Source organism: Capricornis sumatraensis, chromosome 2, assembly GCF_032405125.1.
Source record: "Capricornis sumatraensis isolate serow.1 chromosome 2, serow.2, whole genome shotgun sequence".
Taxonomy (NCBI): domain Eukaryota; kingdom Metazoa; phylum Chordata; class Mammalia; order Artiodactyla; family Bovidae; genus Capricornis; species Capricornis sumatraensis.
In genome coordinates, this window is record NC_091070.1 from 142,490,604 (window position 1) to 142,562,692 (window position 72,089).

General features: G+C 36.8%; 1 protein-coding gene across 2 annotated transcripts; it reads left to right on the plus strand.

The window, feature by feature from the left end:
* Nucleotides 1-6,182: 6,182 nt before the first annotated feature.
* OLFM3 (olfactomedin 3) lies at nucleotides 6,183-54,001 on the plus strand. 2 transcript variants are annotated; one of them, XM_068965729.1, is made up of 8 exons: nucleotides 6,183-6,328; nucleotides 8,177-8,185; nucleotides 13,660-13,686; nucleotides 16,434-16,569; nucleotides 26,100-26,255; nucleotides 31,202-31,421; nucleotides 52,092-52,198; nucleotides 53,324-54,001. In XM_068965729.1, exons 1-8 carry the CDS (start codon nucleotides 6,183-6,185, stop codon nucleotides 53,999-54,001), a joined length of 1,479 nt encoding a protein of 492 aa, XP_068821830.1. The 2 variants fall into 2 exon arrangements, with proteins under 2 accessions (XP_068821830.1, XP_068821831.1); XM_068965730.1 differs by lacking the exons at nucleotides 8,177-8,185; nucleotides 13,660-13,686 and having other exon boundaries at nucleotides 6,183-6,311; nucleotides 16,423-16,569.
* The last annotated feature ends 18,088 nt before the right edge of the window (nucleotides 54,002-72,089 follow it).

Below are 72,089 nucleotides of genomic sequence, written 5' to 3' on the forward strand. Positions count from 1 at the left end.
ATCCTGGATTTATGTTTTCTCACTTCTTCAATTTTGAGTAGAAAGTCAGAGGAAAAAAACCATGTTTGCCCTGAATATATTCCTCCCACACACATCCATTTTTTTCTCCTTTGAAGTAGCAACAACAGCTGCCAACAGAGGATCCCCCGGGCTTATACAGCATCAGTCAGCTTCACAGATGAAGGCAAAGATGAGAAGACAGAAATCCCTCCTTTAGAGAACTTTGCTAATATTTTTCACTCAATTCATTCTTTCTCAGTGAACACTTTTAAGACAACACTGAAACCTCAAGGCAAGAATGGCAAAGCACTGAATTCCAGGAGCCACAAGTGGTCCCTAATTGATTGCCAAGGGACAAAGGAAAGGAAGTCAAGTGAATGGACACTCAGATCTCCATCTTCTCCAATTCATTTTATTTAAACCTATCCTTTCCATAGCCTATAGTCTCTTCCATCTCCCCCTATGTTATCAGAGACAAACTTCATTAGCCAAAGGCAAAAGGAAAAGAGGACTGCTTTCATATTTATTTATGGTTCCAGTGACTTGAGGTTTATCAGAAGTCAGAATACGAGTTAGAGACAGTACTTCTTAGCTTACACCAGAAGTGCTTGCATTCTAAATCTCAATTTTGGAAGGAAAAAGCATTCTTAACTTTTAAGTATAAACTATCTTTATGCTCAGGTATACATTCATTATGTACCGACAAACACTGCTGCTGCTGCTGCTGCTAAGTCGCTTCAGTCGTGTCCGACTCTGTGCGACCCCAGAGATGGCAGCCCACCAGGCTCCCCCGTCCCTGGGGTTCTCCAGGCAAAAACACTGGAGTGGGTTGCCATTTCCTTCTCTGATGCATGAAAGTGAAAAGTGGAAGTGAAGTCACTCAGTCGTGTCCAACTCTTAGCGACCCCATGGACTGCAGCCTACCAGGCTCTTCCATCCATGGGATTTTCCAGGCAAGAGTACTGGAGTGGGGTGCCATTGCCTTCTCCACAGACAAACACACACATGCAAAATGCAATAATATTACTCTGGCTTATTTTGCAAAAAATAGAGAGGTGCTCTATTTCAATTTTTGCATTTAAAAGGGTCTCCTTCTAACATGAGGGAAGTTCAAGGACAAAACAGTAGTATATTAATTTGTGCACACATTTGCTAGTCATGTACTGCCATGTACTAGGCACTCTCCTAGGCATAGAGAATACCCCAGTGAACAAAATAGGCAACATTCCTGCTTTCCTGAAGCTTTATTTCTAGGGGAGAAACCAAGTAAAAAACAAGATGAATAATTATATAGGATCTTAACCTGTGGTAAATTCTATGGGAAAAAAAAGTGCAAATCAGCAAAGGATAACATGAAATGATTAGATGAAAAGTGTAGCAATTTGAGACAGCATAGTCAGCAAAGATCTTATAAGAAAGTGATCTTTGAATTAAAACAGAAAGGAAGTGAGAAGACATTTGAGAAACTGGAATTCCGCCAAAGAGCAATTCCAAAAGTCCTGAGGTAGAAAATTATCTTGCATCCCTGAAGAATGAGAGTGACTCCATGGAAGAGAATGAAGGGAAGGGTTATAAGAAATAAGATTAGAGACGTAAGAGAAAGCAGATTATGTAGACCCTTACGGATCATGCTAAACGTTTTTGTTTTAACCCGGGTGAAATAGGAATCTAGTAAATAACTTAAACAGAAGAATAACACAATCTGACTTATAACTTACCAGGATCACTTTGATTAGGGGATTACAAAAGGACTGAAGTGGTACAAGGTGAATAACTTGTGGCTCTTGTAACAAACGAGATGAAAAGATGATGATGACTTGGAGCAGCCTGGTAGCAGTGGGTATGATGTGAAATGGTGAATGTTGGGTACATTTTGAAAGTAGAGATGAAAAGATTTGCTGATGAAACTGATTAGATGTGAAAAATAAAATTAAAAGTTAAGGTTGAAATCTAACTTTTCAACTATGGAACTGAAATAAATAAGAATTTAGGAACGATCGCATGTATATAATTGTTTGGTTTATTTCTTTTGTTTTGTTCACTAGAGAGCAGGAAGGCATATCAGAAGATCATTTTTTTTTAACATGTTCAATTTAAGATGTCTATTAACCATCCAAGTGGAGATGTCAAGCAGATAATTGGATATACAGGTCTGAATTGATAGGAGAGTTTTGTGAGGAAGAAATGAATTTGGGAGTCATTAGCATATAGATGAAGAAGCATCAACAAAAGTGACTGAGAAAGAGCTGTCAGAAAGGAGAAGGAAGACTAGGTGAACGTGGTGCCCTTCAAGCGGTGGGATGCGATGGGAGGATGGGAGGGAGGCTCAACAGAGGGGATGTACGTACAGCTGATTTGTTGTAGAGCAGAAACTAACAACATTATAAGGTAATTAAAATCTAATAATAAAAAAAAATTTCAAGATGGAGAAAGTAGCAGTCTGACTGATGCTGTTCATAGGTCAAGAAAGTTGAGAACTAAGAACTGACTGCTGGATCTGGCAATGTGGTACTATCCACAGCCTTGATAAAAGCAGTATCAAGCGGAGCAGAGAAGTATGAATGAAACCTTGCCATTAGTCAAAGTTTTTGTTCACTAGGGAAAGAAAAATTGAAAATAGTGAATACAGACAACTCTCAAGAAAATATGCTGCAAAGGGATAGATAGTGAGTAATAGGGGAAATAAATGAAGAGAAAACAGGATCAGGAACGTATGGTTTACTTTGCTATTTTTAAAGAAAAGTATATAGGAAATTATGTATATGTAATTAAATCTAGAGATTGAATTAAAGTCTAAATAAAATTGTTAGTAGTTTTAACACTATATTTCAAAATTAACCATTTTTGTGATCTAAGTAGGACACATTATTATATTATTAGGTCATTAAGTTTGCATGGTCTAATGAAATGTAACTCTTTTCTGAAGAGTTGCGGTGTGTAGGTACCTCACCATCCAGGAACTCTCTCTACCACAAGCAACTAACATTCAGTGTGTAACAATAAAATCTACTGTCTCCCTAAAGTCATACTTCTACTCGTATTACTACCTTGATGAGCTACATTCACCACCAATATTCCCAAACCTGGAAATTCCCGCAAGCAACTTCCTTTCCTAGACTTCTCACATCTATTTAATCACTAAGTGCTATTAATTTCACCCCAATTCTTTATGAAATCCATCCTTTTGAACTCCACTGACAGTATTCTAGGACATCACTTCCTGCCCAAATTACGAGAATATGCCCTTAAAGTGATGCTCTTATCTCTGATATGCTTTGTTGTTTCTACAAGCCCATCTGCCTATCCCAAATCATAAAAATGCCAATGTTAAGAAACTCAGACACAAAACTAATGACTTCACAGCCCTACTTAAGACTGCTAAATTACATCCAAGATAATGTCCAAACATCTTTGGTTGACCCTGAAGCCCTGGGAGTTGGTAATTGCTAGTATTTCCAGTGGAGAAGGCAATGGCACCCCACTCCAGTACTCTTGCCTGGCAAATCCCATGGGCGGAGGAGCCTGGTAGGCTGCAGTCCATGAGGTTGCTAAGAGTCAGACATGACTGAGCGACTTCACTTTCACTTCTCACTTTCATGCATTGGAGAAGGAAATGGCAACCCACTCCAGTGTTTTTGCCTGGAGAACCCCAGGGACGGGGGAGCCTGGTGGGCTACCGTCTATGGGGTCGCACAGTCGGACATGACTGAAGCAACTTAGCAGCAGCAGCAGCAGTATTTCCAGTCTCATTTCTTGCTACTCCCCCCATCAACATTCACACCATGCTTGTATTAATAGAACTTCTGTAACCACTGGGTTTCTAGTCCTGAACATAGGCTGCTACATCTATATAGAATAATCAGCTCCCCCCATCTACAAACAAGAACTCAGCATATAAAATGGAAATTATAATCAATTTAATAGATTATGAGAGAAATGCAAACTGTTTAACCTTAACAAATCATAGCTATTTTTATTTTCCATAACTAAGAATTATCATAATTTAAGCTTTTTTTCTTTCAGTGGGTGCCTTTTAAATCTGTTTTCCTGAAAACACATTATGTTGTTTATAAACATCATCAAATCATAAAGTTTCACTATTGTTTTCTTTTAGTTCTTCAGTGCAGGTATTTGCATTTCTGAGAAATTATAAGAAGGCTTCCAATTATATTGTATTTTTCTTCATTTCTCTTTAATTTGCAAATAAGAGTACCAATTTCCCCTGACATTCATGCTATTAGTCTTCTAAGGATGCTATTATTTTGTTGACTGATATTTCATTAATAAGTATAATTATCATCCGACATGTTGCATCTTAAATTATCCAGTAATTGCATGTATATTAGTTTTCAATTTTGTAAATTAAGCTCTTGAAAAGACACTCTTCTCTTTATATTACCAGCTAATTTTTCGAAGAATTAGATTTGTGAATCTACTTTATGTTTTGTTACTGCCATATTGTAATAATAATGTAAAATTTCATGGTCTTTTGCATGAATGCTCTGTTATTTAATATTATGTTTAATATATAAACTATTGTGCTTTTATATTAAATTTACCATATGATGCAATTTTTGAAAAAGACAAAACTAAAAAGTATTTGGTTTTATGGGCACTGTGGTTAAACAATAAGGGCCAGCTGAAATCATCTGGATATATTCTGAGGGAAAAAAGTAGCCTGGATTTCAAGGTAATATATGTAAGAAAGTTTTGAGGAGTCTCAGTAATCACCCCAGTTTAAAGCTGTTTTTAAGGATAAAGGCACACACCTCTATAAATATATATATATATATTTCAATTTTATTAAAGATATTTTCTTTATTTCTTCTGCCAAACTGTTGAAGAAAATATATATGTTTTTCAAGATATAAATAATTCCAGAATCCTCCTAAGGAATCAAAACATCTTTTTTTCTTTTTTATAAGATTCCTTTTCATTTAATTTTCGTTTAGCCATATTTCTCTTCATGTCTTCTCTCTGCATTTTTGCTTTAAATCACATATATTATATAAGACAGGGGCCTCTGATTTATACCATCTGGGACCTGAGATTTGGATGTGGGCAATTTTGTAGTATTTGTAAAAAGAATATATTAAAATTACCCATAAGCCCAAATTCAATACACACATTTACCAACATAACTCTAATAAACAGATCATTGGATTTTAAAGCTAGAAGAGGCCTTGGAGAGCAGAGAATCCAACCTCTACACATTGAAGGAAAACAAAGTGAAGCTAAGGAGTTTTAATTCACGGGTCAGTCACTCAACTAACTAAAGAGAACAAGGAATTAGACCCTAAGATTCTCTGCAGCCAAGTCCTGTGCTTTTTTAATGTTCTTTCATGATATAGACTTCCAGTATTAGTCTGTCATTCTGCACAAGGTGAAAATAGATTTAACTGAGTTTGCTGTGTGCCTGTGAAGCTGCTAAGCATTCATTCATGAAAGCAAAACTAGGAACCTATGAAATTTCATTATCGGAAGCTTTTTTCCAAGGCTGCCTTTTCTCTCTATTCACATGTAATATGCCTAGGGCAATGTCCTCCATAGGCAGTAGCTATTAATCTCTGACAATTTTTTTAAGAAGCATCAGTGCTAATTTTAGGCTATATTAAAAAAAATAATTTCTTACACAGTATCTAATGATCTTGGATATTCTTTGCAGATTTTATTTTCATGTTTTGTCTAAAACCATTTTTTCCATGCTCAGAGAAATCTGTAGACAATAAGTTTGAAGTTTGAAACGTGTGCTGTGACAGACCTCAATTAACAGGGGTTTTTTGTTGCTGTTTTTATGAAGAATAAGGAACAGCTGATTATCCCAACAGAAATCCCAGAGGCAGTGAGAGAACTCTTCATGGTAACTGACTACAGTGGAGCAGGAAAAGCTCAAGTTTCCTCCTCCGTTTATCCTTATGATCTAAAAATTACCAACCAAGCCCCATCAAGAATATTTTGTCTGATGATCCAGCAAAGTACGCAGTAAAGGAGGAAAAGGAAGAACAGGGCACTTCCCGAAAGGGTGGGGGAAAGAGGTTCTGTGAGCTTCCCCGCGTGATTAGAGCTGGGGAAGTTGATCTCTTTTCATGCCGTGGATGTGGCTGCTGCAGTCACGCCTCCCGCTGCCAGCCCAGCACCAGGATCTTAATCAGTCACTATGAAAACTCATTAGCTCCACAGCAATGAGCCTTCCACTGCTGAAGCTTGGCGCTGTGCTTAGTACCATGGCAATGATCTCAAACTGGATGTCCCAAACTCTCCCATCCTTGGTAGGACTGAACACCACGAGGCTATCAACGCCAGATACCTTAGTAAGTCACTCCGGTGGGTTTGGCTGTCTTGGGAAGTAAGTGCATTAAAACAGTGGGCTTTTTTTTCTTTTCTTTTTTTTTTAAATAAACTGCAAAGGCTGAGATTTTGCTTCTCTATTCATAGGTCTACTTCAACGATACAGTATTTATGTGGTAACTATATTCATGGCTATTCTTTTATAAACACTTAAAAGTTACATCAAAGAATAAATCAACTGCCTGAGAAATTAACTGTGACAGGAAATACTAGATTCATTAAATTCTTAATGAAAAGCTTTAGTTTATATTATTCTGAGGTTTTAAAGGATTCTTTCTTTTTAAAGTATGTTTTGTTTCTTATGATTTCACTTCTTTTAACATATGTAAAATCCTCATAATTTGTCCTACAGAGCATGCTACAGAGTGTATTCTAGCTAATCTAGTTTTCCTACAGCAGGCTCTTCTTCAGAATTCAATTCCTGTGATTGTCTGAAATGTATTCAGTCGGAGAAACCAATCTCTATTAAATATACATGAATAATAATTTTAAAAAGCTCAACAATTTAAAGCCTGACCAAAAACACCTTTTTTTTTTTTTTGAGCTAACAATCATGAACAACAGAAAACTTACTTGATAAAATCATCTCCCTGTATTGTTTCATAAAGATTTCTCCTGTCACAAGTTTAACTCCTGTCCTCCTATAGTTTTTTCTCATTAATATTGTTTTAACCCTTCCCACATTATAACAAATGTCTTTTCTCATAGTTTATGAAACATGATTTAGTTAGCAATACCCTAAAATGTTTCAAATAAAAATTATTTTGTCAAATAGAGGGTTACAAATTAAAATAGAAGGAATATCCTAGAAAAACAATTTCTGTGTTAGCAAATAAAAATTACAGAAAGCATTCGTATTTGGAGTCCTAGAGTCCTTTACTTTTTTTAATCTGGTTTTATCATTGGACTGCTCCAACAGAAGTCAGATACTTAAAAAAAAACAATTCACCTTCAAGACCTGTTTTCAGTTACTACTAATAATTACTCCATCAATCAATGTATAATTAACTGAGTAGACTAGATCAAACTAATTGCATAACTTGCCAGCTACACCCAGTGCTCAGGGCACCAGAGAGCACATGTGAGGCACATTGTGACCTGCTTTCACATTTTAACCTCCCTCCAGTCACTGCAGCCACCTCAGTGTTTCCATGATTGAGAATGCCCTCCTTCCCTGTATGATGTGTGTGGCAGGAAGGATGTAAAAGGGATTATTCGCAGTTATAAAGAAAGCATATAACACAAGCTTATTGATGTGGCAACAATAAGCAATGACAAAACAAAGAAATGTAAACTATTTAATATTTACCGAACCAAGTATCTTAAACGTTCAAGTACCTGGTGATTTCTAACTACTTAGTTTTTGAATTAACTCTTTCAGGAAATGAACCATTTAAGCAATTCATGAATAAATTATATTTCAAACATGGTACCTTGGTTCTGATATATATATCTTTTGCATCTATAGATATTGGTTTGGTTATCTTCTATTTGTTGTTGATGGAGGAGAATCAACTTTCCAAAATCATAAATGATTCTTTTAGGATTTCTTACTCTTTTTTGAGTTTAAAGTAAATTCATTCCTTTACTTTCTGATTAGCAATCTTGGTTGAAAAATAAAAAATATTGGTATGGCCTACAAATGTTCTGACACAACTGAATCTTACTTTGAGTGACAAAAAGCAAACTAGAATTCAGAGAAGTTTACACTATGGTATTCATTTCTGCTGCTGCTGCTAAGTCACTTACTTCAGTCGTGTCCGACTCTGTGCGACTCCAGAGACAGCAGCCCACCAGGCTCCCCTGTCCCTGGGATTCTCTAGGCAAGAACACTGGAGTGGGTTGCCATTTCCTCCTCCAATGCATAAAAGTGAAAAGTGAAAGTGAAGTCCCTCAGTTGTGTCCGACTTCTGGCAACCCCAGGGACTGTAGCCTACCAGGCTCCTCCGTCCATGGGATTTTCCAGGCAAGAATACTGGAGTGGGGTGCCATTGCCTTCCCCATGGTATTCACTAGAATGGAGAAATCAGGTTGCAAAAGTGTATGCCAGTGAGTGTGTATGTTTCTATGTGCAGGTTTCACAGAAATGTTAAACTTTACAGAAGTACTTTCTCCATCTTAACTACATAAGATAATTGCTCATATCTTAGGATTCCTATGGTGAAAAACGAATGAATATACATTTCCTAGATTAAGATCATTAAATGTTAACACTGGAAAAGATCTTAGAAACTATCCAGGCCAGTTATTTTTGCACTACTTTTGGCAGTGGTGCCTCTTTTTTTTTTTTTTAGTTGAAACTTATATAATACATGCAGAATAAATATTTGTTGAATGAATCTTGAAGTAGAAATCTAATATATAAAACAGGTTATGGGTCAAAATATAAATGATGGGGAGGGGAGGCCTTACTGGGCCTCTACCATCTGTTCCCTCCCCACATAATCAACCCCCTTCCCTGATCAAAATACCTCCATGGGAACCTTAAAACTCTCAGGAGCTTAGCTGGAAATATGACTGATCTAATCCAACCTCCTTATTCTGCAAGTGGGAAGACTGACTTGCAGTCTAAATGTGTACATAACTAAAAAGAGTTCCCATCTCTGGTTAATGACAGAGCCAAGGGTGGAAGCAAGCCACCTGACTGCATTCCTGGCCAGGGAAGTCATCTCACACACCTTTGCTCACCCTATTCCTCCTGGACCCTGGTGCCACATGAGATTCTCTCTACCCAGTAGACAATTCCCTTTCTAGCAAGCAGAGCTATGATGTCCAGCCCTTCTCAAACTCTATCTATATTCACTTTAGGTGGTACAAATGGTATAAGCCTGAAACATCCCCCAAAATGAATGAATGAGTGAATAAATAAATGATGTTCAGTTACTCAGTCATGTCCAGTTCTGTGTGACCCCATGATCCCAGCACACCTGGCTTCCTTGTCCTTCTCTATTACCTGGAGTTTGCTCAAACTCTTATCCATTGAGTTGGTGATACCAGCTCAAATAAATAGTGTAGGTCTTAAAATTTGCTTTATGAGAGTCCGTGGGATGCACAGATGGCAAAAAATGCAGATTTACACAAATATGGATATGGTCTTTCTTTAAAATGGTAGTTTCAAAAGACCTTAATAAACAAAAATAAGATACAAAGAGTTTTAATCATTAAAGGCAATTAAGCCTTCTTATGGCATGTACCTCTGAAAAAGGTAGTATACATTTGCTTGCTCAAAAGCTTAAACAGGTTTTTAAATTTCCAAGATATTTTTGTTAGTAAGTTAAACACAGCTCCTTATTAGGGGAAAAAGCTCTCTGTTTCTCTTAGAATCCTGAAACATGCCTTTATCCTTCTCTTTGACCCTGTTTTCTTTTCCTTCTAATTGTTCCAGCCTTTGGAGGAGCTGTTGTCTGCAAAGGCAAAGCCTTGGCTCTGAAAAAGCTCAGGTTCCCTCTGGCACATCTCTCTGATGCAGAGTAACTTCCCCCTGAGGCTGAGCTTCTGAGAAATCCCCCATGCTGTGGATTCCACACCAGGAAGAACCTGGTAAAGAGCAATTAGATAAGCACAGGACATTCGGCTCACACCAGCTGTTCTCAGCCAGCCCCACTGCTGTGGTAGGAAGAGGCCTCGAGGGGACCTTGGGCATAAGTGATTTGTTTTGCTATATCTTCAAATAGCTTCTCCTCACAAATAACTCCTTCAGTGAGTCAGTCACTTTTAAGTTCTGGAAAATGAGTAGACTACCTAACGCAAACTCTCAAAGCTTTCCAGCTTTCTTAACTCACCAATTTTATTTTCAGTTCTGGACGAAAATATCTGACTTCTCTGTTTTGTATCACTATTTTACTCCCCCAAATCCTTAGGCAATGTCCATTTTGTGAAAGACCAACTAAACACATTAAGGAGATGGATGAGAGAACAGAATGGTGAATCTTGAAAGACACAGAGAACGTGATAATTGCCTTTGTAGAGTAGTATTATAAAGTGGGTAAGAGAGTAGATTTATTCCTGTTTAAGTACTTAAAGAAGTAGGCCCAAAGAGGAAAATTACAAAGAGATCCATTCCTTCAGGTTTCCACCAATGAAATCGGCTGCCTATGAAAAACAAATTCCTATCCTGTAGAATTTAAGTGGAAACACAACCAGAATACACAGAAGTGCCACTGAGTGGACAGACAGTTCCTGGTTTGACTTCTAAGTCTTTCCCAACTCTGTCACTGTGATTTCCAGAATAGGAGCAGAAATGACCAACCAACCTAACTTTGATGATGCCTTCAGTCTTTTAACTGTTTGTTCTGTATTTATGGTTGTTTTTCGTAGAGCTCTAAGGTTGTCTTCAGTGAAGAACATACATTTCTTATTTCAGTTCCAACTAGTCTCATAAGAAATGGGAAGAGAACTGCAATGCAGTGACATCTTTATTAACACATCCTCCATAACACAGCTTCTTTTAGCATGGTCTGTCAGCATCTCTGTAATTTCTGTCCTCACATTTCTTTGCTCCCCACAACTAAAGCCATTAGCATGCTAAACCGCATTTCATTATCTGAAACCAAACGTATCCCAAACAGAAAATTTATAAGAAGTTTTCATCAGGTATCTCCTCTAATGCATCAGGTATCTCCTACTGTAAATCAAACAGGTTTTAGTAAACAGATTTTTTTCCTACTTTATTTTCCCCTGCCTGTACACCACTTTTAGTAGCTAAAGACCTTATTCATTTTGCCTCCATCTGTACTTTTAAGAAATGCCCAGGCACTCAGCATAAAACATAAGACCTAGCAATGTGCAACTAGTTGATTCTATCCTCTTCAAAGGGTCAGAATTCTGTGCCTTCACCTGCCCCTGCACTTGTGTCCTGTCAAGACTACTGCTAACCACTCCTGTAGAGTTCCAATTGCTGCCTGTTTCCACAGTTTGGATAATACCCTCCACCTGCCTGGGTACATAACCTCTACAGACAGCTTTTTCAGCTATTGGTGAATGGACAAAGGCGCTTATCTGCAGGGCATAAACATAAATAGCTCTGGGCTGAAAACTGGAGAGAAACTGGTATAAGTCCCATATATGCCACTTACTTAATGGGTGACTTGGAAAAAAAATTGCTCAAGTTCTTTGAATTTCAGTTTCCTCATAAATAAGATGATGCCTATTCCTAAGGATCAGTGGTTCAAAAGAAGTGAAACAAGTACAAGAGAAGGGATCTTATAAAAAGAAAAATATGCTGAAATATACAATATTTTTACTTTTACCCCAGTCTTCAGGATCTTTCTTTTCTGTTACAAAGCCCTTGAAGTTCTGAGAGCTTCTCACGCAGTAATAGCTTTATATTTATAAAGCATAGGTTTGTAACTAAATTATAAACAAAAAACCCCAACTTGAAATCCGATTGTTAAAAATATCATTTTAATTCTCCTCTTTAGAGCATTCTTAAATATTTCATGAGTTTTGTAATATTAAAAACTGCTAAATAGTTCATTTAGTTCTTCTAATTAACACAAAAGGTTCAAAGAGAACTGCATCAGTAATCACTGTGCATAGCAATGCTTTGGGTAGTAATAAACCTCTGCACCCTCCAGGTCCAAGCAGTCAGCTCATTGGGAGTTCAGAAAATGCTATCAGGATCATCTTCACCATACAAGAAAGGGAATTTCAGGCAACTGGTGGTGCAGTGTGGTGGTTAAACTTTCAAACTCTGATACCAGACTGTGCAAATATGTAAATCCAAGCTCTGCTGATTACCACCATCATGACCTTGAGCAAGTTTCTTACTGTCTCAAATTCACAGTTTCCCCACCTATAAAATGGGCAGAATGATACCATTTGGTCCATAGAGTTACTGTGATATTCAAAGGGAGTAATGCATGTGAACTGCCAACTGAAGACTAGGAGCTCCATAAATGTTTGCTGTTACTATTACATGAGTTTCATGTTGACACTTGAGGAATCATTTTTTTTTTTTTTAAGTTAAAATGGGAGCAGGTCTTTTCTCATTGGTATCTAAAACCCATCTAAACTTTCTACCTGAGGTCTTAGTTGGTTTTATTTTTACCCTCTTTTCAATGCCAATATGGGTGCCACAAATGAGAACACTAGAGCTACTCACAAAACTTCCTTCATTCATCACTAAACCTGACACAGAAATCTCTATCAAACCCACACAGCTGTCAAGCCCTCATCTTTTACACTAGCTTTTTTCTCTTTTGAGTTACCTTTTCTTGCCAAAGAGGTAAGCTGCCAAAGTTGAGATCATTCAAACTAAATCTGTATAGATAAGGCCAGGGTTCTTTTCAATAATACTTAGAAGACAATTGAACGTACAAACAAGACCAGAGTCTATTCTTATTAAGCTGACACTTCAGGAAGAATGATAAAAGAACATCAAATTCTACTCACCTTTTCTGCTTCCCTCATTTCAGAGAGCAACTGACACCTTGCCCAGATGTGATAAGCCCCTCACTAGTTAGCCAAATACCTGGCAAGCAAACATCAATATTAATGCTGCCAGGTTTAATAATCAGTATTTGCACTGCTGTTAAAGATATTTTAGTATTATAATTGTGTGGCCCCTTCTCCTTTATACAAAAGCTAAACACATTCTAGTGAGAAGCCTTAGTTTTCTGACACATTTGAGATTTGTGTCCAATGTCAAGAGCAGCTTAATTGAAACTATAGGACCTATGTCAAGATATATTTGTTCCATACAGTCACTCAGCTTAAACCTTTAATTATATCATTAAAAGTACTCTGCTAAGCTTTACCTATCCCTATTCTGTAGAAAACCTCTTTGCATTTTTCTTCTTTAATTAAAAAAAGACTATCTTTAAGATCCTATCTATTCTAGTCATATATAATTCTAAGTACATTTTTTCTATCTTAATCAGTAGTTAAGCATAAATGCTAGAAAGAAGGAGTAAGGGGAATGGAAAAAAAAATAAAGAAGTGGTAATGAGTCCAACACCCCAGAAATAAATGGCAGCACAGGATACTTCTATGAATTATCTGAAAAAGGAGGTTAAAAGGTAGGTTTGGTATCAGTTGCTTTCTATTACAGACCAAGGACAAGGACTATGACATCTGAGTTTCATAAGTTTAAAATTTATAGCTTCTGCATGATTGGTGTTGGAATGACTTTAAGCACTCTGTAGTGATTATCTCTAAACCTCTTGGGAAAAAAAAAAAAAAATCTGCGTGTTGGTTGATGGTATGTGATGAGCTGTGGCCTGGGAGAGAGTGGGAGAGTATATCTGTTCTGCAAATTCCAAGACAGTAGATTCCACAGCAGCTCTGTGTAGAGAGTTCAGCCTGGCTGAGTTCACGTAAGAATCTGCTTCCTACCAAGTAAAGTGCTTCAGTATACATTTAGGCAAACACACCAGCGCAATTACACCAAGCATTATGCAAAATAGCTCTCTGCTGGTCACCACGTACCTCCTTGTTTCTAACCCCACCTCAGTCCTTCTTTCATCCTCCCTTATTCTAGTCCCTTCAGCCTGAGTCTTTAAATACCTTCTTTTATAGACAAAATGCATCTCTCTCTTCTCCTGATCATTTAAGAAATACCTCCTTTTATGTGGATTGCCTGGAAAACATAGAGGAGAAGGCAAAGAAAAGCTGGAGAATTTCAAATCCCAGTTGCAGAACTTAGTCAGAGCTTAGCTAGAAAGAGGCCCACCAATTTATCTAGTATTTTCACAGGAAAAAGAAACTCAGATGCAAACTGGATAGTCTGTCTATGTAACATTTGTTATGTAGTTTTTTCAGTATCCATATGATTGACCTTTAAGAATAATTATCTAGATGTTCAGCATCATATTAATATGGCCATAACATGGGAATTAACAGCAAGACAATATGTCTATACAGTCTAATAAGGGAGCCACTGTGGCTACTGGAATGTGGCTAGGCCAAATTAAGGTATGCCATGAGAGTAAAATGCACATTCAATTTCAAGCAGTGTACAAAAAAGGAGGAAAAACAATGTAAAATATCTCATGAATAATTTTTATATTGATTATACATGTTGAAACAATAATATTTATATATATCAGGTTAAATAAAATATATTATTAAATTAATTTCACTTATACCCTTTTATTTTTTTAAACCTGCCCACTAGAAAATTTAAAATTATCCATGTGGCTCTCAATCTATTGAACAGTACCACTCTTGCTTCATACAAAACTCTATGACATATAAGCTGCACTTTCTTAGGCAGGTTAACTAACTTTCTCTTCTGCGAAATGGGAATAACTATTATTCCTGATTCTTGGCATCCTTGATTGTATCCTTCCATTAACAAGTCAATGCATCTGACTTGTCCCTTGGAATAGGGTCAAATCTTGAGCAGGCAGCATTCCTCAGCCTCAGCAAATCCCAAAGAGAACTCAGTTGAGGGTCAAGCCACTGATACCCTCAGCAATTGGAGGAATGAAAGAGTGCCTCTTTGAGCACTGCATCAAGGCAACTACAATTTCTGATTGTATAATGCCGAATCTATGCTCAAAGCACAGCTCTTCTGAAAAATAACTAGGCAAAAATGAGTTACTTATTTTTGTACTTGATAGAATGTAATTAATATAGCAGACAGGAAATAGCCAATATATCCCATAGTTGGATATAGACTAATTATTTAAACAAGACATAAGAAAGATAGATAATACTACTACACAATGCATATTAACTGCCTAGTGAATAGTTCAAACAATCCTTCAGAAGAGGCTGAAACCATGTCTCAGTCTCAGCTGCTTAGTTATGTCCAACTCTTTGAGACCCCAAGAACTATAGCCTGCCAGGGTCCTCTGTCCATGGGATTTTCCTGGCAAGAATACTGGAGTGGATTGCTATTTCCTCCTCCAGAGGATATTCCTGACCGAGGGACTGAACCCATGTCTCCCACGTCTCTTGCACTGCAGGTGGATTCTTTACCACTAAGCCACCAGGGAAACCATAAAGTGAAACTGAAAGTTGCTCAGTCATGTCCGACTCTTTGCCACCCTGTGGACTAGACAGTCCATAGAATTTTCCAGGCAAGAATACTAGTGCGTGCAGCCATTCCTTCTCCAGAGGATCTTCCCAACCCAGGGATCGAACCCAGGTCTCCTGCATTGCAGGCAGATTCTTTACCAGCTGAGCCACCAGGGAAACCCAAGGGGAAACCATAAGGGCTGAATAACTAAAGGTTTATTAAGGAGGTATTTCAAATAGGAGAACAAAAAGGGTAATATACAAAGGTGTGAATCTAGGTGAGCATGCGTTCAGGACACACCAAGACCCATTGGATGGAAAGAAGTTTCTTATAGGAAGATACAGGGGGTAAACTAGAAACAGAAATAGGGGGCAGACTGCAGTAGAACAGAAACATCATTTTGAGATAAGCTTCTAGGGAGGCAGGTGGTAAGTGCATAAAAGTAATCTGGGAAGATCAATATTGCCAGAGTAATTTGGCCTCTGCCAAAATACTGTCTTTAACTCCTCTGAAACTCTATATCCTTTGTGAAAAAATGTTGGTCTAATTACTTTTACCCTATATTTTCATGTGATACCTTTCTAGCTTTAGTAATAATTGACCCTTCAATACATAGGAAGCTCTCTGGGAGAGAATTTTGCTTCAGAACACATGAACAGTAATCAGAAAAAATATATATATATACTACTAATTACCATTTGTGTTGAAAAAGACAAACTAACAGATCTTATACAGAAAGACTGGTGATATGTGACTAAGTATTTAGCAGATACTTCTAAAGTTGCATCAAAATGTCCAAATATGACAGAAAGCATTAGGGAGTGGTGTAGGATAAATAATCAATGATACACAATCAAAATCAATAATATGGAACCAAAAGAAAAAGGTAGAGTCTCCTTCTGGCCATTGAAAAGGAAGTTGTAAATGAATGAACATGTGCTGCCTACTTGAATTGTTCAATCTCGTTTTTAACTTTAGAGAAAAACTATTTAAGAGAAAACTATTTAGAGAAAAACTAAAAATAAAAAGATACTTTGCTTAAAATTATACAAACTCATGCTCTCTTTAACTCTCTATGTGTTTTGTATGTTTGCTGTTGGTTTCCTCAGACTCAGATTAGTCCCAAAGAAGGGTGGCAGGTATATAGCTCAGCACAGGATCCTGATGGACGATGCATTTGCACAGTGGTTGCTCCAGAACAAAACCTGTGTTCCCGGGATGCCAAAAGCAGGCAGCTTCGCCAGCTGCTGGAAAAGGTAGGTGTACTCTGTCCCCTGTGAATATTCTTACTGAAATCTACCATTAGTTATAAAGGAAATATGGGAAAGCAGGTTAGCGTAAGGAGGAGTCTTCCAATTTTTCCCCCCTTGGAAGCAGTACCACAAGATTCCTTCTCTACTGTTCTATTTATGACTTTTACTGTTTGGAATCTTGCGCTAATATAATTTCCATCATATTTCTAAACATCCATTTGATCTCCCCTGAAGAAAAAAAATAGTACGAAGCCTTATTCCTATGTCAGAAATTTAGCCTCAACTCTCAAGATCACACTAAACTCTTTGAGCTCATACTTTTGGATCTCGTTAGCAACCTTGCAAGGAAGTAAAAATAATGGCATACAATATGCAAGCTATTTGGACAGATAATGAATAATTCTAAATATTTATCATCATCCTTTAAGTCATTCCTTTGAACATTAAGTTCTTCAATTTCATTCAAGAGCATTCTCTCCATATAATTTACTTAAGCTGGATCCATAACAATCAAATGCAGAATGCCCTTGATTTATTCTCTTTCACAGATGAAAGTCATCTCATGAAAGGTTATTTATGTTTAGTTTAGGGACAAAAAAAAAAAAAAAAACACAATGAATGGTTCTTTCAATTTTTCTCATTCAGACTTTCACAGTGTCAGTCCCTGAATATAGTTGGACAGCTGGAGTGGCCAGACTCATGGAAGGATGACAACGTATTTGAATTTTAAATACTCTTGGGGATAATAAGATAAATTAGGTAGTATGTGTTTTCAGAGGATATCATGCTCAACAATTCACTCTGTGTAATATCATTTCCATGATCATCTACACAATTACGGCACAAAATAGGAAGCTTTAACAGAAAATAGAGAAACTAGAAAAATGAAAGCACTGAATCTGTTAATACAGACATTCCTATTTTATGGAATTTAAGCTGCAGTAACTCTCTTCCACTGCCACATAAATAAAATAACTTTCCTCAGTGTACACTATTTGAAAGTGTTTTGATGCCCTAAGATTTTAAGTTTTTTCATTTTCATACAGAGATTAGTCTTTCTGATGCCCTTATCCTCGGAGTTATCATCATCTATTTGCTCTCTTTTCTTAAGACTCTTTTTAAACAAGATCCAGTCTTCCCTGTTCCTTTAAAATCTTTCTCCCAGACAAGAGCAAATTTAATTGTCATTCAAGTTAATGACTCCAGCTATCAACTGTTAGAAATCATGACATATGAACTATGGTTATTCTTGTGTATTATTTTCCAATCTAGATTTTCTTTATATATCTGAAAAAAATTGAAACATATAGTTTAGTATTGTTTGGTTACTAAGGAAATTAATTAGGCTGGTAAAAAGATTTAATCTTTTAAATCCAATTTTGCTTTTCTATTAGTTTGCATTTCTTCTCAGATTACTTTTTACTCCAATCCTCTTTTCTACACACAAAAAATATCTTCTTTCTACACGTTTGTTGAGAAAATTTTTCTTAGACATGATTGCCTTATTTGTATTACTATTTTAAGTATATTATTGCATACACACATCTAAAAATAGACATTTCCTCAAAAAATCAGTTGAAAAATTCAAATAAACTGGGAAAGTCAGGAAGTAGATAATACTCTCTACGTGTCCAGAGTGAAATGTATTCCAGAGCTATGAGAAAACCTAAAATTTGTGAAGGACGAATGAGGCAAGACGAGTACAACTAAAGGTAACTGACTGAAAGCAATCACTGAAATGTATATGACCACACCATTCAATAGGCAATTTGTTTAGTTTTAAAGAAATTGTAGAAAATGACATTAAAAAAAAATTCAGCAATACCTAAATGACAAAAGACAAAATTCATTAACAGTATCAAGGTCACCCCAAGTTAGGTTTATCAGATTCACCATTTGGTAGTTTTATGGCAACAGAAGAATAGTAAATTGTATGCACTATACACAGTGACCTGAAGAATATAAATAGCACTGGTTTGCTGCATTGACCCAAAGAAAGCGTATCTGAAATCAGCATTCTCTGTTTAGACTGAGCCAGTCCCTTGCTGACTTCTCTGAAAACGTGAAAGGGTCAGAGGCTCAGTCAGTTCTCTGTGACACTTTGCGATCCCAAGGACTATGTAGCCTGCCAGGTTCCTCTGTCCGTGGGATTCTCAAGGCAAGAATACTAGAGTGTTGCCATTTCTTTCTCCAGGGGATCTTCCCATCCCAGGGATAAAAACTGGGTCTCCCGCATTGCAGGCAAATTCTTTACTATCTGAGCCACCAGGGAAGCTCCTGCTGACTTCATAGTTTTACAAATATCCAAGGTACCAGACAGCAAATAGAAGCATGACCATTAAGCAGCCCATTTCACTATTAACCAAAGGATTGATTTAATCATATAAGGGAACACTCGTAATAAGAATAATATTAATAACAATAGTTCCCATCTATTATATTTGTATCTGCTCCATTCCAATTTCATAGCAGACAGATGTCCTTCTAAGTTTACATAAAAGGAAAATGATGCTTTTTGAGGCTAAAAACCTTATCATTGTCAGTCAATCAGTAGACTGTGAATCCATACCAGATCAACTTTGCATTTTCTAACACCATGCCAGTGTCATTCAAAATGCCACTGGTGGTACCCACAATTATTTAATACAAGCTCTGTAAAATATTTTAAACAAGTACATTTATACTTCTAAATATTAGAAAGATTACAATTGGTTTTACAATACATCAGGCCTTAGTGTGTCCCAGCTAAAATCTTTTACCTAAAAAAAGTTTGTCTGTCAGCTATTTAGCTTCTCTGTACATACTTCCATTGTCTAGGTCAATATTGCCTAAAATGTGATTTTTGGAACAGGATGCTGGTGACATCCTTCCAATAAAATAATTTTAAACACCAGTCACTCTTGAAGATTTCCATCACAGAGTTCAATACTAAAGGTTCCGTGGAGACCTACAGTAGTGAAATCCCTGTTTAGTTGTGTTAACCCCAACACTATCCAAGCATATTGAACTGTAGAGCTTTATTATTAATTTTTTAAGTAGCCTCTGCACTAATCATGGCCTCTCAGGTGGCTCAGACAGTAAAGAATCTGCCTGCAAAGCGGAAGACCCAGCTTTGATTCCTGGATCAGGAAAATCCCCTGGAGAAGGAAATGGCAACCCATTCTAGTATTCTTACCTGGAGAATTCCATGTACAGAGGAGCCTGGCCAGCTACATGGGGTCTGCAAAGAGTTGGACGCTAATTATAAATAGGGGTGGGAATCTAAGTTAATTTGTGTTTAAGTTTAGAAAGGACTCAGACATTTCATTTATCCTAATTAAGAGGATAAATAAAGAATTTAAAAAAAACTATGAATGAAAGGGGACAATAAGCTTGCCACACTGTGGAGAGAGACATGAGTAAGGCATCTGAATGACAGTACGTCAGTGATAAGCAGACTAACAGAGGAGGAAGTCTCCTTCCCACAAGTGTAATGCTGGGGGTCCAGTCTCGAGTCTCAGCAAGAAACTGATTCTCAGTGGGTCTCTATGACCAGTGGGAAAGTAAACAGTCTGAGGTACAGCCATCAGGAAAAGCAAAAGGCAGCCCAGAACCATCCTTCCCAACTAGACTATTCCATCTCTTGTCACACCCCAAATGTAGCTCTTATAATTATTCATGATTATTCAATACTGAAGGTCACAATTAAGTCTCAGCAAAAATTCTCTCAGTACATTTTCCCATAACACAAATAAAGTTGAAAATTAACTTCATAGGGTAACTTAGAGGCAAAATAAAAGAGAGGGTGTTTTAACTATCCAGAATATCTCACTTGTCTATCAGTTTATAGCTCTACGTGCTGTGCGTGCTTACTCAGTCAGGTCCAACTCTTTCCCGCCCCATGGTCTATAGCCCACCAGGCTTCTCTGTCCACAGGGATTCTTCAGAAAGGAATACTGGAGTGGGTTGCCATGCCCTTCTCTAGGGGATCTTCCTTAACTCTATGGACTCTGCCAAAGTACACAGAAATCCTAGGAGAATATTGGCCATCCTAATGATGACTGTCTTCATAGAAAAATACCACATTTAAATGTGTAGCGTGTTTCTTTAATACAAATGGTTTTTCTTCTTTCATGCTTAACCATAAGAGAGATGAAAATTATTTTGAAAGCACTGCATTTATCTAAGATGCAGTCACCAGGCTTTCAATGTTGCCTCAGTAATTTTGTGCTGAATCAAAGATTTTTCTAAACAAAGCTTTCTGAATGTAGGAATGATAGTAAATTAAGAAATATTTCAGATCATGTAATACTATAGCCTAACCGCTGACAGGAGAAAGACACTTTTCTTAAAATATTAACTTGTTACCTTTTACTGCTACTAAAAGCCAAAGACAATTTTCAGTTCAGTTCAGTTGCTCAGTCGTGTCCAACTTTGCGACACCATGGACAGCAGCATGCCAGGATTCCCTATCCATCACCAACACCCAGAGTTTACTCAAACTCGTCTCATTGAGTCAGTGATGCCATCCAACCACCACATGGTCTAAGTCTCCTTCTCATCCCGCCTTCAATCTTTCCCAGCATCAGGGACGTTTCAAATGAGTCACCTCTTCACATGAGGTGGCCAAAGTATTAGAGTTTCAGCTTCAACATCAGTCCTTCCAGTGAACACCCAGGACTGATCCCCTTTAGGATGGACTGGCTAGATCTCCTTGCAGTCCAGTTCAGTTCAGTTCAGTCGCTCAGTCGTGTCCGACTCTTTGTGACCCCATGAATCACAGCACGCCAGGCCTCCCTGTCCATCACCATCTCCCAGAGTTTACTCAGACTCACGTCCATCGAGTCAGTGGAACCATCCAGCCATCTCATCCTCTGTCGTCCCCTTCTCCTCCTGCCCCCAGTCCCTCCCAGCATCAGAGTCTTTTCCAATGAGTCAACTCTTCGCATGAGGTGGCTAAAGTACTGGAGTTTCAGCCTTAGCATCATTCCCTCCAAAGAAATCCCAGGGCTGATCTCCCTCAGAATGGACTGGTTGGATCTCCTTGCAGTCCAAGGGACTCTCAGGAGTCTTCTTCAACACCACAGTTCAAAAGCATCAATTATTCAGTGTTCAGCCTTCTTCACAGTCCAACTCACATCCATACATGACTACTGGAAAAGCCATAGCCTTGACTAGATGGACCTTTGTTGGCAAAGTAATGACTCTGCTTTTTAATATGCTGTCTAGGTTGGTCATAACTTTTCTTCCAAGGAGGAAGCATCTTTTAATTTCATGGCTGCAACCACCATCTGCAGTCATTTTGGATCCCCCCCAAAATAAAGTCTGCCACTATTTCCACTGTTTCTCCATCTATTTCCCATGAAATGATGGGACCAGATGCCATGATCTTTGTTTTCTGAATGTTGAGCTTTAAGCCAACTTTTTCACTCTCCTCTTTCACTTTCATCAAGAGGCTTTTCAGTTCCTCTTCACTTTCTGCCATAAGGGTGATGTCATCTGCATATCTGAGGTTATTGATATTTCTCCCGGCAATCTTGATTCCAGCTTGTGCTTCTTTAAGCCCAGCGTTTCTCATGATGTACTCTGCATATAAGTTAAATAAGCAGGGTGACAATATACATCCTTGACATACTCCTTTTCCTATTTGGAACCAGTCTGTTGTTCCATGTCCAGTTCTAACCGTTGCTTCCTGACCTGCGTACAGGTTTTCAAAAGGAAAATCAGGTGGTCAGGTATTCACATCTCTTTCAGAATTTTCCACAGTTTGTGGTGAGCCACATAGTCAAAGGCTTTGGCATAGTCAACAAAGCAGACATAGATGTTTTTTTTTTTTGGAACTCTCTTGCATTTTTGATGATTAAGTGGATGTTGGCCATTTGATCTCTGGTTCCTCTGCCTTTTTAAAACCAGCTTGAACATTTGGAAGTTCATGGTTCATGTATTGCTGAAGCCTGGCTTCGAGAATTTTGAGCATTACTTTATTAGCATGTGAGATGAGTGCAATTGTGCAGTAGTTTGAGCATTCATTGTCGTTGCCTTTGGGACTGGGGTGAAAACTGACTTTTTCCAGTTCTGTGGGCACTGCTGAGTTTTCCATATTTGCTGGCATATTGAATGCAGCACTTTCACAGCATCATCTTTTAGGATTTGAAAGAGCTCAAATGGAATTCCATCACCTTTACTACCTTTGTTTGTAGTGATGCTTCCTAAGGCCCAGTTGACTTCACATTCCAGGATGTCTGGCTATAGGTGAGTGATCACATCATCATGATTATCTGGGTCGTGAAGATCTGTTTTGTACACCTCTTCTGTGTATTCTTGCCACTTCTTCTTAATATCTCCTGCTTCTCTTAGTTCCATACCATTTTTGTCCTTTATTGAGGCCATCTTAGCATGAAATGTTCCTTTGGTATCTCTAGTTTTCTTGAAGAGATCTCTAGTCTTTCCCATTCAATTGTTTTCCTCTATTTCTTTGCATTGATCGCCGAAGAAGGCTTTCTTATCTCTCCTTGCTATTCTTTGGAACTCTGCATTCAGATGGGTATATCATTCCTTTTCTCCTTTGTTTTTTACTTCTCTTTCACAGCTATTTGCAAGGCCTCCTCAGACAGCCATTTTGCTTTTTTGCATTTCTTTTTCCTGGGATGGTCTTGCTCCCTGTCTCCTGTACAATGTCACAAACCTCTGTCCATAGTTCATCAGGCACTCTGTCTATCAGTTCTAGTGTCTTAAATCTATTTCTCACTTCCACTGTATAATCATTAGGGATTTGATTTAGGTCATACCTAAATAGTCTAGTGGTTTTCCCTACTTTCTCAAATTTAAGTCTGAATTTGGCAATAAGGAGTTCATGATGTGAGCCACAGTCAGCTCCCTGTCTTGTTTTTGCTGACTGTATAGAGCTTCTCCATCTTCAGCTGTAAAAAATATAGTCAATCTGATTTCAGTGTTGACCATCTGGTGATGTCCATGTGTAGAGTCTTCTCTTGTGTTGTTGGAAGAGTGTGTTTGTTATGACCAGTGCATTCTCTTGGCAAAACTCTATTAGCCTTTGCCCTGCTTCATTGTGTACTCCAAGGCCAAATTTGCCTGTTACCCTAGGTGTTTCTTGACTTCCTACTTTTGCATTCCAGTCCCCTATAATGAAAAGGACATCTTTTTTGGGTGTTAGTTCTAGTAGGTCTTGTAGGTCTTCATAGAACCGTTCAACTTCAGCTTCTTCAGCATTACCAGTTGGGGCATAGACTTGGATTACTATGATATTGAATGGTTTGCCTTGGAAATGAACAGAGATCATTCTGTCGTTTTTGAGATTGCATCCAAGTACTGCATTTCAGACTCTTTTGTTGACTATGATGGCTACTCCATTTCTTCTAAGGGATTCTTGCTCATAGTAGTAGACATAATGGTCATCTGAGTTAAATTCACACATTCCAGTCCATTTTAGTTCTCTGATTCCTAAAATGTCAATGTTCACTCTTGCCATCTCCTGTTTGACCACTTCGAATTTGTCCTGATTCATGGACCTAACATTCCATGTTCCTATGCAATATTGCTCTTTACAGCATCAGATCTTACTTCCATCACCAGTCATATCCACAACTGGGTGTTATTTTTGCTTTGGCTCCATCTCTTCATTCTCTGGAGTTGTCTCTCCTCTGATCTCCAGTAGCATATCGGGCACCTAATGACCTAGGGATTTCATCTTTCAGTGTCCTATCTTTTTTGCATTTTCATACTGTTCATGGTGTTCTCAAGGCAAAAATACTGACGTGGTTTGCCATTCCCTTGCCTAGTGCACCACATTTTGTCAGAACTCTCCACCATGACCTACCTGAGTTGGGTGGCCCTACATGGCATGGCTCATAGTTTCATGGAGTTAGACAAGTCTGTGGTAATTTTACCCAATAGATAAAAGTAAGATAATTTTACCCAAAAGATATTTATTGAGCAATTATTCCATACCTGGTTCTGTGTAAGGTCTTGGGGGTAAGAGGTATGAATAAGGCACAGCATCTAACCTCATGGAATTTACAGAAGGACAGCCATTTTTGTGCTTCCTATTCACACACATTACACAATTAGGTTAATATAAGTGAGATTGTAGTATGTCCTGAAAGACAAGTTTTGTGAAGAACAGGACTATCCATTAAGACAGCAGAAAGAGAAACAGAAAAATAAGACCTCTGGGGGAAAAATAGTGGAGGAACTGAGGCAAGCCAAGGCAGAATAATTCACTGCCTTTTCTGAATATTCTAGATCTGAGGGATATATTGACAATGGGTTCTTTAAAGCTAGCTGGTCCACTAAGCTCTGCGACTTTACCTGATGACAGAAATTTGTCTCTGAACAAATCATCCCTTTCTTATTTGTAACTCATAAATTTTACAATGAAAATAAGTTTTTACATGTTACATAAATAATACATGCTTATTTTAAAGCATATAGAATAACAGATAAAAATATATTAAATGAAGCAAGTGAAAGTCGCTCAGGTGTGTCTGACTCTGTGACTGCATGAACTACACAGTCCATGGCATCCTCCAGGCCAGAATACTGGAGTGGGTAGCTCTTCCCTTCTCCAAGGGGTCTTCCCAAGCCAGGGATCGAACCCAGGGTCTCTGAATTGCAGACAGATTCTTCAGCAGATGAGCTACCAGGGAAGCCCAAATGAAGCAAAACTCACCTGAAATCCCACCATTTTTGACCATGCTTTCATGTATTCATTTATGTAAGTAAAAATATAATTCTATGTAGATGAATTTATATATAATAATTACCAGGGACATCTTTCTGCAATATTTTGTTACTTCTCTTCTTACCCACATCTCACCACCCACCAGGAAAGAAATATCAACCACCTAATATGTATTCTAATCCTTCCATATCTTGATGCACATCATTTGAAATTTTTCATTTTGTATTGGAGAATAGCGAATTTATAATATTGTGACAGTTACAGGTGAACAGCAAAGGGATTTCCAGGTCTCTTCAACAGTACCCTCTCCAAGTTAGGAGGTGTCCCAGCCCTACAACCATTCATCTTGCTCAATTCAGCCTCACCCCTGGGAGTACATCACATGCAGCCTGAAGTAACTATACTGGAATGCTTGCATTCTAGATCTGTTGGACACTTCACTACCCCCAAAATTGCTCAGCATCCCAGACTTTGAGGATGTCAGAGTTAGTACTGATAGAAACAACTTATCTTAACATTTAACAGATTGAGCCATCATAAGCTTACTAAGCTCTGGAAATGAATATTCTATTTTTTTAATTTATTATGATATATCAAATTCTTATTTATAGTTAGTCATTTCTAATGCTAGAATGTTCATTTTATTATTTCCTGCCTAGCTGTAATTTTCTTTTGCTACATTATTGGAATGTTTCTTATGAAGAATTGCCCTTCTGAAAGTATGTCCTGTGGGAATGTAATTATGGATTTGGCATTGCCAGTTTTATTAGTGGAAAAAACTGATTTTTTTTTTTTTTTGCATATACCTCAGTAGTATAGACAATAATGTACAGCCAGTGTTCTTGTTTAACAGGTTCAGAATATGTCCCAATCTATTGAAGTCTTAAACTTGAGAACTCAAAGAGATTTCCAATACGTCCTAAAAATGGAAACACAAATGAAAGGGCTGAAGGCCAAGTTTCGGCAGATTGAAGATGACCGGAAGACACTAATGACCAAGCATTTTCAAGTAGGTGTGACTTCAGCTGTCTTATTAATGCAAATAAGACACTGAGTACAATGGACAGCCACCATGACACTCAGCTAGAAATAACTGTGCATTGGCCCATATACGTAAGGTTCAAGACTCAGTGGGACGTCAATCATCTCTCCACTGAAACTGACCATTAGCTGGTTGGAATGCATAGAAAACTTGCTATAAAAACAGCCTCACCCTCCTTGAGCTAGGTGGAGACTGTGGATAGATTTAAAGGCATTTCAATGTATATGCCAATGGGAAATCTAGGAAAATTAATAACTAAATTTGTCAAAGACTTTCTGATGATTTTATGCTTTGCTAAAATGAAGAGAAATATAGAGAATATAAATTATTAAAAGAAGCAATAATACCACCATTATTAACAGCACATAAAAGAGGGTTGGTTTCACTATTTGATGTAAATAAAGTTTTTTTTTTCAATTTTTAAGCCATTTATTGACTATCTAGAAACACAGAAAATGGAGAAATGGTGCTTTTGAGCACACTATGTGGACATTTATGACACTGTCATAGATTGAAATAAAATCTGACCATGATAATGCCATTTGATCTTCTACGAAAAAGTCACAATCTGCCAGACAAAGGCACAGGACACAGTTTATAAAACATATTAAGATTTTACAAGCATAATAGCCTCTGCTTTTCCTGCCAATTAGGAAGTAAGATTCACTGCTAAGGCTGAGGGAATGGGCCTAAATTCAAGTTCTTGGCCAAACATCAGAAGTGCTTTTCACACATAATTGTGATTGGCAGGGAGATAGGGACACAAAATAGGGTCTCTGCATGACACAGTTTAATAAGGCAGAAATTATCATTGTTTTGTCATTTCCCTCATTGCTGCTCAGGAGCCTGAATAGAGAGCCAGTTTTAAAGTTTTATCAGAAATATACAAAATAAGGACAAGAGGGTAAGAAACTTCAGGGTACTGATGAGAGAAGGGGCTAATGTGATGAATCTTGAGGTTAAAGAGAGAAGCAAGCAAAGCCAGAAGGTTAAGAAATTATAACAAATTAGAGCAAGGCCTGCTGCTGCTGCTGCTGCTAAGTCGCTTCAGTCATGTCCGACTCTGTGTGACCCCATAGACGGCAGCCCACCAGGCTCCCCTGTCCCTGGGATTCTCCAGGCAAGAACACTGGAGTGGGTTACCATTTCTTTCTCCAAGAGCAAGGCCTAGAAGATAAAAATAAATTGAAAGATTTCTGTGAATGAGAGAATAAGCAACCTTAGAAGGATAGAGAATTTATGGAGAAATGGTAAACACAGAAGAATATAAGGTTGATAAGCAAATAAATTAATTTTGCTGCTGCTGTCACTCCAGTCATGTCTGACTCTGTGCAACCCCATAGACGGCAGCCCACCAGGCTCCCCCGTCCCTGGGATTCTCCAGGCAAGAACACTGGAGTGGGGTGCCATTTCCCTCTCCAATGCATGAAAAATTAATTTTAACCAATATTTATTGAGCACATAGTGTGTATAAAGCAGTGTTGGGCCCTCTGTTGGGTATATAATGCATAAACTCTCTTCTGTGAAAGAGACCTAACAAACTGGTCAAACCGACAGTAAAAAGAGGCATAAACATTACTTAACAGCACAAAGGGAGGAGTTATTAACTTTGTTTAGACAACTTCACGGGAAGGGTTATCAAAAATATTTTCAGGGAAAGATTTACCAATAATCAAGAAAATGGTTTTGGACTAGTGCTCACGTTCTTCCCCAGGAAATATTAAATCACACAGGAGATCAAGAAAACCAAAAGATTTTCTATGTCAGTTTTCAATATTCAAGATTAGGGTTTACAGCATACAGTGAGCCTGATGCTGTAGCCATCAATTAAGTAGGAAATGACAAGCCAGCACTTACAGTGCCTAGGGAGCATTCCCAGAAAGGAAGAGGGACGGAAGGAGAGGAGCTCGGAGTTTCTGGCTCAAAGTGAAAATCATTCAAAGTTGGATATAGAACTCATGCCAAAGAACTGCTTGTGGGACCAGGGCTGGCAGAGTCGGTGACACATGATGACGTATGTGCATCTATGGGAACTTTTGGGAGAAGAGAGGAGACAAAGAAACAAAAAGATACAAGGCTGAGAGAAAAAATAAAAGAGAGAAAACTGCCTATTCTATAAGTGTGTCTAGCAGCACACAAGCTGCCAATAAGAAAACTTAATTTTCAGGCAGCATCATAGGACGTAATGATTTTGATTTTCCTAATCCATGTAATCCATGTATATACCAAACGTGTGTGTCAAAATCCATGTAGCAATAATGATAATAGCATCATTTTTTCTGAAGAACTACATGTATTCAACATATAGTTTCAATAACTATAAATATATTATATATTAACTACTTTAGTCCTCACAACGATCCTGTAAGGTAGACACTATGTTTATTCCCATCATCCAGATGAAGAAACTCATGTACAAAGAAATTCTGCAACTCATCTAGGATCGTATATCTAATATGTGTCAGAACTACAAAGTCCAACTCCCAAGTTAAATCTCTTTAAAACAATGCTACATTGCCTCTCCATGTAAACCATAGTTCTCTGAATTAAATATAATAATAATAATTAATGCTCAATATATACTTGTTGAATGTGTTTATTCACCAAGTCCTACCATGAGTCATATTTTGCTCTAGCCGCTGAGCCGCCATATTTGAGAAGAAGAAACGGCACATTCCAAAAGTAAGTTTACCATTTAATATGTTTACATTGGAAGAAAATCCTCCATCTTCAACTTGCCAAAAAATTTAAGTAGGTTGTATCTTCCATATCCTTTATGATTAAAAAAAAAAAAAAAACTTGTCTTATCATAGTTGAGACTGTCAATCTTCTATGAAGAGATCTTGATAGGGTAAGATAGTCTAGCTATACTCTTTGCTATAAGAGCAATGTAGTAGAATGTGAAATTCTAGAAAGGATTATTCAGCACACAGATCTGTGTTACTCTACTTTAATATTTTAAGTATTTGATATGTACATTAGTTAGACTTTCTTTGCTCTCTGACAATTGCTCTGAGTTAGAACCGACTGCCAATAATTGAATTATAAATTTTTGAAAAGATTCCAAAGTTCATATATATATAAACTGGTAACTCAGATGGTAAAGAATCTGCCTGTAATGCAGGAGACATAGATTTGATCCCTGGGTCAGAAAGATCCCCTGGAGAAGGGAATAGCAACCCACCCCAGTATTCGTGCCTGGAGAATTCCACAGACAAGAAGATTGACAGGCTACAGTCCAAGCGGTCATAAAGAGTCAGACATGGGCAAGTGACCAACACTTTTACCCATATCTATATATAGATTTTAGCTTAGGGGAAATAAAATGCCACCAAAAATGTCATCTGAATTGCTCTCTTTTCAATATACCCATAAGTAGAATGTAAAACTCATCATTGTAACAGTTGTTATAATGTACAGCAAATGGTACTATCAGAACTCTTCTCATTAAAATTCTAATGAAGCAATTGTGTCTTCCTTTAGGGATAGCACAAAATGCTCAAACTAAGAAGTTTATTTCAAAATGAGACACTAAAATGAGCAAAGCTCTGCAACTCTGCCTTTTGAGTGTGATATTTATCAATGTTTCTCATCATTAAGACTCTCTGCCCCCTCCCACTCAACATGGACATACAGGTAAATGCTGAGAATTCCAATCTTACAGAACACATGGAAATTTTCCCACAAGATACACAAGTCCATAAATCAAGGTGGCAATGGGAGCTCTTGTTATTTTAACACATTGACAGTAATAACATCTTCTAAAAGTAATTGTAAAATGCAATTTTCAGCTCCTTAAATTAGTTAGCATACAGCATGGTTTCTGACAACACCTATGGATTATTCTCAAATGATCATAGCAGTAACAGCTCTTCCACAAATGAGAAAATTTGTAATAAATTCACAACTGGATCAAACTCATGGAATATTTCCACTGGGTACCACCATCAACTTAAAGGAAAGGAAAAAAAGGTGACACATCCAGAAAATGAAAGTGAAACTGGAGGCCTGGCTCATTCCTAAAATAAGAATGAGGGAAAACTGCTCTGGCAAAGTATACTTCTTGTTCTCTAGACAAAAATCAGTGTTTCCATTTCAAAAACCTCTATGCTCATTTATTACATAAATAATGACCACCTTAGTCCTTGAAAGAGTTAATTCACTACACTGGTAAGCAACTCTGCCCTACATAAAGAGCTCTAAATTACCTATGCTAAGGCAAATGAAGTCAGAGTATAAGAAATAATTCAAAACAGCAAACAGCAACATACATTTCTTTGAGCTTTGCAAAGCTTTGCATGATTTTTTATACTTGATAAACTTACATTCCTAATGATGCTGTGCTAAGAAGGATATTAAAAAGAGGGAGGAGTAGAAGGGAGGAGTGGAACAAGCCCAGAATTGGAAAAATTCTGTTAGTGTAAAGCTCTTCCAGGATCCAAAACTTTCTATAAATACCCTTCTATTATTGATAATTAGTTAATGGATAAATAGACTTGGCTAAACAGCATATTTGATCTATTTATAATCATATTTAGAAGATGGACCCTACTGATATTTCCTGACTAAATAATGCATTGTTCACTTTATAAAAAGTCACCAGAAAGCAATATTTTACATAAACCACTAACTGCTACCATAGGAAGTTCTGTCATTATGATAAGGATCAGTTTGTTGCATAGAAAATCATGTAACCATTTAAAGAGATGTTCTTGTACTGAATCATAAGATAAGTGGATTTACTACTAATGATCATGTGGCCACTTACATGCTGCTGAAATACACAATTTCAATAAAAAATCAATAAGGCATTGTGAATCTTTTTAAATAATCTTCCTGTAGCATCATGAAGAAGAATGTAGCTGCTTGATCTGGTTAAGTAATTCTCAGAAACAACTGGCTGCTTTTCACAGGAGCTGAAAGAGAAGATGGACGAGCTCCTGCCTTTGATACCTGTGCTAGAACAGTACAAAACAGATGCCAAGTTAATCACCCAATTCAAGGAGGAAATCCGGAATCTGTCTGCTGTCCTCACGGGAATTCAGGAGGAGATCGGTGCCTATGACTATGAGGAGCTACATCAAAGGGTGCTCAGCTTGGAAACCAGACTTCGTGACTGCATGAAGAAGCTAAGTGAGTAGAGCAATTCCATTTGTCCAGCTTGTGTTTTTACGTAGTTTCAATGAAAACTGCTCTCTTGCATTTTGCAAATAGTCATGAACTCCTACTTATAGGGAAACTAGTGCCTGCTTTCTAAGTGTAAAGCAAGTGTTCCTTAAAGGCTTAAGCATTCCTGGTCTTTCTGATTAATGGCTGCCTGACTTCCAGAGCACCCTGTGACTGTTTGATCACTTGAAATAAAGAGATCTGACAGACACAGCAATTCTATTGGCTACACTATGAAAATAAGTTTTATTTCAGACAGAGGATAGGTGATGATCAATCACTGCTTGGCCGAGGGAAGAGGGAAGCCATTTCTGGTAGTGGAGGAAGACAGAGACTGGGGAAAAGGATATGGCCCTGGGAAGAAATGTGAAATAGCAATGCTAAAGGAAACAACAACCATTCCTCTACCATGCAGAGCGGCTATCAGATGCTCTGATCCACTCAAGAGATAAAAAGGAGGCACCTACTCAAATGCATATTCACTGCTCTACAAGGGGCCAAGCATTCAACTTGCATCATGGACTCGAATTCTTAACTACTAAAATGTGTGGTTCAACCTGGTCTGAGTTTACAAACTTTTCTGTTGCATGCATAAGCTAGTTACTCAATTGAAGTCATCAGGAGGCTAGTTTGTAACTTATATGAACTAAATAATGGTCCACGAATTGAATAGGGAAGGGTTGTAAGTCCATTTAGAAATAAGATTTTAGTTGTTGGTGTGACATGATAGGATTTGGAAGGGGGATGCTCAATAACCATAGAAAGTGTTCTCTCAAGGAAAAGAAAAACTTTTCTAGAATATGAAATAAACTGGAAAGAGGACTAAAGAATTTGAAAAAAAGAATTTCTAGTAAAGAAACATTCAGAGAATCAATGTAAATACTTAAAATTTGGATGACTTACAAGAACATTTTAAAGACTGCTTATTTTACAGATGCAATCCAAATGATAAAAACAGCTGAATTGCAAAATGTTGCATTCAGTAATCACAATCTCAAAATAAAGTGAGGAATAACCACATGAGAGGCCCTACAGCAGTCATCTCAGGATTTCCAAGAGACTCCAACAAAATTAATCAGAAGGCAGTAACATAAACCCCTAAGGGTAAACACATGTACAGTAACCCTCAGTTCCTTATTTCTCATCATGCAAGGGCCATACTTTTTCACCTAAGGTCATGACTCGAGTAGATTCCACTACTTATTCTTCTCCACCCACTGTCCACATTATTGCCAAAGAGATTTTTTTAAATATACATCTGAAATTATTTTCCTCTATTTAAAATCTCCTATGCATCCCTTATGCCCTAGGATACAGTCACTCCTAGGGCATGAGGCTTAAGATGGCCTTCATGTGTGGTCCTCCCTACATCCTCATTGCTCCTACTGCTGCTAAGTCACTTCAGTCATGTCCAACTCTTTGTGACCCCATGGACTGCAGCCCGCCAGGCTCCTCTGTCCGTGGGATTTCCCAGGCAAGAATACTGGAGTGGGCTGCCATTTCCTTCTCCAGGGGATCTTCCCGACCTAGGGATTGAACCCATGATTCTTACATCTCTTGCACTGGCAAGTGAGTTCTTTACCACTAGTACCACCTGGGAAGCCCGTATCCTCATTTTAGGTCCTGTCTTTCCTCCTCTTACACACTATGTCCCAGTTTCACATGTGGTCTACACTCTAACCATAGGACCATTATTGAGGCTTGGTTTGTCCCTTTTCCTGAAATACTCTCTTTATCTTTTCTTTATCAATAAATACACTTTCACTTGCCACATGTGCCAAAGTCTTATTCATTTTGCAGGTCTCAATTTAAATGTTATGCCTCACCAGAATCTTCACAGCCCTCTCCCCGCACCCTCTGCATCCCTGCTAGGCGCTCTCAAATCTTGATGTCTCATCAATGATTGGACTTTCCATGTTTCATTATCATTTTGTGTGTAACTGAAGGACTCTTTTTTAGAGTCTTGTTCCATAAAAATAAGTACAGTGTCTATGACATTCACTCTAAATACTGTATCTCTCAATGCCTAAAAACCATATTAAATTAGTAAAATTTGCTGAATAAATTAATTCTATAAGCAGTCATATAACAATTTCTAAACTTTCAAAAGAGTAAATATTAGGTATTTCAAAAACTAACAGAACAATCTCTTTTACTTACAAAAAAATTATCTCCTTCAGCCACATATTTGTGTCAAGATGGACAGGACTGACTAAGACTAAGCACGGGAAAAGTCATTTAATACAACACTTAAAAACTCCTTTATATGGTTTGCTTTTATAATTCAAACTGTGGCGTTTACTGCTAATGGAAAATAGGTAAACATTACTGACATAAATTCTGCTGTTATATTTTATTCTTTTTTTAATCAAGAAATACTTTTAGTTCTATGTACAGATTGATTTCATAGCTTGCTAAACGATGTCTGCACCAAACAAGAAAAAAAATCCCAAATGAAGAATTCTTTGAGGGCTCTCAATATCTAAGTTATGTTAGTGGTTCAAAGAAGTATCCAAATGCATATTTATTAGCCCATAAAACATCTGGGTAAAGATTTTCTGTAAATGACGGTACATAGGACTGGTCTATGTAGGGCTTCAATTTGATGTGGAAGAGGTCCATTTGTTGTCGGTGAACCATTAAAGACCTTGTATATCAATTCACTCTGTCATTCCTACCATTTTACAATAAACCCAAGCCACTGGTTTTGTATGCTAAGTCTAGGCACCTACTTAGCACAAATGGATTCTGCTAAAAAAAAAAAAAAGACAAGCAACAGAAACACTACACCTAGTCATCACCTTGGAGAGTGCCAAGTTATGTTTTTGAAGGATTAACACAGAAAACTCGGGATTTGCTATACTTTAGAAGTGAACTTTACTTCTGACATATAGGGCTTCCCTTGTAGCTCACTCGATAAAGAATCTGCTTGCAGTGCAGGAGACCTGGGTTCGATCCCTGGGTTGGGAAGATCCCTGGAGAAGGAAATGGCAACCCACTCCAGTATCCTTGCCTGGAAAATCTCATGGACAGAGGAGCCTGGTGGGCTGCATCCCATGGGGTCATAAAGAGTCTGGCGTGACTGAGTGACTAACACTTACTTACTCACTTACTTCTGACATATACTCTGAGTTTACTGAGCTGGAAAAAATTTCTACTACAGTTAGGTAATTCTACACTCCTCTCAGCTCTTTCTCAACCCTGTTTGTTTTTTCTAATCCACATATAACTTCTGACACAGAATCTCCCCCAATATTAAAAATTATATTTGGGGCAAAAAGGGTTAATCTATGCAGACACAAATTCAACATATTTCTCCTTACTGAAATATGGATAATGTCTCTATGGTGTCCTTAGGCCTCAGGACTGTGATCAGCAATATATGTCAAAGACTCATTTAATTAATTTTCCACCATGGACCACAAGTTTAAAAGAATGTGTCAAATAAATTGTATTAATTAGTTAACATGTTTTTGGTAACTACAACAAAAAGTTTATTGAACCAAAACTTTATCTAGGTAATGAAAAACAAGTAAAAAAACATTAAAACATGCTATTCTATTTTTATTTTACCTAATCAAAACTATACAATCTAGCAACCAATATATTATCAGTTCAGTTTAGTCACTCAGTTGTGTCCAACTCTGCGACCCCAAGGACTGCAGCACTCCAGGCCTCTCTGTCCATCATCAACTCCCTGAGTTTACTCAAACTCATGTCCATTGAGTCAGTGATGCCATCCAACCATCTCATCCTCTGTCGTCCCTTCCTCCCCCTGCCTTCAGTTTTTTCCCAGCATGAAGGTCTTTTCAAATGAGTCAGCTCTTCACATCAGGTGGCCAAAGTATTGGAGTTTGAGCTCCAGCATCAGTCCTTCCAATGAATATTCAGGACTGATTTCCTTTAGGATGTAATGATTGGATCTCCTTGCAGTCCAAGGGACTCTCAAGAGTCTTCTCCAACACCACAGTTCAAAAGCATCAATTCTTCAGCACTCAGCTTTCTTTGTAGTCCAACTCTCACATCCATACATGACTACTGGAAAAACCATAGCCTTGACTAGATGGACCTTTGTTGGCAAAGTAATGTCTCTGCTTTTCAATATGCTGTCGAGGTTGGTCATAACTTTTCTTCCAAGGAAGAAGCATCTTTTAATTTCATGGCTGCAGTCACCATCTGCAGTCATTTTGGAGCCCAAAAAAAAGAAGTCTGACACTGTTTCCACTGTTTCCCCATCTGTTTGCCATGAAGTGATGGGACTGAATGCCATGATCTTTGTTTTCTGAATGTTAAGCTTTAAGCCAACTTTTTCACTCTCCTCTTTCACTTTCATCACGAGGCTCTTTAGTTCTTCTTCACTTTCTGCCATAAGAGTGATGTCATCTGCATATCTGAGGTTATTGATATTTCCCCCAGCAATCTTGATTCCAGCTTGTGCTTCATCCAGCCCAGCAAATATAGATATCAAATAGCAATAACATTAGTATTTACTTTTTTATTTAATAAGATGAATGCTCTTTGATTAATTGATATGACCTTACAAAATACTGAAAATAGTTCTCACATCACAAGTACTTCACTTTAGATTATCGGTAGCCCTCAGATCCCCATTCACTTAACAAAGAGGCCAATGCCACAACCAATGATTCTAACTCATTTATACTTTTGTCCCAAGAATGGTTTGGGACATTTGGGTACTTTTCACCATCACATCATGTTTATGCCAATTCATCAAAACCATTTACTGAGACTCTCTGAGCAGAGGTTTGCTATTGGCTTAATTACAATACAGAAAACATGTCCAGGTAGAGAGAGACAGCCCTGACACTGTGAGAGTCACACTGGTTCCTAAAATAGTCTTCATATGTTTTCATTAGAAAAAGAATTACTCCAATTTCAATGGAAGTACTTGGTTAGGTACATATATTTACATCAGAAAATACAAATATATACATATAAATTTATACATATAAAACTTTGTGTGACACTAAGTTATAATTTGAGTAACACTTTACTTATTTTGTATAATCCCTGAAAATTTGTACAGATTGGACCAACTTATCTCTGTGAAAACTTTTAGCTGCCTACCCAGCAGTATCTCATAAAGAAGTGCCTGAATATAAAAATATTAAAACATACAGGCTCAGAAAATAGATGTTAAATAAAATTAGGATCATTCACAGTAAATGTAGGGGGAAAAAACCAAACATATCAGGAGTTCAGTGTTCCAAAAAGGTCTAAAATCCAGCTACTATGGTGCTCAGATGTAGAGTGGGATACTGAATAATTATGATATCAGCAATATAGTAACAGGAGCAAGAAGGCTTATCCATCAGTGACATCTTTGTTTTTCACAAAAGCCTTAACACACAACAGGCAATTAATAGAGTGTAAAAATGGACTGGTGAAAGAAAATAAAACTGAAACTATGAGGAATACATTTCCACTCACCTTTGCAGTTGATTGTTTTTAGGGAAAATATCAGTGTATGTCACATGAATTTTAAGAAACTAAAAAACAAACTAGTATCATTGCCTGCAAAGTTTAATTTAATAAGGTCGTGAGAAGGAATCATAAGTCACTGAGACCACTAGGGCACCATTCAGCTTATTTCTTCTAGGGAATTAAAGTTTTAGAGAAAATAAAAATTAGAAGGAAAAAAAAAAAAAAAAAAGCTTCAACAGCAATGCACCCTAGTGGCCTGAATAAGGTCCAGTAATGCTGTTTCCTAAGTACTTAATATTCTCCTGTGAGGGACTGAATAAAGTCCCCTGTGCTTAATTAAATCATATCACATTCCAAGGCCTGCAAACTATAATTATATGCCTGTGAGAATCTAACTGGAAAAGCACAGTTAATGCTCTTGCACAACCCCTGAGATCACCAATAGAAATCTAATGTAGATTATAATCAGGCTTTCTGACTTTCCAGCCCGTTACACTCCCCTCCCACTTCCTTACGTTAGTTCTATTTTAGGGCAATGGTTTGGTGCCATCTAGTGAAGTACAAGACACACCCTTCTATTACAGGAACAGTTCTGAGCCTTGATGTTTAACAGAAGTAATAGCATTAGAAACTTGAAATTGTAAGTAATTTCAACTTCTGTTACAATCTTTATCATGTTTACACCAAATTCGTTGTAAAAGACAAACCAAATTGTCTTTGTGACAATAATCGTATTTGTACATTCAATAAGTATTTAACTCTTCAGTGTGTACTGGCACTTAACCAGGTATTTGGGATACAAAGGTAAGTAGCAGGCAGTGTCCTTCTACTGCCAAGGAGCTTGCATTATCGTGGGGAATAAGCACATAGACAGACAACTGCAGCAATGCTGAGGGCCTACTGCTTGACAGACACGCTGCCAGCTTCTTTATGTATGTTAGTCATAACTGCTGCAAGAACTGTGGGTCGGGTATCATTACTAGCAATTTATGGAACAGATACTCAGCTTAAATTTGCCAAAAGTACATGTTGGAGGCAGCAACTCTAATCCCAAATCCTTCTGAGTTCAAAGACGGAGATTTCTTTCTCACACATGATATCTTTTGTTGGGTACATAATAACAGAGCCACAATGGGCTTCCCTTGTGGCTCAGCTGGTAAAGAATCTGTCTGCATGGCAGGAGACCTGGGTTTGATCCCTGGGTTGGGAAGATCCCCTGCAGAATGAAAAGGCTACCCAATCCCATATTCTGGCCTGGAGAATTCCTTGGACTCTATAGTCTATGGGGTTGCAAAGAGTTGGACACAAATGAGTAACTTTCACTTTCACTTTAGTAACAGAGAAATGCTCAGGATATCACAGTACATTTAACCCAGTAAATAGAACCCAATTGCTATAGAAAGAAGTCAGAGTCATTTTTTATTTTTCCCTTCACTTCACTTGCACACAATTACCACATCTTTACCTCTCCCTCATGGATTTCTCAAAAGCACCTCTTTGCATCCACATTTCCACCACCCTAATCCAGAACACCATTCATCACCACTCAGATGGAATATTACAAAGACCTCCGAAGCACTCCCCTTACCTGAAGTCATTCCTGCTCCACCACAATACATATTTATACTCTTTTTGAAATGCAAATCTAATTCTATCACACCATGTTTAAGTGATTTTCCTTTAAAATTAAATCTAAATAGCTGTTCATGGTTTGTTTCAATGACATGGATTCTGTCTCACTCTGCATTTTCTCTCCAATTCTCATCATGTACTCACTCTAAGCATTAGTCATTCTAATCTTTTCAATTTCTCAATCTTGCATGCTTCTTCACCTCCTGGACTCTGAATTTCCTCTCCATCTTACTTATTCAAATTTGAAGCTTGCTTTTTAATTTTAGACCAGATACCAACTTTTCTATGGAGACTTCTCTGGTTGCTCCTTAACATGGCTCAATTCCCTTAGCATAGTCTCCCACATGCCCCCACCCCTCTTCCCCGTGGCACTTCAGATATTTTACACAAAATGCCCACTTTCTTTTCTTTAATCTCTACTACCTTATGGAGTTATCCCTGCACTGAGAAGTCAGGGATCATCTGTGTCTTGTTTCAGTTGAATCTATATACAGTATGATAAAATATCTGAAACATAATAGGTAAAAATTAGTGTCTATAGAGGCTCTGAGAGCAAATACTATTTTGAAAATAAAAAGCTTTATGTTGCTTTCAAGAAATAAATCAGTGTACGTCAACTATAAAATACTATTTTGGGGGGAAAAAAGACAACAAAAACATAACCTTTTTTTTAGTCTTGGTTTTTTTTGCAACCTGTTCTCTTAAGAGCAATTCAGTATTTCATTCAGAATACCTAATATTTGGCTCTACTTACCACTTAAAGCAAAAGATAGCAAAAATCTCAGTGAAAGGAAGAATTAACAGAAAAGTCAAACTGTGTGCCTGAGATTTAAGTTGGAGATTTAATGGAATAAATTTATAAGAATACCTCCTCAAATTAAATTGAGAACTTCTCTGGTGGCTCAGACAGTAAAGTGTCCGCCTACAATGTGGGATATCCTGGTTTGAGCCTTGGGTCGGGAAGATTCCCTGGAGAAGGAAATGGTGATCCACTCCAGTACTCTTGCCTGGAAAATCCAATGGATGGAGGTGCCTGATAGGCTACAGCCCATGGGGTCGCAAAGAGTAAGACATGACTGAGTGATTTCACTTTCACATTTATTAAGGAGTCCTATTCTTCCCAAGTGAAGAATAGCACTTCTCACTGTGAAGAATAGCGCTTCCCAAGTCCTATTCTTCCTAAGTGAAAGAGAAGAGTGAAAAACTTGGCTTAAAACTCAACATTCAGAAAACTAAGATCATGGCATCCGGTCCCATCACTTCATGGCAAATAGACAGGGAAACAATGGAAACGTGAGAGATTTTACTTTGGTGGTGGCGGGGGGCTCCAAAATCACTGCAGATGGTAACTGCAGCCATGAAATTAAAAGACGTTTCCTCCTTGGAAGAAAAGCTGACCAACCTAGACAGTATATTAAAAAACAGAGACATTACTTTGTCAACAAAGGTCTGTCTAGTCAAAGCTACAGTTTTTCCAGTGGTCATGTATGGATGTGAGAGTTGGACTACAAAGAAAGCTGAGTGCCGAAGAAATGATGCTTTTGAACTGTGGTGTTGGAGAAGGCTTTTAAGAGTCCTTTGGACTGCAAGGAGATCCAACCAGTCTATCCTAAAGGAAATCAGTCCTGAATATTCATTGGAAGGACAGATCCTGAAGCTGAAACTCCAATACTTGGGCTACCTGATGCAAAGAACTGACTCACTGGAAGAGACTCTGATGCTGGGAAATTTGAAGGTGGGAGGAGATGGGGACGACAGAGGATGAGATTGTTGGATGGCATCAAGGACTCAAAGGACATGAGTTTGAGTAAACTCTGGGAATTGGTGATGGATAGGGAAGCCTGGCATGCTGCAGTCCATGGGGTTGCAAAGAGTCAGACTTGAATGAGTGACTGAACTGAACTGATTCTTCCTAAAATTCAAAATTACAATATAAAATGCTACTTCTCTAGTGTCCATGAACTTTATAATTCATTATTCTGGAACCCTGAGGTCCTAGTGATTTTAGGACATTTTGGGAGTACTTTATATATTTTGTTCTACCATAAATTTTTTATTATTTTTCTTTTCTATGTCCTACATTTTTATAGATTGCAACTAAATTATAAGCCTTTTAACAATATAAAACCTGTGTTTTTCGGAGGCAACCATGAATTGCCAAATTACTGGTTTTCAGGATACAATTCTACTCCATTTAGTTTGGATATTAAATCGGTTTCTCCTTAAAGATGCATGCATAATATAAGCTTTAGCTCAGAAAAAGTTCAGGCAGTTTTTAAAATAATTTAAGAGTAAAATTCTGTTAATTTTGGATAGTGGAGGTATTTAGAGACATGTTATTCTTGATCCCATTTATCAGACACCCACTGAAAACTCATTCTAAGCCATGCAATATAGCATTTATATGTCCATTCTTATCCCCCAAACTTTCCTTCAGCAGCACAGTTGGTGAGATTAGACATGTAAATAAAAGGTTAAATAATATAAATATAAACAGATTTTACTATCCAATATATGATGGAGACAAACCTAAGCAGCTTTAATAAACAGACTTCAAAGATCAAATCATATCTACTTCTTGCTACATGAGTTCTCCAACAGCCTTAAGTAAAAAGAAATAACATTCAGTCATAAACATATTTGCCACTTCATTTATTTATATGGTGATGGCCTTAGGATTCAAAGCCTGAGCTACTAGTCCAGGATATTACAAAGTACAATTATATATTAAAGAAATAAACAAAAAGACAGATGGTTTTTACGCTTCATTGATCCAAACAACTGATCTTCCTGTGGAATCCCAAATGATATCTTTTCCTGAACTACTTACTTATAAATATAGATTGCAACTGATCATAAAAAAATTAATGTCTCAAAATCCTCAGAGTATTAAAATGGTTACTTTTTTCAACTACCCATTCAGTATATTTTCTGAACATACAACCATGCATATGTAGAACAGTATAAAATGTTAATATTTTCATGTGTCCCACAGCAAACAGAAGAGCACAGCAGGAGAGAATCAATGAAGCACGACTTCTAACTTCCTTCTATGCCAATCATTTTTGCAGGAACATTTATCTTTCAGGCATTTGGGGAAATTATCCTTTCTGTCTGGCTACCTTTGTCCTCTTAGGAAGTGAGAGAAAAGTAGGAAAAATAATGTTTATTTGAGCAAAAGCCAGTTTGAGGGAATCAAGAAACAGAAATGACTTTTATTTCTTATTTTACTTTGTAACTTCTGTGCTCAGTCAGAATGAGAATACCTGTGTTTACTTAATACTACCACAAAATATAACTAAAAAAGTGGCCAGTTTTTATACATTCCTACAATTCTAAGTTGTTAATTTCACTTGACAAGATGAACTTTGGCTTAGGAATCTAATAACTATTTCTAAAATAAGCTTCTATCCATTACATGTCCCCTTAGAGTAACAAAATGTTAAGCTTCAGAACTTACATCTCAGAGATGAGAAAACTCCATCCTAGAGAATAAGTATATAATCCAATATTATATGATGATTTAATATTATAACTCAGAAACCGATCTCCTGTCACTCACCTCACGATTCTAACCTGGATGAAATACACTGCACAAAGAACATTTCCTGAGAAACTGTGGAAGTAAAAAAAGAGAGACAAACAAAAACAAAACCATAAAAAGTTGGTTCAGTGTTCAGTTCAGTCGCTCAGTCGTGTCCAACTCTTTGCGACCCCACGAACCGCAGCATGACAGGCCTCCCTGTCCATCACCAACTCCCAGAGTCCACCCAAACCCATATCCATTGAGTTGGTGATGCCACCCAGCTATCTTATCCCCTGTTGTCGCCTTCTCCTCCTGCTTGCAATCTTTCCCAGCATCAGGGTCTTTTCAAATGAGTCAGCTCTTCGCATCAGGTGGCCAAAGTACTGGAATGTTAGCTTCAACATCAGTCCTTCCAATGAACACCCAGGACTGATCTCCTTTAGGATGAACTGGTTGAATCGCCATACTATCCAAGGGACTCTCAAGAGTCTTCTCCAACACCACAGTTCAAAAGCATCAATTCTTCTGCACTCAGCTTTCTTTATAGTCTAATTCACACATCCATACATGACCACTGGAAAAACCATAGTCTTGACTAGATGGACCTTTGTTGGCAAAGTAATGTCTCTGCTTTTTAATATGCTGTCTAGATTGGTCATAACTTTCCTTCCAAGGAGTAAGCATCTTTTAATTTCATGGCTGCAATCACCATCTATCATCTGCTTATGAAATTCATTTTTTCCATTTGTATTATCAGTTTCTCCCTCTCTACTAGATTATTTATAAAGGCAAACAAATCTTTATTAAGCAACAAGAGTAACATCAGCACAAGATGTTAGAGTAACTAAATTTTCCCACAACCTCGTAGTTCACCACCCTCTTTTCTCTGCTTCTTAGTTAAAATAATCTTTTGTAGCTCCTGCTTTAGTTTAGTCTTTTCAAAACCAACTCTAACTCAACTTCTGATCTCAACATGCTCTTCATTTGATTCTTTTAATCATGAATGACTTCTTCCTGCCAAATTCCATGGTCACTTCTTTGATTATTTCTGAACAATCTCTGTATTCCCATGAGGTCAGTAATTCATCCTTCCTAAAACATGTTCTTCTTTAGGATTTCTTAATACTACACTATTTTCCCTATTCCATTCATAGCTTCTTATTCAGCTCCTTTACTGGGTGCTATAAATACTGTGATGTCCCAGAATTCTGTTCTATATGCTTTCCTCTTTGTGTGTGCCCTCTCTTCAAGGCTCTGGCTTTCACTAATATCAATGTGCTGAAGACTCTGAACATTGTCTCAGAAGGGTGTCCACTATCTAGATTTGTATACTGTCATCTCTACCTCTCTACTGGTAAGGATAATAGTCATGAAGCAACATAAAATAATTCACACAGTGTTCTTGAGTTTTGTTTCTAAACCCATTCGTTCCTGAGCATTTAATCTGAGTAAATGACCCTATAATCTGAACATCTGAACAAGTCAATATCTCAATTATTTTTCAATTTAAGATCTTCTTTCTCTTTCTACTTCATACTCTAACATCTAATCCAAAGCCTGGTCCCACTGGCTTCATCCAAGAAAGAAAAAAATATTTATAACCCAAATACGTCTACTTTTCTCCATCTTCATTCAGTTCAGTTGCTCAGTCATGTCTGACTCCTTGTGACCTGATGGATTACAGCACGCCAGGCCTCCCTGTCCATCACCAACATCCAGAGTTTACTGAAACTCATGTCCATTGAGTCAGTGATGTCATCCAACCATTCTGTCCTCTGTCATCCCCTTCTCCTCCCACCTTCAAGCTTTCCCAGAATTAGGGTCTTTTCCAATGAGTCAGTTCCTCGCATCGGGTGGCCCAAATATTGGAGTTTCAGCTTCAACATCAGTCCTTGCAATGAATATTCAGGACTGATTTCCTTTAGGATGAACTGGTTGGATCTCCTTGCTGTCCAAGGGACTCTCGAGAGTCTTCTCCAACACCACAGTTCAAAAGCAGCAATTCTTCCATGCTCAGCTTTCTTTATATTTCAACTCTCACATTCATACCTGACTACTGGAAAAAACAGCTTTGACTAGACATTACTTTGTTGGCAAAGTAATGTTTCTGCTTTTTAATAAAGTGTCTAGGCTGGTCTTAACTTTTCTTCCAAGGAGTAAGCATCTTTTGATTTCATGGCTGCAGTCACCATCTGCAGTCATTTTAGAGCCCAAAAACAAAGTCTGTCACTGTTTCCACTGTTTCCCCATCTATTTGCCATGAAGTGATGGGACCAGATGCCATGATCTTAGTTTTCTGAGTCTTAAGTTTTAAGCCAACTTTTTCACTCTCCTCTTTCACTTTCATCAAGAGGCTCTTTAGTTCTTCACTTTCTGCCGTAAGAGTTGTGTCATCTGCATATCTGAAGTTATTGATATTTCTCCCAACAATCTTGGTTCCAGCTTGTGCTTCATCCAGTCTTCATTACCACTTTCATTATCTCTCATCTGCCCAATGTGATAACATTCAATGTTTGCCTATATCTCCTCTACGATTAATTTTCTACGTATAGCTAGAGTGATCTTTTTTAAATACAACTCACATTTTGTCACTTTCTCATTTTGTTAAAATCCTCCAATAGCTTTCCATTACACCTAGAATAAAATTCAAATACTTACTGTGATTTTGCAAAGCTTTATTTTATTCACTACTACAACCTCACCATCTACTTTTCAAGTTTTCTCCAGATACACTGGCCTTCTTCATTTTTAATTCAGTTTTCCTTTTAACTCTCAAGCATATTCAAATTCAGTTCCTTTGCATGAACAATAATAATAGCTAAGATTTATTGAACTGTAATAATGGCTAACATTTATTAATTAACTGTATATCAAACACTAATCAAAACACTTAGCATATATTTTTATATAATACTCCCAATAACTGTTTGAGTTAGGTATTATTACTGCTGTTACCCACCAGACACTGAGAGGTTACCAACTGTTCAAGACCCCCAGGGAGTGAGTAATAAAATCAGGATTCAAATCCAGGCAGATTTCTTAAACCATGCTTCCACTTACTTTAGAATCCTGCCTTCCTCTAGTTGATTCAAGGTCTAAACATATCTCTCTTCAAGGATCGATAGCTTCCTCCTTGTCAATTAGATCCCAAATTAAACATCACCTTCTTTGAAAGGTATTCCCTACCCACCCATCTAAAGCAGTTCCCCTGTCCCTCTTTATCAAATTACTCTACTTAAATATACACTGAATTATTCTTATCTGATCTATTAGCTAGGTTGCTTATTTTTCATTTATTTTCTCACTCTTCCCATCAAAATGTAAGCTTCACCAGAACAGAGCGGTTATGTCTTTCTCATCACTGTCTTTCTCATCATTCTCAATTCAGTTCAGTGGCTCATTAGGTCCAACTCTTTGTGACCCCATGAATGGCAGCATGCCAGGCTTCCCTGTCCATCACCAATTCCCAGAGCTTACTCAAACTCACGTCTGTCGTGAAGGTGATGCCATCCAACCATCTCATCCTCTGTCATTCCCTTGTCCTCTGGCCTTCAATCTTTCCTAGCATCAGGGTGTTTTCCAGTGAGTCAGTTCTTCGTATCAAGTGGCCAAAGTATTGGAGTTTCAGCTTCAGCATCAGTCCTTCCAATAAATATTTAGGACTGATTTCCTTTAGGATGGACTGGTTGGATCCCCTTGTAGTCCAAGGGACTTTCAAGAGTCTTCCGCAATACCACATTTCAAAAGCATCAATTCTTCAATGTTCATCTTTCTTTATAGTTCAACTCTCACATCCATACGTGACTACTGGAAAAACTGTAGCCTTGACTAGACTGACCTTTGTTGGCAAAGCAATGTCTGAATATGCTGTCTAGGTTGGTCTTAATTTTTCTTTCGAGGAATAAGTGTTTTTTAATTCCATGGATGCAGTCACCATCTGCGGTAATTTTTGAGCCCCCCTCAAATAAAGTCTGTCACTGTTTCCTCATCTATTTGCCATGGAGTAATGGGACAAGATGCCATGATCTTAGTTTTCTGAATGTTGAGTTTTAAGCCAACTTTTTCACTCTCCTCTTTCACTTTCAAGAAGCTCTTTAGTTCTTCTTCACTTTCTGCAATAAGTATGGTGTCATCTGCATATCTGAGGTTATTGATATTTCTCCCGCAAGGCAATCTTGATTCCAGCTTGTGATTTATCCAGCCCAGCATTTCGCATGATGTACTCTGCATATAAGTCAAATAAGCAGGGTGACAATATACAGACTTGACATATTCTTTTCCCAATTTGGAACCAGTCTGTTGTTTCATGTCTAGTTCTAACTGTTGCTTCCTGACCTGCATACAAATTTCTCAGGAGGCAGTAAGGAGCTCTGGTATTCCCATCTCTTGAAGAATTTTCCATAGTTTTAAGGCTTTGGCATCTGGAACTCTCTGGTTCCTCTGCTTTTTATAAATCCAGCTTGAAATTCTGGAAGTTCATGGTTCACATACTGTTGAAGCCTGGCTTGGAGAATTTTGAGCATTACTTTGCTAGCCTGTGAGAGGAGTGCAATTTTGTGGTTGTTTGAGCATTCTTTATGATTGCCTTTCTTTGAATCTTGGATGAGAACAGATTCTGTGGCCACTGCCGAATTTTCCAGATTTGCTGGCATATGAGTGCAGCACTTTCACAGCATTATCTTTTAGGATTTGGAATAGCTCAGCTGGAATTCTATCACCTCCACTAGCTCTGTTCAACAAAACAAAAGTAAATTCTTCACTTCAAGTGTACTTTTTACATTAATACTACAAAAACTGGTTTACTGAAAGGCTGTCACTTTGGGATTAAAACTTGTGGTGGGCTGAGCTCAAATTCCGAATGGTACCAGAAAGACAAAGACAATGGTACCAGAAAGATATACAGAGAAAAATCAAAGTACACAAAACACCAATTTCTTAACGATTTATAGGATCTTCCCTGGCCAGATTAGATACAAAACATTTTTATTTGAAACCAGAGCTAACACAGTTTCACAGGCATATTTTGAAAATGCTTTTCCTCTAACTTATAAACCTATTGACTGAAATCTCCCAGAGTCCATTTCTTCACATTTTTCTACAATGAATATAATTGAATAGTGAAGTTTTAGAAATAAAAATGGGCTTAGAAAGATCCAGTTCTTGAAAACCCACTGTTTTTGGTAATGCAGCAGAAGTTAAGATGGCACTGCCAAGAGGAGTTCTGTTTGAGTTCCATCTTTATATTGTTAAAAAGACCATTCATGACTGTATGGTTAGAACTATATTGGGCTTGCAACAATGTAAGAAAAGCTGAGTGTTTAATATGGAGCTAATCTTAATTATTTAAGAGACCATATACACACATTATAGTGTGTCAGATATTTTTAAAACTGATATTTGACTTTTTATTTCTACACCTGTTTATGACTTGATGAATTATTTTACATGAGTTGATTTTTTTAATAAAAAAATGGAAGCTTAAAAAAAAAAGAAAGAAATCTCCCAGAGTCAAATGTTTGTAAATTTATATTGATTTACTAGATAATAGATATAAGTTACTTTCACACAGATAAGACCACTACCCTTAACAAGTGTTGTTAGACATAATAAGAAATATAACTCCATTAAGCTCATCCTTTCAAGACTCTCACCTTCATTTTTTACAGAGAACAAAACATGGGAGATTAGTTGAATCTGCTTGTTTCTATGTCTGAACATATTCATGGGTATGTTCTGAAGAACAGTACAGGTAAATGTGGCTTAAAATGAGGTAAATTTCTAGTATCTAAGAAGCCTGTGTTAATGAAAGAAGTGATATTATATTATAATATAGTTCAGTACCCAGGGCTGAATTTCTATAAATTTTATTTGTCATCAACAGATATTTAGTGCACTCAATGCTACTTCTTTTTTTCTCCAAATAGTTTTGGTCTGATAAATCCTAACTATTTATTTCACCCTCTATCATATTTCAGAGAAAAATCCTGCTGCAAGAGGAAAGCAAAGTCATTTTTAGTTGAGGTTTAGAAGCTTTTAACCTCTGGTGTAATTTCTTTCTTAATTCCTGGCCTAAACAATATAAGGCTTAGCAGTATCTCTTTGCCATATAGATACAACGCTGGGGTAGAGCCAAATGCTTCAGAAGCCAAGATACCCCAAACCACCGAAGTGTTATCAGTTTCTAGAAATGTTGATTCATAAGATTCATAGTGAGAATCCTAGTCCCAAAAAGCATTAAGCCCGGAAAACAACTTAACGCCTCAAGTATGCATATGGCTGAAGGAAATATAAGCTTGGCATCTTCTTGCTTTGTCCAAGCTATATTTCAGTCTCCAGGCACTGGAGGCCACCTACAGCAACCAGGTCAGTTTTGCTGAGAAGACAGGTTAAAAACCCCAGTTTGAGGTTTCACTTTACGGTCTGCCCATCTAAAATGTTATATTAAAATTTGTAACTTCAAAATCTCTATTTACTTTCAGTATCAAAACAGTCTGACATCATCATAATTTATTACTGATTGTGTTACCATTTGGTCATTTCCTCTGGGTATAAAGTTTTGTGGGGGTGAACATTATTTTACATTTATGTTTCATATTTGGTATATTATATTGGTCTATCTCCAGAACTAATTTAAACTGGCATCTGAGATTCTTTGTTTGTTCTTTTTAAGATCATATAATGTTATTCACCTTTGAAAGATATTTTTAAAGACATTTTAATCTAATTATTCCTTCTATAGAGAATAGATATTCAATAGCTGCATATTCTTCCAAGATCATAATCACTTACTATTCTGAAACAAAAAACAATTCTAGTGGAATCACATGATCAGTACCTTTTAGTACAGCTCCTGCAAATGTATTAACCAATGTTATCACTTACTAGCTTATCTTAACACCTATATGAAGTGACTGATGAATGTTAAAATTCATAATATGGATTTTACCTTTTTAAGATAAAAAAAAACTGTAGAGAGAGAGATTGCATTATTAATTGTAAAACAGAGCAAGAAGTTTAGAGAACATAATTTCAATCTAGTATTTATAGTACTGAAATCAAATTAAAATGCAGAGGATTCACAGCTTCCAATTCTGGAGACTATTTGCATCTTCAATTTCCAGCTACCTCTTAGACCTGCAAGGAAGCATGGCAAATAAAAATCCGGGAATGATTTTTTAATAGGCAGTATATAAATGTGACTTTTGCTTTTTTAATGTCCACTTTTAAGTTTTTGCAACTATATTAATGTTTTAAATTATAATTCAATACTGTATGTGTATGGCTAGAATGAATAGCAACAGTCACCTCCTCTGCACCCACTAGCACTAACAGGTTAGAGGAAGAATTTCAAAATGGCAACCACCAGTACTGGTCTCAGCAAGGTGGCCTGAGATTGCAAAATTGCTCCCACCGGTGTCTCAGTCCACAGGTAGTATCCCAATTGCTTTACACATCTCCAGAAGATGCTGAAAGATCAGGAAGTGGATCCTCTTCATTATGGTCCATGAACTTTTTAATCTGGTGCTTTGTTTTACTCTTGTCAAGAGGCCCACCTCTGCCTCTTCTACCCATCTCAATGCTGTCCTCTTACCCTTTGTTGCGGAGGCTCTGTTCATTCAGCTTTCAGATCCCTTTCCAAGGGAATAATACTCCATTGGAACTATTCCACATGTAGTTGCGGATTTGCTGTATCCATGGCAGAAGGCGAGTTCAGGGTCTTCCTACGCCATTTTCAGTGTTCTTAGAGGCGGAGTCCCTTACTTCTCTTCAAAGCAGAGCAGCTCCATCCTCAGCTCTTATCTTCTTTGCATAGACATGACTGCATCTCATTTAATCCTACACCTTTAATTAATTACCATTCTCCATCACTTTCTGCCTTCTAGAAATTTGTGAAAAATTTCTTCTCCTCTCACCGCTTTTGTACCATTCTCTTTGCTTTGACCCCCGCCCCCACTTTTACTTCTTTACCATCATTTTGATGAGACCTTGCAAAATAAAGGCAATAAAAGCACTATTATCTATGTCAGTTACTTTTCATATTTCACCTACATTTGGTATTTATATTTTGTTCAAAGAAATAATTTATTGTTCACACCTAAGGAGGAAGCCACATATTTTACTTTGTGGTGTTTTCTTAGTAAAAAGGACGTCTTTCTATCTATCTCAATGTACATATACTTTAAATTTTCATGCACTTTTATCATCTGTGCATTTACAAATATTTATGTAAGACACCATGAAAGATTATATAGCTTTTACTTATTGAGTGCATTCAGAGAATACATTCAACTTGTACTGTTTCAGGATACATTTGGGGCTTCCCACATGGTGTCATGGTAAAGAATCTGCCTGCAATGCAGGAGACCTGAGTTCATTCCCTTGGTTAGGAAGATCCCCTGGAGTAGAAGATGACAACCCTCTCTAGTATTCTTGACTGGAAAATGTCATGGACAGAGGAGCCTGACCGCCTACGGTCCATGGGGTTGCAAAGAGTCAGACACGACTAAGCACAACCCAGGATATATTCACCTTTTTCTAGTTCAAACTGATACATTTTACTCACATACTGTTCATGAGTTTATACTAACGAGCTAATAGGTTTAACCAACCATCTTGCTATTCAGTATAAATAATGCCACTCAACTTCTGATTGGCTCAGTTTATCCAGTCTTGGGAAATTATAAAGTAACTCATTTATATAAAATTTACAAAGATGCTATCACATCTAGTTTTCTCAAAAAAAAAAAAAAAAGAAATATCTTCAGCTTAGACTTTATAAAAAGCTGGAGATTACTTACTGTGTAGTTATCAATGAAGTAATAGAATAAAATATAATGTTATCATTTATCATCTTTCTAGCTGCATCCTTACTATTCTGCCAGTTATAAATTATTCTTATGATTAATATACATAGAGAAAAATTAGCCAAGATAAGCCCTAAGCTACAATTAGTTTTGCCCTTTATTTGCTTTGGGGAAATGTTCTTTTCTTTCCAAACACACAGGAACCAACAGGTACTAAGGAGAATTTTATCAATTCTAAAGACAGGTAGAGGTGGATAAGCAGCATGGGCCATATAGAACAATTTTTTAAGTGGAAAAAAAGAACAGAAAGGAAAAAGTTGTGTAAATAATAGGAAATATTTCTTTGTTTAGGCCAAAGTCAACATTGATAGACACTCAGAATGTGTATGATAAATTACTTTTAAATTTTGCTGTTAAAAAAAAATTCACAAAATGCCTGGATTCCTTTTTCATTTAGACTTTGGCACTTATGATGTCTAAGCTCTTCCTAAGATTTTATTCATAACTAGAGTGATAAAAAGTATAATTTTTCAGCAAAGTCATTAATTTTTATCATTTATTATATTAATTGATACTCTGTATCTTTCATGGCATGGGACGACAGGGTCTGAGGGCTTGACTTTTGAGGGATTTTTTTCCCTTATACTAAAGCTTAGGGCTGCTCTACCAGACCTAAAGGCATTGAATCCTTCAAAACTTTACCTCGTTCAGGCAGACTGTGATTACAGTGTTATTATTACATGCTATAAAAACAACTTTCACAGGAGCTGCTCATTTACCAGTAGAAACTGAAAGTCAGCTTATAGAATTCTTTCTGCTTATAAAGGTAGTCCAAAGTCTCAAAGCATGAAGAGAGAGGGTCAGGTGAGGGGAAGCTGAGCTGAAGATCAGGTAAACAGGTCCATGGATAGTTTTTAACTTTTCTGGCTACTTAGAAACAGCAGCTGAATTGGTAAAATGACTTTCTTCATTTATTTCTGTCCAGATTATAGAAATAATTTCTCATTTTAAAACTCCACACTTTGGATTTACAGCACTGAAAAGCCACTACTTGTGATTCAAATTATAGTTAAATCTTAGCACCCAACATGAATGATCATTTATTTAGAATAAGTGATATTAATTCTCTTTGTTTTGTTTTAGGATTTGTTTCTTTGCTGTTGGTGTAAATATGTGTGTTGGAATCATTGGCCATTTTCACTCAACATGTTTATATTACTCTATTTTCAGCTTGTGGCAAACTGATGAAAATCACAGGCCCAATTACAGTCAAGACATCTGGAACCCGATTTGGCGCTTGGATGACAGATCCTTTAGCATCTGAGAAAAATAACAGAGTATGTTGCTTCCTCAAATACCTTCGCTTAGAATTATGTTTTATTGAATTTTATGTCTACTAGACTATTCACTTGTTTTCAAGGACATCAATTGCTACTTGAAAAGTACTATACTTACTGTTTGCAAATATTTTCAGTTTGATAATATTAACTTACCTACAGATATATGTCAACCTTACTTTAGTAAAATGTTCTATCCTATAATTTTTCAGTATAGTGAGCCTACTTTTTATTGGTTTTAAACCTGTTTTATGCTTTTAAAAGGCTAATTATAAGTGGACAAAATTCTCCATATACTCCTTCTATAATTTGCTCCTTAGTGAAAAAAAAAAAAAAAAACACTGAATAAGTAAAAATCTCAAGAGTTAACAAGTTCACTAAATAAGCCATATATTCCTAGAATCTAGGGGTAATTTTAAAGAAAACATTGCTGAAAATTTAAGGGTATTTGGCAATATCTGTATTATGAAAATCAATATATTAGAAACATACCGTGGCTCTATTAATGTTCTATCACTGAACTCAGTATACATTAGGATTCTCAAGAGTTATATCCAAACAAGTTATATTCAATGAACTTTAGTAGCTTAATTAGTACAATTATTTCATTAAAAGGTGGTTGTACCTATAGGCTGATCCCATGGACTTTATTACTTGAAAGTTCTGTGGTGTCCATAAAGGGAAAATAAGTTGAATGTACAAAATTAGACCATATATTTTTCACAGCAAGGAGTGGAACAAATAAATTTTCCAAATGTAATGATTTTTGCAATTATCACTAATCAAGTTGATCAGGTAAATGAACAAAGTGATGTGTTTTTCATTGATATATGGTTCACTCAGTGATAAGCATCAAATGATCAAAAAATTTTAAAACAACTAAAAAAGAAAGGACAAAAAAAGCAAATCAATTTCAAGGCAGTACATTGTTCCTTTCCATGTAGGCCATGCCACTGTTTTTTGTCAAAGTCTGCAGTACTATCACACTGTAGCAGGTAAGTGGAAAGACAACATTCCAGAGCCTGAGAATGACAATGACAATATGTCCTGATTCTTAGTGTCTTTATTTTGGAATTCTCAAAAACATATATAATTTAATTATTCCATTTTCCCCCTTTTTTCCAGGTTTGGTACATGGACAGTTATACCAACAATAAAATTGTCCGTGAGTACAAATCAATTGCTGACTTTGTCAGTGGGGCTGAATCAAGAACATACAACCTCCCTTTCAAATGGGCAGGAACTAACCATGTTGTCTACAATGGCTCACTCTATTTTAACAAGTATCAGAGTAACATCATCATCAAATACAGCTTTGATATGGGGAGAGTGCTTGCCCAACGAAGCCTGGAATATGCTGGTTTCCACAACGTTTACCCTTACACATGGGGTGGGTTCTCTGACATTGACTTAATGGCTGATGAAATCGGGCTGTGGGCTGTATATGCAACTAACCAGAATGCAGGCAATATTGTCATCAGCCAACTTAACCAAGATACACTGGAGGTGATGAAGAGCTGGAACACTGGCTATCCCAAGAGAAGTGCAGGGGAATCCTTCATGATCTGTGGGACACTGTATGTCACCAATTCCCACTTAACTGGAGCCAAGGTATATTATTCCTATTCCACCAAAACGTCCACATATGAGTACACGGACATTCCCTTTCATAACCAATACTTTCACATATCCATGCTTGACTACAATGCAAGAGATAGAGCTCTTTATGCCTGGAACAATGGTCACCAGGTCCTATTCAATGTCACCCTTTTCCACATCATTAAGACTGAGGATGACACATAAGCAAATGTAATTTGTTGTCGTCAATCTAAACAGTGTCATTTGTGATCAATTCTATAAGACCCCTTCTGTTTTCTCTTTATTATAACTTTCATCATTTCTCCAAAGCATTTTTTATTATAAAGTTGGTGTTTCATAAAACATCTGAACTTGTATAAATTAACCTGTTTGAAACACATCTTAACTTCTTTATTTACAAGGCCTATCATGTCCTTGTCATGAAAAGCACTAAAAGAGCTTAAGTGGCTAAAGTCCTACTTTTACAAAAGATTAATGATCTGCCTTATATTAGAGTCAGAGATTAATGGTGGCTTAAATGCATGAATGTCTTTTTTTTTTTAATCTGTCATTTTTTACTGTGTTTTGCTCCACATCAGAAAATATTTTGGTAGGAATTAAGGGAAAAAACACTTTCCCCTCATTTATTTCTAAAACAGATTTAAAGATCTTATTTATATGAGAAAATAATATTAATCATTTTGCTGTTATACGATTCTCCGATGCGGTGCTGTACATTCATTTTTAAATCTCTTGCTAACACGTTATTGGCAATATGTATTTCTACCATTGTAACCACCATTGTGCAATTGTATCTCTTCACTTCTGTGAAAGTAAGTAATATTTTTTATAAAAGACACTGAAGTTTAATCTCAGTAATCATTATGGGTCACTTTTCAAGAGTGGTCAAGAAAGAAGTCTCTTCTCAACCTACTCCTTTACATAAGCATTATAACCTAAAAAGAAAATCAAGCCAGATCTCTTACATAGATTCTTTATTTTACCCCAAGTTTATTGGATCACTGACATGGAACCCTAAAACTGATTCAGTAAAGATGAGCTACTCTGTTCACGCCACTGGAAGCAACCCATATAGTTGCTTGCAAAGATGCAGCTTGGTCACAACTGGACTTGACTCTACTCATTTCTTACACATTCAAATTTTGTTCTTATATAATTAAGTATATTAATGTTTTAACTTAAATTTTACATACAACTGGCAATAATTAACTCCTTATGTAAGGATTCTAAAAGTACATGAAGCACATATGAAAACTCTTAAAATTAAATTTTTGTAATGTCATCTGGACTTATAAATTCTGAAGAGCTGTTGGCAAGATTTGTACAAAGAAAACTGTGGGAAAACGGGAGTTGCCCAAGTGGTCTAAATGTTTAAATAATCAATTCAGAACACAAGATGGGAAGACAACCCCTTGTTGCCCTGATTCATTGTGTGCAGAAGTGGTGTAATCAAAAAAAACAGAGCTTTAATAATATCTTATGTTAATAACACCAAAAAACATAATCAATATATATGAAACATGTCACTGTGTTTGGATGTACTTTCTACATACTTAAGGCAGTTTTATGGAAACCAGTGTGGGTTGGTTTTACAATTTAAAAAGTATATTCTATAATAAACAATATATAACTTAAATTGTTGTAAATGTTTAGTTTCATATATATATAATATCATCATTTCCTTTGTAAAGTAAGGATATAATAAATCAGATAAGGCATTGTATAAAGAAATAATTCTCAAGAGTAATTCATTTCAAATGTCACAAGTAAAATATCATTCTCAAATATCTTACCATCAAAATTTTAGGATGACAAACTCAATCTTGAAATTGTTAAAATTTAACAATTTCTTTTTTTTAACCTACAAAAAATATATTAGCATGATTTAATGACCATTCTGTGTTCTTTTGCAATGCTGCCTTCTCTTTGAAACATTTACATATGTTCTCCTCTGCTTTTGAGAGTTAGAAAATTTAGGGGACTCACTTGTCATTGTACACACACTACAAAAATATTAAGCCAATATTTTGTACATCAAGAGTTTGTATGAAGAAAGTCAATTTCAGAAATGAATGAATTTTTAGTAGACGGCCTCTGGTGGATATCTGGGTCTCCATTACTTTCAAAGATATAATGTAATATGATATCATGTAAATTCAAAACCTGGATGTTCACAGCTTTTTTGTGAGATGTACGGCTTGCAAAGCACTTCATTGTTTCCTATGGCAGAGTTCATCACCGTATCCAGTTATAGTGTATGTGCTGCTAGAGCAAGCACAGATTTTACTACTGTCACTACAATGGGGGTAATGTAGGTTTAAAAGTGTGATTTGCATTAAACACAGTTTAAAAGTGTTTTCTTATTAAATTATCAGTTTGTGCCTGAAATAAATAAGAACTTACTCTAATCACTGTTTTTTTTTTTAAATGTCCAACAAATAAAATTTATGAGGGAAACATTGACTATTTTAAAATCATACTTGTTATTCAATCAGTAAAGAAATCCAAGCTCAGAAAGTTTTAATTCTAAGTGAACTGTATAACTGGCATTTTTCTGAATTAACCAGATCATTAACAAACTTCTATGTCATTTAAATAATAATATGATCATGGTCTGACTGTGTTTGTGTGACATTTGTTTTTGTGGTACTTGAATCATAATACTTACTACTTACACATGCACTTATATCTATGCATTCAGAAAATGACAGTGTGTTAGAGAAAGAAAAAGAAAATAATGTGCCCATATGCAACATTTCATATAGTGATAAGGTTGTGATAAGATTTATCATGAACTCAAAATCTCTATGTGTGGTTCCTATCACCATATTTATATATTTCATCTTTAAAATTCATAGTATTTTCTCTGATGAAATCTTATTTTCATAAAATTGATTTTTAGTACTATCAAGAAAATAGTCTTCAGATCTGAAAGTACCATCAAAAGTACAAATCTTTCAAACAGAAGAATTATTTTAAAAGCATAAATATAAAATTGTACTTATGTTCATCAACAAATGAAACCAGTTGCTTTTCTACTAAGGTAAATGTTACATGTGATAATTCCTTAGGTTTATTCTACTTTAATATGTTTTTTAAAAACCCTATCTGGTCTCCTTAGCACTCAGGATTATCAATTTTTTTCCAAAAAAGCTAAATCTGAATGCAACTGTCAGCAAAATTAAAAGTATCCCTTCAAGTTAGAACAAATATGAAAAACCATCAACACTGTATAATTTCTAAAAGCCAAGCCTTCTAGAAATATGTGCACTTTAATAAAGAATAAAAAATGGCACCCTTTTGGTAGAAACCAACATAATACTGTAAAGCAATTATCCTTCAATTAAAAATAAATAAAAATTTAAAAATGGCATCTTGCTAACTTGACAAGGTAGGTATGATTGTGTACTTTACTAAAGTACAATCTGAGTTCTTATATGACAATATAAAATAATGTCAGTTTATAGATAAAGCATTTTTTTCCTCTCCATCATCACATGATAAGTGGACCATGAGAAAAGCTACTGTAAAGTGGTCTACCTAGCACAATATGCAAGGAACAGTAATTAAAACTTAGATACTGTAGGACGACACAAAGCCTTAATCTCTGACGTCTCATAGCTACAAACAGTCATTTCTGGAAAGGCTCAGAGGCACTGCATATCATTCAGCTTAGTGGGCTGTATCCACACTAAAATCTAGATCATGGAATGAGTTGTTTCTAAAATTGAGTAAGATCAGCATAAATCTCTTAGCTGATAGTTTATCATAATCAGTGACTCTTCAGAAAAGGTCCTGAGCTTAACAAAATGTGCTCTGTTGAATTATTGAACTTCTACCAGAAAAAAACACAATGAAAACATTAGCTTGTGGAGGAAAAACCAACTTCACCAAACTTTTAGTTATTAACTATAAATGATGAACTCCATTGATGGCAATCTCTTGAACAAAGAACAGAAAAGTGTTTACTCTACCACATAACCAATCAGAAGGAAATCCTCTGCAAACTGACTTTACCAGGCTGATTTTTTCTGAATCACACCTGAAAATTATGTGATATCCCTCTTCATCAGGTTTAGAAGAATTTAATCATGTCTGCAGTCTGCCTTGTCTCCAAAATATCAAGCTAACTGACAGAAAAAATATCCTCTTTGAAGCTCAATTCACTGATTGCCATATAAGTTTTACAAGTATAAATTATTATTATTGAACATGACTTGAAAATAATATACAAACAACATAAATTTGTACCTTGTCATGCGTTCCTAGTACTTTCATAAAAATAACCATCTTAAAACATCACTCGTAGTTATAGATATAAAGCAATATGATGAATATAAACATGTTCTCAGGAACAGAGCTGCAAGAAACCTGCTGGTAAATCTGTAGTTCAGTACCAAGTTACATCCCTAAACTATTTGTTGTTGTTCAGATCCAATGCTTTGCAACCACACAGACTGCAGCACCCCAGGCTTCCCTGTCCTTCAGCATCTCCCAGAGCTTGCTCAAACTCATGTATATTGAGTCAGTGATGCCTTCCAACCATCTCATCCTCTGTCATTCCCTCCTCTTCCTGCTTTCAATCTTTCCCAGCATCAGGGTTTTTTCTAATGAGTCAGCTCTTTGCATCAGGTGGCCAAAGTATTGGAGCTTTAGTTTCATCATCAGTACTTTCAAGGAATATTCAGAGTTTATTTCCTTTAGGATTGACTGTTTTGATCTCCGTGCAGTTCAAGGGACTCTCAAGAGTCTTCTCCAAGACCATAGTTCAAAAGCATCAACGATTTGGCATTCAGCCATTTTTATGGTCCAAATCTCACATCCATACATGACTACTGGAAAAACCATAGCTTTGACTATACAGACTTCGGCAGACAAAGTAATGTCTCTTCTTTTTATTTCATTTTTTTAACTTTATTTATTTTAATTGGAGGCTAGTTACTTTACAATATTGTATTGGTTTTGCCATACATCAACATGAATCTGCTTTTTAATATGCTGTCCAGGTTGATTATAGCTTTTCTTCCAAGGAGCAAGTGATATCAAGGGACCATTTCAGGCAAAATACAAAAGTAGGCCCAAAAAAGGACAGAAATGGTATGGACCTAATAGAAGAAGAAGATACTAAGAAGAGGTAGCAAAAATACATGGAAGAACCATACAAAAAAAAACTAAATGACACAGATAACCATGTTGGTATGATCACTCACCTAGAGCCAGACATCCTAGAATGCAAAGTCAAGCAGGCCTTAGGAAGCATCACCATAATCAAAGCTAGTGACAGTGATAGAATTCCAGCTGAGCTATCTCAAATCCTAAAAGATAATGCTCTTAAAGTGCTGCATTCAATACGTCAGCAAATTTGAAAAACTCAGCAGTGGCCACAGGACTGGAAAATGTCAGTTTTCATTCCAATCCCAAAGAAGGTCAATGCCAAAAAATGTTCAAACTACCACATAATTGCATTCTTTCACATGCTAGCAAGGTCATGCTCAACATCCTCCAAGCTAGGCTTCAAGAGTACATGAACTGAGAACTTCCAGATATAAAGCTGGATTTAGAAAAAAGCAGAGGAACAAGAGATCAAATTGCCAGATCTCTGGCAATTGTTAGATCATAGAAAAAGCTAGAGAATTCCAGCGAAACATCTACTTCTGCCTTATTGACTACACCAAAGCTTTTAACAGTGTGGATCACAACAAACTATGGGAAATTCTTAAAGAGATGGGAATACCAGACTACCTTATCTGCCTCCTGTGAAACCTGTATCCCAGTCAAGAAGCAACAGAACCAAACATGGAACAACAGACTGGTTCAAAATTGGGAAAGGAGTAGATCAAGGCTATATATTGTCACTCTGTTTATTTAACTTATATTCAGAGTCCATCATGCAAAATGCTGGGCTGGATGAAGCACAAGCTGGAATCAAGACTGCCAGGAGAACTATTAATAACCTCAGATATGTAGATGACACCACCCTTATGGCTGAAAGCAAAGAGGATTGATGAAAGTGAAAGAAGAGACTGAAAAAACTGGCTTAAAACTCAACATTCAAAAAACTAAGATCATAGCAAAGAAATTAACATCCTAGTATTAACAGTAATTTTTTTTCTTCAGAAGAACTCAAGACTAAGTTGTTGTTTTAAAGATTAAGTTGTCCCCTTAATCTTGAAAACAAAACCAAAAAGCCTCTAATAGGACTTTTTTATGACTAAGCCAAATCCAATTATTGCTTTGTAACCTAGCCTTCAGAGCACATTCCTGCCTGATCTGCAGGCCATGGTCCTATTATGAGGCCTGTCCTACATCTCCCGGAGTCTGGAAGACATTTTCTTATAATGCTAACACAGCTTTTCAGCAGCACCATTAGAATCTGACTGGAACCAAGCAGAGGTAGTATGCCCCATGAAATTTAACTCCTTTTCTGAAATTAACTACCACAGCAACACATAAACAGCAAAAGGAAAGAGTATAACACTTGCCTTGGTCTAGAAGCTACTGTAGTTAAGATGCAAGTAATCAACAGCTACAGGAAATAAAAATAATTTTTATTAAAAAAACCTCATTATACACACACACACACACACACACACACACACACACACACACACACACACACACACACAGATAAAATCATGCTGAGTAGAGAATTGAGGCTCCTTCCATCAGTGATATTTTGTTTATTTCCCAAGCTACTTTAGAAGACATTCATTAACTTCCACCCTAATATGAACCAAAATAATAAAAATAAATATCTGTAATATCTCTATCAAACTCCATTAGAATTTACTCTTGGAAGATGCAGTATACATTGAAAAAGAAGTTAAACATGTCTTTACATAAGTAATGAGTTCTTACACTCAAATAACATTGTTGCTCTTCAAGTAAAGCCTGGCCCAGTAAAGTGGTTAAAATGCATAATTGGTTTATTATTAGCTTTTCCTATCATTCTTCCTTAGAAAATATGGACTAAATAAGTATAACATAAAGAACTTTTCTTTCATTGTACACTGTTTTCTATTTTTCAGTGCTATTTCATTTCTATTTTAAGGCCTTACAACATCCTTATGGAATAGGGAGGGCAAAATATATCATTCTGATTTCACAACTGAGTAAACAGGACATTTATGTTTCAATGTTTATATTTCTTCATAGATATTCCACAGGCACCTCACACTCAATATGTTTCAACCAAAATCCTTATCTTTCCTTCACTCGTCCCCCAGTGTATTTTTCCTCCTACCACAGGTAATTAAAAAAAACCATTCCATCCACAACCCTGCTTTCTATCACACCTCTGTCTCTTTCAACACACCTGCTCTTTCTATTATCAGATATCTATGATAAACAAATAAAACCTAATCATATGTAAAATCTAAATCAATGCTATTCCAGATAGTGGTCTCAAATATTATCTTCTAATTTGGTGGTTTCACTTACAGTTTCCCGCTCAATTCAATTAACCTTCTAATCTCCATCTCCATGCCCCAAAAGAGATGCCCTGTTTGGAAATACCTCTTTTATCTACTGATCTCTGATTATTTCCTACATAATTATACTTTTTGCTTTGGCCAAGGGCCACTTTCATCAGCTGTGGACATATAGAATATCCCCTGACAAAGGAATCTGGCCACTTTCCAAGTCACATTAAAAGATTTTATATGTTTCTTCATAATTCATATTTAAGACTGATATCTTACTCTCTAAGTGTCTATTTATCATTCAAAATTCACTTAAAGTACCACCTTATTGTTGAAGCTTATAAAATCTCATTCTCTCAAAGTATTGATCTCCTATTATCAAAATTATCACATCACATTCTAATTATTTGTTTTTTTTCAAGTTACTATGGACTCCTCAAGTGTAGGGCTTCCCAGGTGGCTCAGTGGTAAAGAATCTGCCAATGAAGGAGCTGCAAGAGACATGGGTTTGGTCTTTGGGTCGGGGAAGATCCCTGGAGGAGGAAATGGCAACCCACTCCAGTATTTCTGCCTGAAAAATTCCATGGGTAGAGGAGACTGGTGGGCTATAGTCCATGGGTCTGTACAAAGAGTCCGACATGACTGAGCACACACATGCCTCAAGCATAGGGACAATGAGTTATGATCCTTATATTTCCTCGCACAGTGTCTGACACAGAATAATTCCACAGTAAATCATGAGAAACGCTGGTCTGGAAGAAGCACAAGCTGGAATCAAGATTGCTGGGAGAAATATCAATAACCTTAGATATGCAGATGGCACCACCTTTATGGCAGAAAGTAAAGAACTAAAGAGCCTCTGGATGAAGGTGAAAAAGGAAAGTGAAAGAGTTGGCTTAAAGCTCAACATTCAGAAAACAAAGATCATGGCATCTGGTCCCATCACTTCATGGCAAATAGATGGGGAAAGAGTGGAAACAGTGGCAGACTTTATTTTGGGGGGCTCCAAAACCACTGCAAATTGTGACTGCAGCCATGAAATTAAAAGACTCTTACTCCTTGGAAAGAAAGTTATGACCAACCTAGAGAGCATATTAAAAACCAGAGACATTACTTTGTCAACAAAGGTCCGTCTAGTCAAAGCTATGGTTTTTTCCAGTGGTCATGTATGGATGTGAGAGTTGGACTGTGAAGAAAGCTGAGCACCAAAGTATTGATGTTTTTGAACTGTGGTGTTGGAGAAGACTCTTGAGAGTCCCTTGGACTGCAAGGAGATCCAACCAGTCCATCCTAAAGGAGATCAGTCCTGGATGTTCATTGGAAGGACTGATGTTGAAGCTCAAACTCCAAACCTTTGGCCACCTGATGCAAAGAGCTGAATCATTTGAAAAGACCCTGATGCTGGGAAGGATTGGGGGCAGGAGGAGAAGGGGACGACAGAGGATGAGATGGTTGGGTGGCATCACCAACACAATGGACATGGGTTTGGGTAGACTCCGGGAGTTGGTGATGGACAGGGAAGCCTGGCGTGCTGCGGTTCATGGGGTCTCAAGGAGTCAGACACAACTGAGTGACTGAACTGAACTGAAACATTAATAACAAAAGAAGTATAACACTAAACGACAAGGTGATTACCTTCCCATATCTAAAAACATTGCAAACATTGTCCCATTCTCAGAACATCCTAAGAAACTAACTTTTCCAAATTGATTTTATTGAAAATAATTTCCATTTCTTACTAAGGTCAGATTCTAAACATAAATATAAAGAAGATAAAACTGAGCTTAATTTACTCTCTCATTAAACTGATCTCTCCATAACAGAGTAAATATCAGAAGCACATTTTATTTCTACACCAACCACAGTCATTTGCATTATTTCTTGCCTTAAAATTCATCTTTTAAAAGGAAAAAGCCTTTATATTTTCACCCACTCAGCTTCTGGTTCCCTATTTTGCCTTTTTCCTCCTGAAAGTAAGACATCTCTTAGAAATATATGTCTTGGCAGAACAAACAGGTTTTATCAAAGAGGCATGTGCTAACAGGGCAGGAAAGAGTGAAACAGTCATCATTCCCCTCTCATGTGTTCCCTTTCTTCCTTATTCTGTGTTATTAGGGGGTGTACAAATAAGAAATCTGATGTTCATTAATCTGTCAATGATTCTAAGTAAATGCACCTTCTAAGTAACAATATTGAAGAACGGTTCCTCCTACAGTGCAAGCAACTCTCCCAGAAGGCAGACTGTTTGTTCTAAAACTAGATCTAACTGTATGTCTTTGAGTGAGTTTGCTGGCTTCTGCAAATGAGAACACTGGGGTCTATCAGTAGTTTTCAAAAGCAGCCCTATAGAGTTTGAGGTTTCTAGAGGGATTCCTCAGAATCTACCATAAGTGATAAAAGAACTTTACTGAGGTGGGACAATGAACCACAATCTCCCCATCACCCCACCATCTCCAATGAAAGCAAACTCATTTTACCTACTTTTTAAAATGCTTCTATTTTAAGATTTTATTGTCAGAAAACATGTTTTTTCCCCTAAGTATAAAAGCCACTTACCTAGAGGTCCCCCAGTTTTCTTTCAACTCTAACCTTCTCCTAATCAGTAATTCTCAAAGATCAATAATAGCTGTGCACTACCAGTTAGTGGAATACTTGTACATCTCAGACTCAAAAGGAAAACACCATGAGGAAAGGAGAGATAAAAATGGAAGTTTATTAATTCAGTTTCCAAAAGTTTCCAAGTAGTTTCTACAGAGTTAGCTGTATTATGTTAAAACTAAGACAAAATTTTCATACTGTGGTCTGTTACTTGACTAAACTTACTAGGGATGTCCAATCCCCCAATAAATCATGGTTTTGCCTATTTTATCCATGGATTTTATTTAAGCCATGGTTCTTTCTTCTTTGCACTCCTTTTAAGAACTCATCCTATTACATAGCTTCAACTACCTACTTAATGACTTTTAAATCTATGTCATATCTTCAAATTCAGAATTTCTATCTAAGTGGTACTTATAATACAATTGATCCATCAATAAAAAGGTGGCATATCCATAAATGAACTAATCTTTCTTGAATGATCATCCCTAGGGAGTAAAGTAAAATCTCCTTAACACACAATACATTCAACACTCCATCATCCTTAACAAATACTTAGACTTCAGTCCTAGCATTCCCCCTACTCCCCTGCGACTCCTTCTGTCTACAGCACTATCCATAGTATCTTTCCTATCTGGTCAGTTCTTTCCTGTGTTTCAAAGATTAAATTGTGCTTCTTCTAAGCAGCTTTCCTAATTATTTTCTCAGCTATGCTATTTGTCCCCTTTTTGGGTAGTCATACTGCTTGGTACTTGCCTCAATCACAGCACTTTTACAAGTATCTGTGTGCTTGTCTGTCTTCCATCCTGGACTGAGTCTCCTGGGGTCACTATATTAACACAGTATTCCCTAGCAAACTGTAAATTCTCTATGTTGCTGACTTGGCTCGCCAAAGCCATTATATTTCATCAATAATACCACTTTTCTTCTAGACGTGTTTAACTCTTCCATCACCCTGATTCTACATCCAATCTTTCACTAAAATACAAAAAAAAAAAAAGTTGTCTTATCTTTCAAAGGATTTTTATCCCATCTTAAGACCCATCTCAATGTCTCAAGTAATATAAGTTCTTATCATATTCTACCTACAAAAACACCAAATGCTGCTGACATCTCTCTCTCTCTTTCCAGCCTCTCCTCACAAAATCTAATCTGCATTCTTCCATCAGGCTCACCTCAATAAAAATTACCACACACCCCATTCATTAAGAAATCATGGTTTTCTGTTTCCCATTACATCAATTTCAGGCTGCTCTAATTCCACCTGTCACTTACAAATTTTTCTTCCAATTATTACCCAATATACTTTCTCTAGTCCAATCATAAAGTCTACTTGCAAAATATAATAAGCCTTCTTTTCTCAAAATTCATATTCACATTCTCAATATTTTCATTCCTCTTCTGTTAGAATTTTTGCTTATGCCTCTTGGCCAAATGTAAAGCTCATTTGGTCCAAATAATTTCAAATAAAGCATTAATAATAAAATATAAAGAAAAATAGGACTCAGACAAATTCACAAAGAAACATGTGGTTTTTGTCACTGCAGGAATATATAGTGATGTAGTGAAATGATTTTCAGGGAAACACTTAGGTCACATTTATAAAACAGACATAAAACCTTGTCCTTGACTTTACAGTTTAATTAATTCCTTTCACAACTGTGTGTGTGCTATTTCATAAGATCGGCATTGTCAGAAGCTGACTAATGATGCTATACAACCTCTTCAAATAAACCCCATATCTGAACCAACATATCATAGCAACTTAGATTGTTGATGTTGCTCTGGAGGAATGACAAAATTTCTGGTGTTTCTATAAAACAGAACCCCATCTAATGAATCCTCAAAGAGAACTGGACTGTTTGTTAAACAATAAACAGTTCTGGGCTACAGTAAAATTCCTCCTTGGGGTCTTCCAACCTTCCTGGGGCTTTCTTTAGGCTAATTTTGAAATTTATTATGTCTAATGAAACTTTCTCAAAACCCCAATATTTCAGTTTCATCACAAAAAAAAAAAAAAAAAAGGAGGAGTAAGGAGGACAGTTAGGACCAGAATGTGTGATTTAAAAAGGAAGGAAAGAAATCAGGCAATGGGAGAAAATAGAATTAAACTCAGTAATAAAAGTAAGTTTAGGTCCTACACAAATTGATTCTAAGTTGAGACAATCCATTCCCTCATTCAGCAAATATTTATGGTCTGTCTTTATTTCAGGTATACCTATTAAATAAGCTAGGCACTAATTACTGTGGACACTGAGGATAATTAAAGGCAGGCTTAAGGACTCCTTCCATGAACTCTGAAGTCCACAGTACTTGATGAAGTGTGCTGTGGCTTTCATAAAAGCAGGAGGCAGACATGGACCACCTTGTTAAATGCTTCTTGATGAAACGTAGCTGCAAGTTTCAGTTTCATGTCATTGAAACTGCTTATTTTCTCTACTTCTCACAGAATGCCAAACAACAAGGAAGCTCCATCATGGTAAGGATCATCATTGTCTTACTCACGGTTTTATCTGCAGAGCCTAAATTAGTGCCAAGAATATAACAATGTCCCAATAAATAACTGAAGGAATCAATCAACCAATATGGTACTGAAAATAAACAAATATATCAGTCTGAACTCTAGACTGTGCATCTTAATGTTTGATATAGTTTAGTTGCTTATTTCCTCATTAATTTTAGAATTGCTTTGAATTTTTTATATTTATAAAAAAATTAGTTATAACAGAATAATTGGTTAAACAAAGTGATTAAATAGCTGATTAAGAGAAATTTCAAGTCTTGAGTCCACAATAACACAAGCCAAATAATTCAGTTTTATATTGTCAAGAAGTAACAGTGGACCAGTATGCTTATTATAAGAACTTTCTATAGCTGTTACCACTACACTGCTAATACTAGACTAACAACAGCAGGAATGATTGATAATATCTAGAAATATTGATACTGTTTGCACTTCTGTGCTCACCTTTTTTTTTTTTTAAATCAAATGATAGAGACATATATTTCAAAATTTAGGGTTAAATTTCTTATCTCTTACTTTATTAATACCTGTGGAGTGACAAACAAACTATTGAGAGAGAAATTTGCTTTCTATAAGAACTGAGGTGCCTTCACTTATTTGTCAGATATATTTTTCTTTGTCAGAATTTTAGTGTTCCACTTTTATAGCTAGGCTATTCAGCCCTTATGTTCTTACAGCTAGCAAGAAATTGGAAATTCCTTATTTTTCCCTAAGAGAGAGAGACTCACAATATAAAGTCAGCAGTTCCCTAAAAATCATCAACATCTGTTGCAGTCATAAGTAACTTGCCTTTAGAGTCTTCCCAGAACATCCTGCAGAGCTTTGCCTACACCCACTGTTTCAGCCAGAAAAATGAAATAAATGCCTTGTGAGAATGATGTAATGGTCTCAGGGAAGAGAATACAGTTGAGTAGAGAAGGATAAAGTTTGCAGTGCTATATATGACACAGGCACCAATTCTGCATAAATTAGATGTCCCGAGCCATTTGCTGATGTTCCAGTTCCGTGTAAGTTCTGATTCCCCTGAATGCCACAGAAGTTCTGTAGTATTAGGTGTGGTAGGGAGAGCTCAGTTTTAAAAGTTATCCTTTACATATAAATGCTATGCTCACTTTATTGACTTACTAAATTCTTAAACCATATAGGATCTCCAGTTTGTGCTGACATTGTAGATTTTTCTACAACCTAGATCCTCAGACACATTAGGAGTTGTAAATCTTACCAGCAACTTAAGAGATATTCAAATCTACAGTGCAGAATTAATCCTCAGAATAATCATGTTAAATTTTAATCCCTGGCAGAGACCTACTTCTGCCTTTCATGTTGTTGTCAGGAAGACTGTGTCAATATAATTTCACTTTTATTGCACAACATCTATAAACTGTAAGCTAGTACAGAATCATCTTTCACCAAACCCTAAAGTGTTCATCTATGTGAGATACAGGTTTCCTAAGATACACATGTTCAACCCGAGATACAGGTTTCCTAAATATAAGAGATGGTCATAAAACAAGAATTCACAATTCTGGATAAAGTACCTTAGTCAATGTTATTTAAAAATAATAATAATGCTCAACAAAGCTGACATTTTGGTTATCAAAAAATGAGAAAGCAAACAAAAAAACCTACTCTGGATTATGGTCATACTCATCATTACTTTCATTGTCAGGGTCAAAAGGGGACCTTGATTACTAAGAATAAACTTTTTCCCTTTCCTGTCCTCCTTGTGTCTAATGGAGAAAAGTGAAAGGGAAGGCAGAGAACTCTGTGTGCCCCTGGAAAGAACTCCCAGCATCCCCAGTGCCCCTGTCTAATGAACACAGCCTGTGGTCATGAAGTCTGACATCTTTTTCTCCAAGAAACCTAGGAACATATGTCACTTCAATCTGCTATGACATTGCACATCCACTTTCACACTTCTGACTGCCACTCAGAATGTCCTACAGAACTCAAAATATGTCATAAGCAAAATCCCCTACCTTTCCAACCTCTGCTCTCAATGTTCCCTTCACCTTGATCAAACTCAAACTAGGCTTATGGTACTAGTTTTTAAACCCTGCCTAATGTCTTGGAGAGATATTAGTTAGGTTTTTGTTTGATTTTTCATTCTGTTCTTTGGGATCTACCCTCAAAGATCCTGAGTTAGTTGGCCTGAAATGGGGCTCAGCAACAATATTGGTTTTAAAGTTTCTAATGAGGTCCTAGCACATTAGTTCTAAAAACCTCTGCTCAGTAGAATAACCTGATCAAAAAGAAACCTGCTTCTCCCTGAAGGACATGACTTCCCCTCTCAAAAGAGGGCTATTTCCTCTCCCAGCAGGAAGTGTCTCCCAGGTTAGAGTTTCAGGTGGGAACTGGTATGAAAGTCTGGTAGGAAGAGCTTGGGTACCTTCTGCTCTTCATTGCTACTTATTCTCCCTTCATTCCAATGGTGTCATGACTCAATTTTGAACCTCTTGTCTCCAGGTTACAACACTTGTTACAGCTCTTTGTAGAATCATCTATAGACTCTCAGGTCTCACCCTTATATTTCAGAATTTTGCATCCTGGTTTATCACTCTCTCTAACACTACTACTGTAGATGATCTTCTATTACTGAAGCCCCTCAGTTCCTTGACCTCCTCTTTCTCAGTGGTCCTGAGCCACTTGCTCACATGATCATACCCCAGATAAGAATGTACACACAAATGGTTCTTCACACGGAAACTTCCTCTCTTCAGAAAGTTGGCATCTTCCTTACTTAAACAGCTGGCTTAGATGGTAAAGAATCTTCCCGCAATGCAGGAAATCCAGGCTTGATCCCTGGGTTGGGAAGATCCCCTGGAGAAGGGAATAGCAACCCTCCAGGATCCTTATCTGGAAAATTCAATGACAGAGAAGACTGGTGGGATACGGTCCTTGGGGTCACAAAGAGTCCAACATGACTGAGCATGCACACACGTCACAGATTAAAATTTTGTCATTAAATTAAGAATCAGATTATGCATTCTTTTAATATAAATCAAAGCAATATTTTTTGATCTCTCTTCTATAGAAAATAAAAGTAAAAATGAGTAAGTGGAATCTAATTAAATTTAAAAGTTTTTGCACAGCAAAGGAACGTATCGCCAAATTAAAAGACAGCCTACAGAATGGGAGAAGATATTTGACAATTACAGGACTGATAAAGGGTTAATAGTCAACATATATAAACAGCTCATACAACTCAATATCAAAAAAAGCCTACCCAATTAAAAAATGAGCAGAAGAACTGAACAGTTTTCTAAAACGGAAATGCAGAAGGCCAACAGGCACATGAAAAAATGCTCAACATCACTAATCAACAGGAAAATGCAAATCAAAATCACAATGAGATATATTATCTCATATTTGTGGATTCAGCTGTCATCAAAAAGAATGTAAATAACAAATGTAAGCAAGAATGTGGAGAAAAGAGAACTCGTGCACTGTTGGTCGGAGACAGTATGGAGGTTTCTCAAAAAACTAAAAATAGAACTACCATGCATGCATGCTAAATCACTTCATTTGTGTTCCACTCTTTGCGGCCCCATGGACTGGAGCCTGCCAGCCTCCTCTGTTTATGAAATTCTCCAGGCAAAACTACTGGAATAGGTTGCCATTTCCTATGCCAGGGGATCTTTCTGACCCTTGGATCGAGCCCATGTCTCATGTCACCTGCATTGGCACCAGGGCTTTTTAGCACTAGTGCTACCTGGGAAGCCCAGAACTACCATATGACTCAGCAATAACAACCCTCAAAGCACTAATTCAGAAACACACATTAACAGTAGCATTATTTACAATTGTCAAGATATGGAAGCAACTTACATGTCCATCAACAGATGAATGAATAAAGAAGATGTGGCATATAGATACACAATGAAATACCAGTCAACCAATAAAAGAATGAAATTTTGCCATTTGTAGCAACATGAATGAACTTGGAGGGCCTCATGCTAAGTGAAATAAGTCAGAGAAAGACAAACACCATATGCTGCTGCTGCTAAGTCGCTTCAGTTATGTCCGACTTATAGCAACCCCATGGACTGCAGCCTACCAGGCTCCTCCTCCATCCATGGGATTTTCCAGGCAAGAGTACTAGAGTGAGGGTGCCATTGCCTTCTCCGAAATACCATATGGCATCACTTATATGAGGAATCTAAAAAATACAGCAAACTAGTGAATATAACAAAAAAAGAAGCAGACACACAGATACAGAGGACAAATTAATGGTTACCATGGGGAAGGGAGGAGGGCCAATATAGCGTGAGGGGGTGGGAGGTACAAAATATTGGGTATAGGATAGACTCAAGAATGTGTTGAACAACACAAGGAATTCAACCAACATTTTGGAATAACTGTAAATGGAATATAACTGTTAAAAATTATATAAAATTTGTAAACTTTTTTAAGGAATTAGATTATGATCCTATTTATTGTAAAGAGGTTTGGCCTATTGTTTACATGTATCATATGCCATAAGGAATATTTCTTAGGCAATTAGTCAATTTTCTATTAAAATAAATGTGTTTAAATCATCATGTTCCACACAGGAATAGGAAAAATGACTTCAATAATTTCACTTTGCATTTCTATAGCAACTTTCATCTAAGAAGCTCAAAGCACTATTTAATTAAACCTCGAAATACTCCCATGAAGAGGTGGTGTTATTTCCATTTGACAAAGGCATAAATGAAGTCACAGAAAGATTAACTCACCTGCCTGTGGTTATGTAGTGAGTTAGTAGTGGATATCAGAATAAACTCTGAAATCTTGGGCAAGCTTTTGTCTATAGTCTGGATCAACAATCTCAGTATCTGCACTCTTTCCCAAAGAGCTTGACTCTTGCCTTTCACTGGAGCATTGACCATTGAGAGAATCTGAAGAACAGATGATTTTAAAATGGTTCTGCTTTTAATTCTTGCAATCCACTTTCCAGGATGTCATTCCTTCTTTGATTGTATTCTCTTCCCTTTTTACTCAAATACTCCTTATAAACATATTCTCTTTTTATACATGATTAGGTGGCCTAATCCCCAAAACCAAGGCTGTTTGCTTTTAATTAAGGAATGAATTGTACATTAAAATTTCATGGGAAATTTGCAAAATCTCCATCTAATCTCTTAATGAAATGAATCTGATAGCTGTTCTGTTTGCATTAGTCACAGCACATGCTATACATGAATTTAAGAAATGTATTTAGAAAACAGAGTTAAAACATATCAGAAAGTAGCTATTATCAGGGAATAGATATTTAGATAATTTCAAAGGCCAAAAGGTCCATCATCATATTAAACTATTATAAAAAAATCATCTCATCTTTGTGACAAAGCAGTTTCTTACTTTCTAATCTTTCAATTAAGGAGCCTGTAAGTCCATTTCAAAACTATTTTTAGAAAAATCCATTTAGGAAAAAAAAGTATCTTCTAATCTCTAGTCACATAATATATACATGTTGAGATCAATAAAGTCAAATGGGTAGTATTAGGATATGATATTTCTTACTATTATGAGCTTTCCCAATGGTTCAGTGGTAAAGAATCTGCCTGCAATGCAGGAAAGAAAAAAAACAAAAAAAGGGAGATGCAGGTTCAATCTCTGGGTGGGGAAGATCCCCTGGAGGAGGATATGGCAACTGACTCCAGTATTCTTGCCTGGAAAACCCCATGGACAGAGGAGCCTGGTGGGCCACAGTCCATAGGGTCGCAAAGCATAAGACAGGACTAAGTTCACACACACGTAACATTTC

Coding starts and splice junctions, on each gene's coding strand:
- OLFM3 (XM_068965729.1), top strand. CDS start 6,183: ATGAGCCTTCCACTGCTGAAGCTTGGCGCTGTGCTTAGTACCATGGCA. Junction 13,687..16,433: donor AAGAATCTGCTTCCTACCAA/GTAAAGTGCTTC, acceptor GACTCAGATTAG/TCCCAAAGAAGGGTGGCAGG. Junction 16,570..26,099: donor TTCGCCAGCTGCTGGAAAAG/GTAGGTGTACTC, acceptor CTTGTTTAACAG/GTTCAGAATATGTCCCAATC.